This window comes from Gigantopelta aegis, chromosome 4 (assembly GCF_016097555.1).
Source record: "Gigantopelta aegis isolate Gae_Host chromosome 4, Gae_host_genome, whole genome shotgun sequence".
NCBI classification, from domain to species: domain Eukaryota; kingdom Metazoa; phylum Mollusca; class Gastropoda; order Neomphalida; family Peltospiridae; genus Gigantopelta; species Gigantopelta aegis.
The window spans coordinates 20,964,442-21,036,530 of record NC_054702.1 but is presented as its reverse complement, the minus strand read 5'-3'; the positions used below and the strand labels follow the sequence as shown (position 1 = coordinate 21,036,530).

At 36.1% G+C, this 72,089-nt stretch overlaps 2 protein-coding genes across 4 annotated transcripts in view; one reads left to right on the top strand and one right to left on the bottom strand.

Annotated features, from left to right (window-relative positions):
- Positions 1–673, top strand: part of LOC121369671 (isoaspartyl peptidase/L-asparaginase-like) — an 8,103-nt gene extending 7,430 nt beyond the window's left edge. For all 3 annotated transcript variants that reach the window (XM_041494720.1, XM_041494722.1, XM_041494719.1), the window contains exon 7: positions 434–673. In XM_041494720.1, the coding sequence (XP_041350654.1) occupies positions 434–645 (212 nt within the window). In that variant the 3' untranslated portion in view covers positions 646–673. The remainder of the gene's footprint in view (positions 1–433) is intronic.
- An 18,241-nt stretch (positions 674–18,914) lies between these two features.
- LOC121369670 (calcium-independent protein kinase C-like) lies at positions 18,915–70,599 on the bottom strand. Its single transcript, XM_041494718.1, has 16 exons — positions 70,100–70,599; positions 69,697–69,760; positions 48,568–48,627; positions 40,733–40,898; positions 39,832–39,863; positions 38,540–38,622; positions 36,696–36,825; positions 34,566–34,705; positions 29,480–29,552; positions 28,591–28,778; positions 27,782–27,955; positions 26,259–26,413; positions 25,761–25,899; positions 25,337–25,525; positions 24,467–24,616; positions 18,915–23,017 (listed from the first exon to the last, which is right to left on the bottom strand). The coding sequence occupies exons 1-16, from the start codon at positions 70,436–70,438 to the stop codon at positions 22,844–22,846; spliced, it is 2,256 nt and encodes a 751-aa protein (XP_041350652.1). The 5' UTR covers positions 70,439–70,599; the 3' UTR covers positions 18,915–22,843.
- Positions 70,600–72,089: the final 1,490 nt, after the last annotated feature.

The window sequence follows — 72,089 nt, the reverse complement described above, 5'->3', positions numbered from 1 at the left end:
TAGAGCACATTTATTTATTAATCAGCTATTGGATGTCAAACATTTGGTAATTTTTACATATAGTTTTAGAGAGGAAACCCTGTACATTTTTCCATTAGTAGTGAGGGATCTTTTATATGCATCATCCCACAGACAGGATATCACATACCACTGCTTTTGATGTACCAGTTGTGGTGCACTGTCTGGAGCAAGAAGTAGTCCAATGGGTCCTCCAATGGGGATAGATCCTAGACTGACCATGCATCAGGCGAGTGCTTTACCACTAGGAGTAATATCACTCCTCTTTCCTTTAATAGTCGCAGATTAAACTACATGTACCTATAAACTGAGATATGGTCCATTAAACAAGCATTCATGCTGAGAAATAGCCCAATGGGCCCACCGATGGGAATCGGTAAACGAGAATAAATTTGCTTTGTTTTTCATCATCCAGGCTTATCACCACAAGAAGCATCCGAGTCTGCTCTGAGGTCCATGGCCGAGAGAGTGTCAGGATCTGGGGGAGTCATTACCATCAGTAACCACGGCAACGTAGGCAAGCACTTCACGACAGAGAGAATGGCATGGGCGTGGTTGAAAGAAGGGCAGATGCATTACGGACTGAATCCCGGAGAAGACTTTGTTACTCAGTACAGTGTACAATAACAGTAAAATAAACAAAGTATCATGGACAGGGTGTTGACATTTGTGATGTTTGCTTGATACTGATGCTACTTTTAAAGGTCAACTATTGTACTAGTCAACATTGTTAAAAACACCACAAAATACTTTGTCACATAATAATTTGGATCCCCTGGGGTGGAGCCCCTAAAATCTAGTGTGTAATGGATTAATATAATGTTTATTTGTTTTAAGTACGGGAAATGTAATGTCTTCAATGGATGCGGGATGTAGTCCAATGGTAAATCATTCACTTGATGCGTGGTCGGTTTGGGATCGATCCCCATCGGCGGACCCATTGGGCTATTTGTCGTTCACCACGACTGGTATATCAAGGGCTGTGGTATGTGCTATCCTGTCAGTGGGATGGTGCATATAAAAGACCCCTTGCTATTAATGGAAAAATGTAGCAGGTTTCCTCTAATGACTACATATCAGAATTACCAAATGTTTGACATCCAATAGCTGATAATTAGTCAATGTGCTCCCATGGTGTCGTTAACAAAACAAACTAAACTTTCAATGGCTTCAGGATTATTTTCTGAGTATCGGTGCTTGTATGATATTTCTTATCAATACTAACAATCCTGGCATTTGATATTTAGAGCAGGGTGGGACGTAACCTAGTAGTACTCGCTTGATGCTCAGTCACTCTAGGATCGATCCTTGGCAGTGGGCCCATTGGACTATTTCTCATTCCAGCAAGTGCATCATGACTGGTTTATACTGGTGATATGTGCTAACCTATGTGGGATGGTGCATATAATCAAAAGATCCCTTGCTGCTAATGGAAAATTGTATTGGGTTTCCACTCTTAAAACTATATGTCACAATTATCAAAGAGTAGCCAATGTGCTTTAGTGGTGTCATAACTCAAAACAAACTCTTTATCTTTGATATGTAGGGCTGATAATTATATATTATAAAATGTGAGTTTTACATTTCTTGCCACTTGGGGCGGGACGTAGCCCAGTGGTAAAGCATTCGCTTGATACACGTGTCGGTCTGGGATCGAGCCCATTGGGCTATTTCTCGCTCCAGCCTGTGCACCATGACTGGTATATCAAAGGCCATTGTATGTGCTATCTTGTCTGTGGGATGGTGCATATAAAAGATCCCTAGCTGCTAATTGGAAAGACTAGCCCATGAAGTGGCGACAGCGGGTTTCCTCTCTATATCTGTGTGGTCCTTAACCATATGTCCGACACCATATAACTGTAAATAAAATGTGTTGAGTGCGTCGCTAAATAAAGCATTCCTTCCTTTTGCTGCCACTTGGACTTCAGTCTGAATTACATATACATGTATTAACACCCTAGTATTGTGCCTTGGTATTATGCAACTAGACTGGTTTTCTGCTTATGCTCAACTCATCTTGTCTAGTCACTGACAGTCAAATTTTTAGTATCTGTAGAATCACTGGAATTCAGTCTATAATTAAAAGTTTTATTCAATCCTTGAGAAGATGTGCAATGTGATGCATTCTTGAATATTAGTAATATATAAACTAAGACGTTTCTCATCATAATCAGCCTTTATGACTTGTGTAATCTCTGCCTAGCATTAGATGTGTGGTAAGCCAGCATATATTTAGTATTGTTTTACAGAGTTTTTATGTTAACCCGAGACTATATATTTATTATTGTATTGAAGCTGTAGTCACAAATATATTTTTTAAATTATATAAGCATTTAGAAAATATCTACATTGTTTTTATATATCTGTTGGTCATGTGGTGGCTAATCTACATCATATAAAAATGTATTATTCTCCATTTTAAAACAAGATAATGGGTTTCTGTTCTGCTGTTTTGGTGTGGTGGGACATAACCCAGTGGTAAAGTGCACGCCTGATGCACAGATGGTCTAGGATTGATCCCTGTTGGTGGGCCCATAAGGCTATTTTTCATTCCAGCCAGTGCCTCACAATTGGTGTACAAAGGCTATGGTAACTAACCTATCTGGGATGGTGCATATATAATCGTAAAGAGTAGCCCATGGCGTGGCGACAGGGTATTTCTTTTCTCATTATCTGTGTGGTCCTTAACCTTACATCCGACGCCATATAACCGTAATTAAAATGTGTTGAGCATGTTGTAAAATAAAACATTCCTTTGCGCTGTTTTGTCATAGAAGGTATTGCAAACAAGCGACAGATTTGTATGTTGTATAATGATAACCACTGATAACGATAACACATGAGTTTAAACTGTAGGCATGTTTGTATTTTGCATTAGTAAATGATACCATAATAAGGTATGACACGATTTTGTCTGTTATAACAGGAATTATTTTTAATAGGTATGAGTGAATAATGGAGTGCAAGGTTGTAAAAAAATCTCTTTTAAAAGGAATAAATGAAACTGGTGACAGACTCAACTGGTTGTTGTTTGTAAGCTTCAGATCCAGATTGAATAATTTTTATATATCCTAAAATATTTTGAAATCAGGAGTACAGGTGTGGGATGCAGCTTGGTGGCAGCATGCTTGCCCGAGGTGCACAGAGGTGTAGGGTCAGTTTACTTCAGTGGTGGGGTGGGGTGGGGGGTCCATTATAAACTGACGGGGGTGGGATGTAGTTTGGTGGCAGCATGCCTGCCTGAGGTGTAGGGTCGGTTTACTTCAGTGGTGGGGTGGGGATGGGGGGGTGTCCATTCTAAACTGACGGGGGTGGGATGTAGTTTGGTGGCAGCATGCCTGCCAGAGGTGTAGGGTCGGTTTACTTCAGTGGTGGGGTGGGGATGGGGGGTGTCCATTCTAAACTGATGGGGGTGGGATGTAGTTTGGTGGCAGCATGTCTTGTCTGAGGTGTAGGGTCGGTTTACTTCAGTGGGGGTGGGGGGGTCCATTCTAAACTGATGGGGGTGGGATGTAGCTTGGTGGCAGCATGTCTTGTCTGAGGTGTAGGGTCGGTTTACTTCAGTGGTGGGGTGGGGATGGGGGGGTGTCCATTCTAAACTGACGGGGGTGGGATGTAGTTTGGTGGCAGCATGTCTTGTCTGAGGTGTAGGGTCGGTTTACTTCAGTGGGGGTGGGGGGGTCCATTCTAAACTGATGGGGGTGGGATGTAGCTTGGTGGCAGCATGTCTTGTCTGAGGTGTAGGGTCGGTTTACTTCAGTGGTGGGGTGGGGATGGGGGGTGTCCATTCTAAACTGATGGGGGTGGGATGTAGTTTGGTGGCAGCATGTCTTGTCTGAGGTGTAGGGTCGGTTTACTTCAGTGGGGGTGGGGGGGTCCATTCTAAACTGACGGGGGTGGGATGTAGTTTGGTGGCAGCATGTCTTGTCTGAGGTGTAGGGTCGGTTTACTTCAGTGGGGGTGGGGGGGTCCATTCTAAACTGACGGGGGTGGGATGTAGTTTGGTGGCAGCATGTCTTGTCTGAGGTGTAGGGTCGGTTTACTTCAGTGGGGGTGGGGGGGTCCATTCTAAACTGACGGGGGTGGGATGTAGTTTGGTGGCAGCATGTCTTGTCTGAGGTGTAGGGTCGGTTTACTTCAGTGGGGGTGGGGGGGTCCATTCTAAACTGACGGGGGTGGGATGTAGCTTGGTGGCAGCATGTCTTGTCTGAGGTGTAGGGTCGGTTTACTTCAGTGGTGGGGTGGGGATGGGGGGGTGTCCATTCTAAACTGACGGGGGTGGGATGTAGTTTGGTGGCAGCATGCCTGCCTGAGGTGTAGGGTCGGTTTACTTCAGTGGTGGGGTGGGGATGGGGGGGTGTCCATTCTAAACTGACGGGGGTGGGATGTAGTTTGGTGGCAGCATGTCTTGTCTGAGGTGTAGGGTCGGTTTACTTCAGTGGTGGGGTGGGGATGGGGGGGTGTCCATTCTAAACTGACGGGGGTGGGATGTAGTTTGGTGGCAGCATGCCTGCCTGAGGTGTAGGGTCGGTTTACTTCAGTGGGGGTGGGGATGGGGGGGTGTCCATTCTAAACTGACGGGGGTGGGATGTAGTTTGGTGGCAGCATGCCTGCCTGAGGTGTAGGGTCGGTTTACTTCAGTGGTGGGGTGGGGATGGGGGGGGTGTCCATTCTAAACTGATGGGGGTGGGATGTAGTTTGGTGGCAGCATGCCTGCCTGAAGTGCACAGAGGTGTAGGGTCGGTCTACTTCAGTGGTGGGGTGGGGGGGTCCATTCTAAACTGACGGGGGTGGGATGTAGCTTGGTGGCAGCATGCCTGCCTGAGGTGCACAGAGGTGTAGGGTCGGTCTACTTCAGTGGGGGGTGGGGGTGGGTAGGTCCATTCTAAACTGATGTAGAACTGATATAATAAATGGAATAATTATATGCGAGCTAAAATTCGGTTTCCTCCATGACTATATGTCAGAATGATCAAATGCTTGAAATCCTATAGCCAGGGCCGGATTTAGACCTTGTGGGGCCCGGCGCACTTCAGGTTCGGGAGCCCCTCAACATAGAAATAAAATTATATGACAAATAAAAAAAATGAACTAATTTCATAATTACAGTCAAACCTGTCCTAGCGCCCACCTGTATTCAGTGGTCACCTGCCTTAAGCGGCCACGTTTCCCCCTCCCCAAATGATTTATAACGTAAATGCACCTGTAATAAGCGGTCACCTGTCTAACGTGGACAGCGGCCACCCAAATCGCTAAAATACCTGCATTAAGCGGCCAGAGTAAATCTTTACTATTATATAAAAGTGATATTTAACAACGGTGGCGTCGTGGTTAGGCCATCGGTCTACAGGCTGGTAGGTACTGGGTTCGGATCCCAGTCGAGGCATGGGATTTTTAATCCAGATACCAACTCCAAACCCTGAGTGAGTGCTCCGCAAGGCTCAATGGGTAGGTGTAAACCACTTGCACCGATCAGTGATCCATAACTGGTTCAACAAAGGCCATGAATTGTGCTATCCTGCCTGTGGGAAGCACAAATAAAAGATCCCTTGATGCTAATCGGAAAGAGTAGCCCATGTAGTGGCGTCAGCGGGTTTCCTCTCAAAATCTGTGTGGTCCTTAACCATATGTCTGACGCCATATAACCGTAAATAAAATGTGTTGAGTGGGTCGTTAAATAAAATATTTCTTTCTCTGATATTTAACAACAGTGATAAGGTGCAACAAATAACTGATCTTCACACCTTCAGGAATACTAGTACCCATTCAATCCCGACATCTCTACTGTGTATCAATTAAGAAAGTATGACTATGGAAAGCATTTAATTGCCTCTGGGCAGGCTATGCTAGACATTTATAGATTCACTTACTATGACAATACACCCGAGGAGCAATGGTTCAAAGGATCAATTCTTTTTCAGGACAAATACATTTTAACCAGAACCGTACAACTGGGCCCCGTTCCACAAAGCGATCTTAGCCCTAAGATCACCTTAAGTGCATAGCTACCTTATGCACTAAGGTGATCTTAGTGCCAAGATCGCTTCATGGAACAGGGCCCTGATCTATTGTAGGCTATGGCCTGCATTTGTTTTCTTGCCTGTGAAAAGTAACCAAATCTAAGAATGGGTTGGGGCAGCTTGATACAGTGACCTAGAATTGCAGGCAAGATGCCTCCAGCATGGGATCATAAAGGGCATGTCTTGGATGTTACTTTGGGGACTTGGCTCCTATAGCTACAGTTGCGGGACGTAGCCCAGTGGTAAAGCTTTCGCTTGATTTTTGGTCAGTCTAGGATCGATCCCTGTCGGTGGACCTATTTCTTGTTCCATGCTCCACAACTGGTGTAACAAAGGCCGTAGTATGTACTATCCTGTCTGTGGGATGGTGCATATAAAAAGATCCTTTGCTGCTAATCAAAAAAAGAGTAGCCCATGAAGTGGCGACGGTGGGTTTCCTCTCAATATCTGTGTGGTCCCATATGTCCAGCACCATATAACCATAAATAAAATGTGTTGAGTGCGTCATTAAATAAAACATTTCCTTCTTCCTATTGTTACATGTACACCACTGATTCTTTCATCACCTTTCTACATCAATTCATCTCATCGCATGTTTGTCGATGGTTCTACATCTGTTCATCTCATGGCATGTTTGTCGATGGTTCTACATCTATTCATCTCATGGCATGTTTGTCGATGGTTCTACATCTATTCATCTCATGGCATGTTTGTCGATGGTTCTACATCAATTCATCTCATGGCATGTTTGTCGATGGTTCTACATCTATTTTACAGGCCCTCTGGATTTCATGAATTTCCAGTAACATGTTAACAGAATCACAGCACCAAAAATCTGTACCCCATCATCATGTAGCAATCCATATTTCTGAGAAATTGTTTACAGTGATCACAGGTCGTGGAACCAAATAAATGATTTTCATAAAATTTGCTGCATCTTCATAATAAGCCAATTTGGGTTTTAAAACGATAACACCAAAAACTCCTGGCTCGGCACTGAATTAACACCTTTTTGCTGTCCTTGACAATGTTTAAAACATATTCCAAAGAACACCTGAATGTTAAACACAATTCTAGAATTATTCCTTTCTTTCTTAACATAAAATAAATTATTTCCTGTTGATGGTCATGTTTTCCTTTTTATAAAGGTTTAATAAGATGCACAAAGGAAAAATAAATATTTTTCTTTTTTTTTCTTTTTATGATGATAATTATATTTCTTTGTTAAAGTTTTTCTTAGATCACTTGGCACACTTGTCTGCTTTTGTAATGATTTTAATCCTGTGAAATCAAAAAGGAAATGGATTTTCCCTTTTCCTTTAAACATGGCGATATGGACTGTGCTCTTGCCTTTATATCACCCAAATTGCCCCCAAAAGGAACAAAGAAACAATGCAAAATACCAAATATATTTCAAAGCATTTTTTATTTCATTAACTAGCCTGTAACACATGGTTCTACACTGTTTCTATTTTAGTTCAAGAGTTGATGACACACATTTCTTGTTGCTATGACAACAAACAACATGAAACACTTTTTTAGCATGATTAAAACGTGGTAATTTTAAAGAGGTGATTGTTAATAACTATTTGATGAAACAGTCTTATAAAGACAAAACTGTGAGGATTAAAAAAAACAAAAAAACACAGTTATATTTGCATCTGCAATGAACCTGCATGTTAATGTTAACTAATGCAAAAGTAAAAAAAAAAAAAAGAAAAGACTGAAGAAAATGGATATATATCACATATACATGTATAATAAGTGTAATATATCCATTGTCTACTAACAGTGACAAATTTTATCACGATCCCGCTGTTTTATATATATCACATATATGCACAATAATTAGGCCAGGTCTGATAAAATACTGTCACAAATACATATCACTTTGTGTGAGACAGTGTACTATGTAACCAATTATCCATATCATGCCTTTTTGAGGGCACGTCATGGAAATAAAACATGAGCTTAATAATACAAGTTTATATATATATATTTTATTTTATCTCAGTATTAACATTATGCCTTTTTTTTTTCAATATGCTTTCAGCTGAAGTTTCTCATACTTGTATTTTAAGCAAGCCTACATAATCTTATTTTGGGCCCGTGCTTATAAAAATTTTAAGAGTCCAGACTCAATCTCTAATGACATCACACACATACAATTTGTATGCCATTGTCATGACATTAGTGTTTTAGACTCTAATAGGAGTCTCGAGTCTAGACTCTAAAAGTTTTATAAGCACCAGCCCTGGTTTTCCAGTCTTATTTGAGGCTGTTCAAAATTATGCAATGCAATGTTTAATCATGGTTTGTTTATCTTTTCTTTTTTTTCTTCTTTTTTTAATACCCTTTATACTCAGTAATGCATAATGCTGGATACTAATATGCCACCTAAAAGGCCTGTAGGAACAGGGGGCTGGGGAGAACAGCCTGATCTCCCCAACACCCTTGAGAACAAAAATATATTTTTGTTATTGTCCTACTCTATATAACTGAAGATAAAACTCTGGCTTCCCCCAAACTAGACTATCCCCCACCCCCAGCCCATTTTCAGTAAAGAAAAAAAATAATAATAAAAGCTAATTGGCAGTTCCATAAAAAACATTTTAATGAATAATGGATCAAGTTGGAGAATGCACTTGAAAGTGAATTCATGAAAAATTATTTACTCACTCTTACTGGGTTTGTGAATTATCTTTCACGAATCAACACTTTCTCAAACATTCTCCACTCATTATATATAGTTGTTTAGGGACACTGGGAAGGAATTAATAGATACCTTGTGTACATTCAGCCCTTGGTATTACTTTAAAATATGTGCACATTTTAAGTCCATTCTTTATTTGCCTCTTTCTAAAACAAATGCAATATGTTTCATAAATGTTTTATACGGAGGGTTAAAATTCTGCATCATACCAATCACTTTACTTTCAAACTGAAAATGACTTCTTTTATTTAATTAATATTTAACACTGGAAATAACATGTTGTGTTTTGTCTTATTTATGTGGGAGTGGGATTTTTTTCTTTATTGTATTTACTGGAAGTAACTTTTTAATTCAATATAATCTGCAGTAATATTTTTAACACTGCAAAAAAAAACATATACCCAGTATGTGTACATGTGAATGCAAATGAATGTGTTCACCGCTTAGTGTAGTGACTGATGTTCCTTATTTATGTCATATGTTTTGTTAACTAGCAGTAGCATTTATAGTTTCTGAGAAACAGGCCGATTAGCTTAGCTTTTAAAACTTAACACACTTAAAACAAAATGTCAATACTGTATGATTGCTCTCTAAAGTTATGATTTCTCTCTAAAAAATTATGACTGTTCTCTAAAAAGTAAACGCAGACATTTTACCATCTGTTACACTAATTGCAGGCAAAGCAAAACTGCTGTATAGCCAGTAATTAAAGAGACGATCCTGCATTTGCTGCCACTGTAAAACTTTTAATGTATCCAACTAAAAATCCACATTAAATCCAGTAAAATCTTGTTGGGTTGAACTCGGAAGGATCGAATACACTACAACGCTTGAACCAAAAACGAAGTCCCGAGTTACACTTACATGATCTTGACCAAATGGTTAGGTCGAACATTTTCTCGGGCACAGACGGGCTTCGAGCCAAAGAGATTCAACTGTATATTAATTTCCTTGGTTACAATATCAGTGTCTGTATCTTCAAGGTGTCTCTCTTTGTCCTGTGTTTATAACTGCTTAAACTACATTTTACATCCTAATGTATATATTTTTTTATACTTACAAAATTACTAGGAGGTAAAATCCAGTTTGGGCTACTACAAAGAGTAGGACAACCAGAGACACACCGGATATAAAGACACTGGTATTCAAAAACAAGAGAATGTAATTAATGTGTAATATTAAGCTGTATCCGAACCGGACACGAGCAATTAGTTTAAAAATCATTGATTTCAATTGTCGTATCCTAACCAGATGAGAGCAATTATTTTAGAAATCATCGATTTCAATCGCTGTATCCTATTTACATTAAACAGATGTTAAACATGAATAAAGGCTTGGGCCTATCTCATCACCATACATTTGGGCCTCAATTGTGAATTTTCTCAGTCAAAAAATACCTTGAGGGTGAAGTACTTTCAAGAAGCTGTGTCTTAAAAAGCATGCGTGTTAATTGAAACTAAAGAAAAACATAGAGTAAGTCAATGCATATTTAAAAACTGATATTACAAACTGAAGACACACGCCTAATATAAATGTAGATGAATATATATATCATTAAAAAAATATCAATAAATAACAAAATAAATACATTAGAAATTAAATGACCATGACAAATCAGTGGTTTAAGCACATAATTTGTGTTCAGGGGTTTTAATGTGACATTGGGTACGTATATGTATGTACTGAATATGAATGCAATCTAAAATGGGTAGTTAAAAGCAATCCAGGGGCATTTATTGAACAGAACCGTCATTCTGCATTCATTACATCTGTTTTACCGAGTAGTATATGTGCGTCAGATGGCGTTATGCAGTGGATGAGGTCAGATTAAAGTTTTAAAAACAAATTTGCCTAGGATACGGATTCAAAATGTATGTCCTAGTCATATGGCACCAGGGTGATACGTAAAAATCCATTCTTATTCATGTAGGAGGATATAGGAGTGGAACTGCTTCAGCCAGAGGTTGGAGGTTCAATCTACACTGGCGTACGAAGCAGGGGGTTAAAGGGGGCATGTGCCCACTACTTTGTAGCAGCAGTGATGGTTTTTAGATCTTTATACATGTGTGTTTGTGTGCCCCACGACACCCTACATTTTGGCACCTTCCTACGTCTGTGATCTATTAGACAAATAATTTCCACCATTCATATCGGCGTACCATGATTTGTATATTGAATGTTCAGGAAAAGTGTATAAAGAATACCTCCTACTGGGGTGGGGAGGGAGAGTAGAGATTCTATTTATTACCTGTGACAAAAATGTACATACTGTCCTGACAGTTTGTGCTATATCTATGTGCTTCAGAGCAAGATCCACATCAGTGACTGTTATTGATTCACACACATATCAAGGTATATAGCCAACATCACGGACTGTTAATGTATTTTCTTCTGTCCTAAATTGCCAAAGGCATCATTAGTGACTGTTATTGATTCACACGCATACCAAGGTATATAGCCAACATCACTGACTGTTACTGTATTCTTTCTGTCCTAAATTGCCAAAGGCATCATCAGTGACTGTTATTGATTCACACATATACCAAGGTATATGGCCAACATCACTGACTGTTACTGTATTCTTTTCTGTCCTAAATCACCAAAGGCATCATCAGTGACTGTTATTGATTCACACACATACCAAGGTATATAGCCAACATCATTGACTGTTACTGTATTCTTTTCTGTCCTAAACTGCAACAGCATTGGCATCACCAGTTTCACACACATATACCAAGGTATGTCATAGTTATCGCTCTATCCCACATACACCAGGACATGGCCAACACCAGTGACTGGTACAGACTCTCGGAGTATGGCCAAATACATGTTCCACTATAACCTTCCGTTCCTTTCATTGAGGCACCCTACTCTAAATCAATGCACAACTTTATGCTTACATGTGATTATTGTAAACCAGAGCAAGCTCTGCATAGTCAGTATTGCATTGAAGACAGCTCAAATGTGCTGGGACTGCATCTAAATTCAATAATTTACTCATAACTCAGTGGTATTAACTCACAACAATGTAGCTGCAAATCCTACCTAAAAAGATAAAGGGGGATAATTATGTACTGCCTCAAAAGAACAACCAACCTTAATAACGACACCACAAGCAGAAGCTTATATTGAATAGGAAAGGCTATGAGATAACTGTTTTTTCTTTCACATTATGAGAGGATTTGGACTTTGAACTATGTTATTATTAACGTGTCCCTATACCACAGAGGTTTCAGGCATGTCTGTCTCAGATTCGATTTCTGACATAGCCAGTGACCTGACCTGGGACAGATTATGAGAGGGAATTTTAAATTGGACAACTTGTGTCCAATCAAAACTAATGTAACAATGATATTCTCTAGTGCACCTATCATAACCATGAAATGAAATTAATATAAATGTTTATGTTCATCGGACTCACGAAATACCCTTTTTTTTATATATGAAATCATGCTTATATCAACTATGGGACTGTGGCTATAACTACATGTACGATGAAGTAAAAGAGAAAATGAAAAATGATTTAAAGAGTGTCACCGTAAATATTAACATAAATGTTAAAAGATAATTCATTTTAATGCCTCCTCACAAAATCTGATTAATAAAAGACTGGAATACACATATCTGAAATACAATCTTATTTCTGATAACGAAAGCAATGTGGCAATGCAGTAGAAAGTAACCACAAGACAAAACAGTTTAACATTATTTTTGGACAACTCTACATTTAAAAAAACAACCTAAAATTACTTGGTGACAAAACCTGTTTACTGTTTGTCAGCATTAAGCTTGCACTTTAACATTGTCTACATTTTTTAAAACCTATATTTATAATCTTTTTTTTTGTCAAACCACTAAATAAATAATAAAACCAATTTTTCATTGCAAGCTTAGCTCAGTTAGTTGACAGATTTATTATTTTTATTACAACTAGTTCAGTGTAAGTTTTTATTTTGCTTGGTACGGTGTTGCACATGACTTTATCCACCAAGTATAATGTATGTTTTTACATACTTTACGACTTTAAAAAACCCTGAACAGAATGACTGGATGCTTTCCAATAAAGCTATCGCAATATTCCTATCTTGTTATCATCCTTAGGTTTCAATTCAGTGATTTTTAGAAGACCCATAATGTATAACCTGTTTAATTATACTGATGAAACAAAGGAAGGGAACACAAAGTATTAACAGCATATTGTACCATGCTTAGGAGCAATATATCTGTGTAACTGCACATTTTTTAATCCCAACCCTCACTGAGCCAAACTTCTTTATCCAAAAACAAAATGTTTGTTTTGCTTAACGACACCACTATTATTAATCATCAGCTATTGGATGTCAAACATTTGGTAATTCTGACATATAGTCTTAGAGAACTTCTTCACCACGTCATGCAATATATGTCACTTCGGGGTACAATACAAGTCAGTTACTGCATAACCTACTCGTGGTATACATGGTTATTGCACACTTTTGATGTTTTGATCAACACTAGACAGACCCTCATGCTATCACACGTGGGGCAATCAGATGTCATCACAAGTGTCCAATAAACAAATTTACCACTTGTAAGTTTATGCAGTATTTAACTATTGACACTCACCAGAATGGTAATTTATTCCATTAGGATGTTAACAATCCCACGTTACTGACATTTATTTCCATATTATATCCCTGTTTTTATACAGACATTTATTTGGTTATGAATTAAAGTCTGTGTACAATGTCATGTGTTCCCTTTCTTTTTTCCATCCATAAATATATGTCTGTGGGGGTTTTTGTGTCTTTTTTATTTGTCAGATGCAGTTATTGCAAAATGTGAACACATTGTTTAAAAATGAAAATTTACAGAATACATTTATGTTTTTATCTTTATGGGATTTAATTTTTTTACATAATATAGGAACACATCTGAGATATAATTTTGAAGGTCATCATATAACAAAACCAGTCTCTCTTAAAATGGCACTAAAAACAAATTAAATTATTTATACAACCCTACAAGATATAGCAGGCCTGTACATCATTAAATATTAACATGGGTTTTTTTATTTGATAATTCTAGTGCAAAATACACATCTGAGTATTAGCGTTCACTTTAATTCTGATAAAACACATATTACTTAGCACGAAAGAGCCTATTTGGTGCATTCACAGGCTGTAGCAACCAAACAAGGCGTCTAATGGAGTCAAGACCCATATGCACTGGACAACAACAAACAAACAGATTTTAATTTAATAAATTTCTAATGTACAATAAAAAATATGCATACTTATTGAAAAGTTGTAACAACCAAATACCAGGTAATGTATTTTTTTTTACAATATACAAGATCAAATTAAGGTAATAATTTACATATTTGTTATCATCAAGCAAACAGCATTTTATTTATTTTGTTTGCATCAACCTGATTTATACATATTTGTTTAAAATCTATTTACATCATTGCAAACACTTGAGTCAACAGTGACAGTATTTCATATACATATTCAATGCAACACAATGTACACACTTGCACGCTTCTTTGGCAGTCAGAAAATAAATGAACAGATATAAAAACATACACATACTTTCATGCAGTCATAGGTTCAAATATGCAAATCATATTTTCACATCATTGTACCGAGACATACCTTCGTAACAAGGAAATCAAGAACAGCTAGTAGAAACAGCCAATATTAAATATTGAACATTCTCACATGCATGACTATTGCACTAGAACAACCTTCACGATAGTCTAATTCATAAGTAAACTGAAATATTAAATACTGACCATTCTCACATGCATGACTATTGCAATAGAACAACCTTAACGATAGTCTAATTCATAAGTAAACTGAAATATTACACGGCTTCTAGAATTTTTACAAAATCCACTAGCCATGGGATCTGTAATTTTAAAAATTTACTAGCCATAATTACAAATTTACTAGCCATACTTTACTTAATACAATTTTACTATAGTAATAATCAGATATGTTACCTAAAGAGGAAGATAGTGATTAAAAACACTAAGATTGGAGGGGTTGTGGGCAGGATATTCATATTTACAAAATAGACTTAAATGCAGCATTTGACAACTTTTTTCTCACTAGCCGTCGGGCATGACAATAATAGTAATTTATTAGCCCATTGAATATCACTAGCCATGGGAGTGGGCTACCAAAATCTAGAAGCCCTGTCTGGCATGGCAATAATAGTTATTTATTAGCCCAACATTGAATATTAGTAGCCATGGGAGTGGGGCTACCAAAATCTAGAAGCCCTGTCTGGCATGGCAATAATAGTTATTTATTAGCCCAACATTGAATATCAGTAGCCATGGGAGTGGGGCTACCAAAATCTAGAAGCCCTGCATATTATCTATTTTTAGAAGCCCTGAATATTATCTATTTTTATACTGACTCTTCATTTCTTACCAGCTGTCTCTAATATTGAAAAAAGTGGGTTAGATGGGGGGGGCTGGGGGGGGGGGAGGTGCACCGCCACCCAAGGGATGCTATTCACCTATTAAAAGCCCAGCACACAGCAAATGTATTATCAATTTACTAATAAAAAAAACAGCTGTCCTTTTTTTTAATCTCTGGATTGGCCAAAGACTTTACTGGGGAGCAAAATGTATTATGTGTATGTGTTTATTATCAATAAAAAACAAAATACTGATCACAATTAAAGATAAAACAAGACAGTGCACTGTGGCCAAACTTATGCGGAGCTGTTTAGACTTACAGGAGTTACACAAAGTTATTATGCCTATTTCTATTATTTATTTTCCACAGTATATATCATTATTAGACTATTGACATTTTGTGATTGCGTCTTTTGTGACTGTGTCAATTGTAATGCATAAAAATATTAATATTATGAGACACCAGATAGGTACGCGTAGTTTACAGCAAGGACAGATTTAGGTGAGGGCTAATCTGGAACTGCAACCTCAAGGTGTCTAAATGCACACTACCAACAGGGACTAACATTAATTTACAGTGTCATATTAGGCTATTCATATAGGTATCCAGGGAAAAAAGCAGATTCACATTTGACCCCTACCCACCTACCCTTTCCTGAATTAAAATTAAGCTACACCCATGACCAACACTGCACTTTTCTTATTTCATAGCAACATTCCATTCCTCATGTTCAAACCACCTACCCCTTTTTATGTCTAACCTACATCTGTATCTGCCCCTGTAATGTTCATTTTGAGATATTTAGATCACTATCCCAGTTGCATGTACAAAATTGTAACAAATGATGCAGGTACTGGTACCAGAGATTTATCAAGGCATTTTCCTAATCCAATCAGACATGGGAACCTGGTAAAGAATCCAGGATAAATCCCTTGGTGCATGTACATGTTGTAATAATTGATGTATAATAATGCCAAAATCAAATGCTCCACATTATCATCAGTTAACAATTGTATCTGCACAGAATGTTAATAAACTTTAAAAAAAAACAAAAAAAACATATACACTTAAGACCTTGTAAAACATATCTTGTTGACTCTACCTTGTGCAATTGGCAATGTGGTGGAGTTTTTAATTTTCCACGGCACATTTTCATTTGGACTATATTTAGGTGGGTTTTTTCAATGGCATTATTGTTTTGCCGTGGACATTTTCTTAATTGCACGGGTTGTGCAGACATGATTTTGAATAGGTTAATGGTTTTATCATTCAGATTATATACATATAGCAACAAAATTTCTCAATATTTGTTATTATGCAAAACAAATGAAGTAAGATATAAATAAAATGGATTGTGTATATTAAGAATTGCAATGCTAATATTTGTTAGAAAATTAAGCTTTCACATTCAGATGAAAACTTTGGATTAAAGTCTTCTTTACATATTTATTTCGATGGACTTAGAAATTAATTATTTTTAAAGCTTCAGTTATAATCCTGTCCTTACTGTAATTTCATATTCGGTACTACAGTGTAACCTCTCAAAACCGGGCCTTCTGTAAACCGGAATTCCCTCAAAACTGGACATTTTCCACGGTCCTTTTTTAAAAATCAGTAAAAAACATAACCTCTCTAAACTGGATACCTCTCAAAACTGAACATTTTACATGGTCCCAAGGGTGTCCGATTTAGAGGGGTTTCTCTGTATATGATCAGAACCGGATTGGGGTCGGAGATTTGAACATTACAAAAACCAATAGACTGTACAAAATCATTCCAAACTGAGCCTTCAATAACAAACACCATTACAGACTGAGCCTTCAAGAGCAAAGTTATGTGGGTTTTGACGTTTTTCTTCTTTGTGGATAGGGGTTTGTATAGTCCTGAATGTGTAGCAGGAATAGCTATCGGTGATCAGAAAATTTCACCAAATCATCTATTTAAACTTTAAAAATTGCAAAAACACAGGTATTTTCTCATAAAATAACAATTACTACAAGAAATGTATTCGCCAAATCAAAATAAATTTCACCAATTGTTTTTAAAATTCTCAATTGGCGAACTTGGCAAGTGCCAGAGCTAGCCCTGTAGGTGAGTGTGTGTGCATGCAGGGAAGTGATTTTGCAAGGTTTTTTCCATCAATGGCGTTGTCCGATGAAATTCAGTCATGGACATTTGTCATCAGTTTAAAAAATGTTTTATATACAAATGTATTATGCTGTTGTGGTCAGTCAAGAGAAAAGCACGACTTACATACAAGATGCACTTGGTTTTGGTTTTATAGATCAATACAATTCAGTGTAACATGCATTTATTGTCTAGTGACTACTGTGATACTGGAAAGAAAAGGAATGTATGTTTGACAACTCTCCAGCACATTGTTTAAACCAACTCTTGATTTACAGAATGAGAGAAAAACCTAGGCTACTCAAGATTACCAGTTACCAGCAAGGTGTATTACACATCATCAACTTTTTAGCACAATTGTTTTAACTCATTTTCAAGAGCCTTTGAGAAAAATGGAAAAAAACCTTATTATTATACTAACAGAAATGAATTCATTCAAGATTATTTAAGAACAAAAACAAATTAAACAATTTTGTTATAATAATCTTAAAAGCATTTCCTTTAGTATAAAATCTTCTTTTCATTTCTTTTAAAAGCTCTAAAAAGTATTTTTAAAAGCAATTTTGTTAAGAGACTGACTACATATGTATATGCGCTTCTTAGACAAGACAGTACATACCATGGTATTTAATATAAGGGACCTAGCCCAGAGGATCCAATGACAGAGACTATCTCCTACATTGTATTACTAATTACGCCTTATAATCACTGATATAAATTCTGCTTCATGATAACACCGGATGCAGAAATGCTACAAATTTAAAGTTTAAAATTTGTTATAAAAGTTATATTGCACAGTCGTCTCTACAGCCTTTTTTTGATAATAAAATTCATGCATAATTCAAGTTCAACATGAGGAACAGGAAATAAAATACCCTGGGTTTAAAAAGCAAATGTTTTATAAAATACTGGTAACAACAATTTGAATTTTTGTACGATTTGTCAATTTTAATTTAACAATTACACATAACAGTTATAAATACATGTATACTGATCTCCACTGAAAACACGCCACCCAAATTTCAGTTGTTATTACATGTGTGAGGTTGCTGTAAAACACACAGTACAGGGCACAATATTTCACGGGAACCGTTGTTTTGTTCGCGTGTTGGTTACACAACTTTAAAATCATGACAACCGCCAATCAGTTATGTCATGAACAATTACATTCTAAAATTAAAAGTACCATATATCAGTAATGATAGTGAAAATCAGTTTGTTTTTAAATACATTAGAATCATCAATGTACCACAGAACCTTAATTCAAGTGCTTTAGGATTAGGTAGACCTAAATTATCAGTTACGAGAACTAACAATCAGTTACGAGAACTAACAATCGGTTACGTAAGTAAGACTCATGTGCACTGATTTCCAGTTATCTAAGATTTTGAAATATTGAAGGAAGGAAGAAGGAAATGTTTTATTTAATGACACACTCAACACATTTTATTTACGGTTATGTGATGTCGCACATATGGTTAAGGACCACACAGATATTGAGAGAGGAAACGCACTGTCGCCACTTCATGGGCTACTCTTTTCAATTAGCAGCAAGAGATCTTTTATATGCACCATCCCAGAGACAGGACAGCACATACCACGGCCTTTGATGTACCAGTCATGCACAGCCAGTGAGAAATAGCCCAATGGGCTCACTGACGGGGATCAATCCCAAACCGGCTGTGCATCAAGCAAACGCCTTACCACTGGGCTACATCTCGCCCCCTTGAAATATTGTCCCCTGCAGTAACTCTAAAACTTGTATACAATGTTTAGCTTATTTGTGGTCTACCAAAATTAATCTAGTTACGCATACAATGTAATCAATTAAATGTTCTTTTCTCATATTCTTTTAACAACTACAAATCTGACTGATGTGTTTGCAATGGAGTTTGGTATATATAAATGATTATGCCTGTAAATTTTTTTATTCTTGCTGAGAAAGCAACATACATATAAATGTATATGGCACTGATGAGTCAATGAAACTTGCCCTAATTTGCGTAACATTAATTAAAGAGACTATCTTGAGTTTGTAGCCATAAAAATGGACAGAGGACTAACCAATACCAACATGTATATGTAACATACCTTGGTAATAAAAGCTATTAAAAATGTTCAAATATAAAGCATTATATTGATAAATATACATGTATGTAACATCTGGGCCCGTGATTATAAAACTCTCTAATGATGTCACACACATACAATTTGTATGGCGTTGTCATGACATTAGTCTCTCAGACTCAAGACTCTAATGAGTCTAGACTCTAAAAGTTTTATAAGCACCATGGCCCCGTTCCACGAAGCGATCTTAGCACCAAGATCAACTTAGTGCATAAGGTAGCTATGCACTTAAGGTGATCTTAGGGCTAACATCGCTTTGTGGAATGGGGCCCAGGCCAGAAGACTCCTTTTAACCCAATTACTTCAAATTTTGTCAGGTATGTAGCACAGAACCATAGTTTTAGGATTAGGTAGGCCTAACTCATCGGTTACGAGAACTATCTTCACGTAACTGAACAATCGGTTATCTAAGTAAAACTCACATGAACTGACTTCCGGTTACCTAAGATTTTGAAATACTGTCCCCTGGTTATACATTCTAAGTAAAAATAACAGGCATATTGTTTGATGTACAAATGTAGGCATTCGCACACAATTAATTTCAAGAGGGCGAAACATTGCCCACCTCATTATGGTACATACTGATATTGTAAGTTATTTGACTCAAAATTACTATGAATTTAACACAGAGAGCTCTGCTACATAATTTTAAGAGAGCAGTGTTTCACTCACCATCAGTTTTCAAACCATAAGCAATGTGGTAGGTACATGTATATTGTAATTTTAATAATTAAAAAGGCTGTATTAATTTTAGTCCAACACATTACAATGGCTACATCATCAAGACAGTCCCTTTATTTAACTCTGTGTATAATGCTAAAATAATAATATCAAGACTGGTAAATAAGTTTTTCTTTTTTGTTGTGAAAACCCCCCAGCATGGAATGAATATGTTGACCTGTGACTTAAAAATCAGGTTACATGTGAACTGGTTTGACAAATAATCTCAATTGTTCAAACAGTTATATGTAACTCATGCAACCATTGAAAACACATTTTGAAAACTCTGAAATTACAAATTGTATTGATATATGTACAATTAATTTATACGGTAGTTCACTCTTTTTCTTTTTTTTAAATTCAGGAGCTTGAAAAATCACACTCATCAAAATGTCACAGTGTAAATTGTATTTCTCAAAATAATCAGTTAAGGCGACACCACAAGACATGAGTGCTTCATAGGAGAATAGCCAATTGTGACAATATTATGACAAACATTACAATTTCATCACTTGATATGCAGTCAGCTATTCTAGTATATGGCAATCATATAGCATGGCATCACTTTTCGAGAGTAAGTTCAGTTTGCTGTATAATAGTTTAAACAACTCTTGTTGAATTTAGGGTCTCGATTGCAGCTCTTAAACCTTACAAATAAAGCTTGTAGTTCACTCAATAATTAATAACAGTGAACAGGAAAAGAAACAGGCTGAGGGAACTTAATACCTATTAATTTGTCAAAATACAAATGACAAGAAACTAGATGACAAGAGATGAAGTGTCTTGGTTACCTTGTTTTAACAGTAAAAATAAAATATCATGAAGCATTAATCTACCTAATAGCACTTTTCGTTTTTACTAAAACCAAATTAACATATATAATATACACGTATAGTAACATAACTTTAAGACAAATATTCTACTACCAATTTGTCAACTCATTCAATATTGCCTTTTTTGACCGTACAATATTTAAACAGATCATCAATGCACAAATGCATTAAAATGATAAAATGAATTCTTATAGTAACACAACTGGAATAGACCTTTCCATAACTAAAATCATAAAGGGAAAGTATATATTAAATTTATTACACTCTGAAGTACCCGAATCAGATGGACTTTTGCGTTTATCAGCTGGCATGTATGTTGTGGTATATATATATATATATATATATATACTAGTAAATACTAGTAAGTAAACAATTTAAAATGTTAGTCACTCTGTGTATTTCTTCTTTTTTTACATTATATTGATCAACAGCATACACATTTACTGTAAATAAGTCATTTGTATTGTAGCTCTCAAAATTTGCGAGAGTAATCAACAAATGCCACTGCAAAAAGCTGTTGCAAAATTTTTATTGGATACTGGATATTTACTTTGTTATTATCTGCATTAAATTGCTGTTACAAGATATGAATTTCAAGGTCTGGTATAATGTAAATTCCTGTAATTGATCTGTTTACAATTACAAAACCTATTAACTACATATTATACTTATACACAGCAACAAGCAGTGTCAAACCCACAGCTTTTACACCCCCATCTTTCACACCCACAATTTAAAAAAACAAACTAAATTATGCAGAGTTAGCTCCCTTTTGTGCCAGCCCATAAGTAGATATAATTTTAGCACTTTTAGAGGGTTTAACCCCTTTGTTATCATCAATAATACACTAACAATATGTTATGAGATAAGACATATATATATATATATATTACCTGACTGAATAATGGCATGTAGATCATTATTTCTATCGTTCTTACCACAATAAATAATATATTAATGAGATACAGACATTCAAGCCAAAATACCAGTAGACATTGCTGAACTGCATAACAATGAGCGTTACGATTGGAGATCATCTCTCTGTCAGCAACACTAGATGGGACTGTTTCCATGGAGACACAACTGTTGAAGATGAGAAACCTGACTGTCGAACATAATGGCTATCACAAACTCGAATCATGTCATTAGGTAGTATAACATAATTATATATGCACGAGCTATCACAATATAACTGGCACAACCAACCACACAATATCGGTCTCTTTACTTCCTCCATAGAACCAGGGAGCATCGCGCTTCCTCTTCTCGATATTGGTTGTCAACCATTTCCTCCAGAGAACCAAGGCAGCATTGCACTACGTCTCAGTATCAGCTGTTTGATTTCCTCCACAAAACCAAGGAGCATCACTGTACCTCTTCTATGCTCAGGTCTTCTTTCTTGGCCTCTTGCAATTTGTTTTTCTTTCCTTGGTTTTAACATTCTTCATTTGAAACAGAGAATTCTCAACCATACTTTTTCACATATACGCACACACACAATGCAAAGCTCTGTGAACAAACAAAAAAATAAAAGATGCCAAAAAGGATCGAAATTTCCCCTCCCAGAACTTTGCCACCACATTTCAAATTAGAGGAGAGACCAACAGCAAAGAGGGCAGACATGTTTCAGTCGACAGCTGTAGAAGCCTAGAGTATTCCATTCTGCTTTTGAGCACCCATCAATTCCTGTTGACATGGTAACCCATATCAACATCTGGTGGTTTTGCTGATATTTAATTTTTCACATTTTTTTTATTTTTATTTTATTTTTTTTACATGTGGTTGCCGGCCTATGGCCTCCTGGACGAGGATGCCGATAGCAGTGAAAGAGTTAACATGGAATATACACTGAGGTTGCCTAGTGTGCCAAGGTCAGTGTAAGACGACAGACTCAAAGTCAAGTTTGCCATAGTCTGGGTTCATGAACGAGAATCCGCGAAACTCTTCTTGGTTTATTGATTTAAGTATCGAAGGATCCATGGGGGTCAGTACGGGCTCTTCTGACGTGAAGTCTTTGTCAAAGTTGTTGGCATCAGTCTTTGATTTCTAGAAGAAAAGAAAAAAGAAGGCAAAGAAAGTTGGGATTATGATCATCAACTAGTAAAGGAAAACACCCTCAAGGCTAAATGTTTAATAGTAAATCATCGGCCACTGGATATCATACATTTTTATAATTCTAATACAATGTCTTCAGAGGAACCTTGCTACATTTCTCTATTATCAGAAAAGGATTTTTATTTTTATATGCACTTTCCCATAGACTGAACAGCACATACAATGGTCAATGGTATAGTGATTAAGCCACTGGTGTGTGTGGGATCTATAGTTCATCCCATCCTCCTACAAAAATGATTTTTTTGGTAAATAATTTCAGTTTGGTTTGATGTAAAAAGAAAAGTAAAAGTCTTTTGAAAATAACAAATAAAACACTATTTTGGTGGGCAATTTAGAAAACAATTGGCTCTGAAATAACTAACTTGCAGTGAATTCCATAGTATGAAAAAAAGGTGTTCCCTGTGGGAAGGTCTATAGCACAGAAACCCACCCTCAAGGCTATATCATGTGTTTGATAAAGACACCACTACAGCACTGATTAATCAATCATTGGCTAATGCATATCAAACATTTGTATAATTCTGACACAGTCTTCAGAGAAAGCTTGCAACATTTCTTCATGATCAGCAAGGGACTTTCTTCTATGCACATAAGAGAAAAGCAAGGACCTAGCTTGGGATTTTCAGGTGGTATGTAGACTTTTTCGGCAATGGAATAAAACGCATACACATACACGCATTTACATCATATATTTTAATTACAAAAATATATTTGGAATCTCAGGTGGTACGCAGCTGCGTACCTGCGTATATGGAAGCTAGGCCCCTGAACAGCACATACCATGGTCAATTGTACAGTGGTTAAGCCATTGGCATGCACGGGATCTAGCTTAGTTCAAAATGAATAATTTAAAACTAGATTAATATCAAACATTTACTTTTCTTTTGTTGTTCAGTATAAATATAAAATGCATTAAAATGGTAAATGTTCTTTATTACCCGTATGGTTAAAAATATCTTGCTATATATCAAAGTGACACATCCTACCAGAATGCCAAGTCGGACATAACACTTTAACATCACACGATGACATCATTGATTAGTGCACTAAAACGTTACAGGAACATCAACTAAACAAGTTGAGTTATTTAAATTAAGATCGATTATGGGTAGTAAATAGGACATTAAACTCTCTACCATTTCGTATCATGTTTATGCCCCTCATGAAATAATTTTCACTGTCACTCACTAAAGCTTGCGATAATTGAAAATGATTTCACTCGGGACATAAACATGATACAAAACAAAAGCTTGTTTAATATCCTATACATTCTAAATGGCTAAATAATGTTTATAAATATACTCAAAATCAAAGCTTTAGTGTTAACTTTCATTATCACAGGAATACTGGTTCTCAGTTAATAACAACTACAAGACTCACAATTTTTGGTTTAAATGGTGGTTTGACTTTTTTCTGTTCTAGGGCTTCCCAGTCGATCTTCTCGTGAAAAAACGGGTGCACAAGAATTGCCTTCTCACCACCGTGGGATTTAACACAGCCAAGTCGCTTTGCCGGGTTCTTTGTCATGAACTGTAAAACCAGAAATAAGTAGGGATTATTATTTCAGAATATGCATAATGTTGACTTTAAAGGGCAGTAAATTAGGCAACTGCCAGTGGTTCAACACATCTAAGGAAGGGGTATCTGATGTAAATAAAATGTGTTGAGTGCATCGTTAAATAAAACATTCCCTAAGGCAGGGGTCGAAATTGGCCTGAAAGGCAAGCTACAAAATCTTGTAGATCAAATTAAAAGCTGCTGGAGCAAACATGATAATGAAGTATAAAGTTTATGAAAAAAATGACTTCACTACAAATATACTGCAAAAAAATATTGATTGCCTATCTAAACATTGGTGGAACATATACAGATAGAAATTACCCTCCTCAATAAACTCCTAATTCACATACCAAATGCCAATATATTAACTGCAATTTAACAGAATCAAAACTATTGGGAAAAAAATGCACCAACATAAAGAAGAAGGTGAAGGCTGACTACTTGTAGGTCAACCGGTGTTAACAAAATTTCACCTCTGTTATTAATAAATTTACATTTGAAACTTTAGAGTAGTTTGTTAAAAGACTTTAAATTATCATTCTCTTTAATCTTATTTTGAAATTATGTGATTTTTTACTAATTTACTCTATTCATAATCTGGGCAAAGTAATAAGACATTAACAGTACCCCAAATTCAACTATGACAAAAGGTGGATTCGCCTTGATTTGCTGGAAGAGAAATGATCTTACCCCTTTTAATATTGCTACAGCCTCTTTGCTAAGCCAAACCGGATAGAGAACATCATCATGCAGTATTGATTCGAAAAGGTCGTCTTCATTGTCGGCCTCAAACGGCGGCTGCCCGGCCATCATCTCGTACATGAGCACTCCCAGCGCCCACCAGTCCACCGACGCATCATACTCCAGTTCTTGTAGGATCTGACAAACAACATTTATGTTAGTAAAACAAGCATTTTAATGGCCACAAATGGTCAACTACAAATGAGCTTTAATATTATCAATGAATTTTTTTTTAACTTAAGTTGTGGGAACATTAATTTTTCAGAAACCATGCAGTATTAACATATCACAATCGCGCATCAAGAGAGCACTTTACCACAGGGCTACGTCCCACCATCAAGTTGAAATGAGAACCACTGTCCAGTGTGATTACCTCTGGAGCAATGTAGTCGGGCGTTCCGCAGAACGTCTGGGTCGTCTTTCCATCAACCATGCCCTCCTTACACATACCGAAGTCAGCAATCTTACAGTGGCCTTCTGCGTCCAGCAAAATATTGTCTAGCTTCAAATCCCTGCAAACAAAATAGAGACAAGGATGAAAGATGAAAGTTTGTTGTTATAATGTTGTTATAAGTGTCAGTGGTGTATCTAATAGGGGACAAGGGTGTCCAATTATCCATCAATGTGACAGATCCATTTTTGACCATAAAACATTTTGAAATTACATGGATAGCTAATACTATTTCTGACTTAATGTTTAAACACAGTTGTCCATCTCAAGTGAACACCATGATTTTAAAGATTATCAGCATGAAATCGCCTTCCACTGACACAATTTTAAAGGTTCAAGAAGACTTCCAGTTAACTAAGATTTTGAAATAATGTCCCCTGCTATGGTGAGCTATTGTTACATCCACAAGTAAAGACATACCTATAGATTATGCCATGTCGATGGAGGAACATGAGGGCTAGTGTCACCTCAGCAGCATAAAATCGTGCCCTCGGTTCGTCAAACTTGCGAGCTCTTTGGATTTGGAACATCAAATCTCCTCCATTCACGTACTCCATCACAAAGAAAAGTCTCTCCTAAAAGACAATTATAGATACATACAGAAACAGAACTCAATATTTCTCTTAATTGCACTGTATGTATATTATAATGAGGTAAAGACCTGTATGAAAACAGAAATTTAACATTTAAAATTTTTAAATCTATCTTCTAGAGTTTTGATTGGATAGTTCTGAAACTCAGTATAATAATTTTCAGGCTCTGTCTTCACAAACTATTAGTTACTTTGGAAATTTAGAATTTCAGAAATTTTATTAAATTTAAAAAATTTAGATACTTTTTTTTTTTTTTTTTTTGGCATCGGACATTTGACATGGTTAAGGAGCACACAGATAATGATAGAGAAAACCTTCTGCCACCACATAATTGGCTACTCTTTCTGATTAGCAGCAAAGGATCAAGATAGTACATACCACAGCCCTTATTACACCAGTTGTTGAGCACTGGTTTGAACAAGAAATAGCCAAATGGGGCCCGCCAACAAGGATCAATCCTAGACCAACCATGCATCAGGTGAACACTTAAACATTGGGCCACGTCCTTCCCCACTTTGGATAGGAAGGAAGGAAATAGTTTATTTAATGACGCACTCAACACATTATAATGATGGTTATATGGCGTCGGACATATGGTTAAGGACCACACAGATATTGAGGGAGGAAACCCGCTGTCATGGGCTACTCTTTTCGATTAGCAGCAAGGGATCTTTTATATGCACCATCCCTAAGACAGGACAGCCTTTGTGTACCAATCGTGGTGCACTGGCTGAAACGAGAAATAGCCCAATGGGCTTACTGACAGGTATCGATCCCAAACCGTCCACACATCAAGCGAGTGCTTTACCACTGGCTGGAACGAGAAATAGCCCAATGGGCTTACTGGCAGATATCGATCCCAAACTGACCATGCATCAAGCGAGTGCTTTACCACTGGCTGGAACGAGAAATAGCCCAATGGGCTTACTGGCAGGTATCGATCCCAAACCGACCGTGCATCAAGCGAGTGCTTTACCACTGGCTGGAACGAGAAATAGCCCAATGGGCTTACTGACAGGTATCGATCCCAAACCGTCCGCGCATCAAGCGAGTGCTTTACCACTGGCTGGAGCAAGAAACAGCCCAATGGGCTTACTGACAGGTATCGATACCAAACTGACCGTGCATCAAGCGAGTGCTTTACCACTGGCTGGAACGAGAAATAGCCCAATGGGCTTACTGACAGGTATCGATCCCAAACTGATTGTGCATCAAGCGAGTGCTTTACCACGGGGCTATGTCTCACCCCTACTTTGGATGAGATATCAAAAAAAGGTAAAGGGGGATTTATGTGATTGTACCCGCAGACAAGCACTTTTCCACTGCTAAACAATGGACTGTCTAAATTACCTTTGTCTGGAAACTGGAGTGAAGTGCTGTCAGGAAAGGATGCTTGGCCGACAGCGCCAGAATCCGTTTCTCGGTCATGGTGCATTCGACATCGTCATCTTGCAATATAACATCCTTCTTTAAAACCTTCACCGCATACACCTCATCGTGACCTTTACACTCAGCTAGCATCACCTGGAAGTGGAGAACAAATCAACTACAGTTACCACAATTCACCTTTATTATTAAAGGTACTTCAAAAAGGTTTTATGCATTATCTACTCATCGGCAATACACCAAAACAATATTTAAAAAAAAAAAAATTGTGTAAAAGAAACTATAACATACATAACAATTACTAATCTGCCATTAGCATATTTAGTACTATATCTCTTATAATTCATAACCCCAAACCAGCTATTAAATAATATTGTGATGGGAAGGGAAATGTTTGAAGATATATGGTAAATCATAAACCCCGAGCTTCTAAATAATATATTGATGGAAAACAATTAACTTAAAGGTAGAAATATATATTAAAAAAATCATAAAACATGTTATTACCCATATCAAAGTGTTATGTCCCACCAGAACATAAAGTGGGACCCAACACCTCGACATCATAAGACATTGTCATACAATTGACACACTTTGACCTTTTCGGAACATTAATCAAATGATTTCAGTGATATAAAATGACATCGAATATGGGCAATAAATACAATATTAAACTCGCTACCATTTCATATCATGTTGATAACAAATAGAAGCTCATTTAATATCCTATAAATCTGTGTATTGATCTTGTACAACAGAAATGAAGATTTTACCTTTCCAAAACTTCCTTTCCCTAATACTTTGATGAAGGTGAAGTCGGTTAGATGATAGCGATCTTTTGAGCGGCCGCGGTCCTGCGACGGGCTGCGCGTGCGGGAACCTGAGTGGTCGTTAGTTGATGGCATCAACGTGTCTCCCATGAACATGTTACTTGCATCTAGACCACCCTCATTGTTTTCATCTGAAAATGGGAAAATAACCAATATAAACATCATGTAGGCCTGTGTCAGTTTCTTGTATTTGCATACACCAGATTTTTTGGTGACAAAAACAAAACATTCTAAACTGTTTCCACAATTTAAAAAAACATTTTTTATAGAACAGCAAGAAATAGCATGCAATCTGATGAATGCAATTTTAAATGCACACCAGTGTTTCTGCCAGAAAGAAATGTTTGGGTATGGCGCTATGAAATTGAATGCAACCACAGTCAACAGGGGGCCTCCTCCAAAACGAAAATGGGTTAAGTTTAAGGTTAGAGTTAAAAAAATCACACAGTAATGATAAAAGTAATTAATTTTGTCAAAAGGTTAACTAAAATAAATCTGCCAAAAAAATGGGTATGGTGTCATACCCTCTGGCAGAAACCTGTGCACGTGCACATGCACACACACACACGATTCTGTAGGAATAAAATGCATGAAAGCCTCCAAAGTGCCGATACCTGTACAAATATTTCACAGGACATCAAGACACAAGTCTATAAGATGGACTGTCAGGGGGGGGGGGGGGGGGGGGGGGGGCAGTGACAACTCCTCATTTCCATTGATTTGAGCATTTTTCAAAGCAAAGTGACATATTTTAAAATGTCATGGCAAATTCCTTGCAATACCCCCTACATCCCCATCACCCAGTAATTATACTGATAAACATTTAGCTTACCTGGTATCACAGGTATAGGAGATGAATATGATCTTCCGGTGGCACTCCTGTTGGGAGATTCACTGATTGCAGGCTGGAATAAAGAATACAATGCATTATAAAGGAGCTGTCATTATAAACAGTTTGAATGCATCAAGAAATAATGCTGTTGGGAGATTCACTGATTGCAGGCTGAAATAAAGAATACAATGCATTATAAAGGAGCTGTCATTATAAACAGGTTCAGTGCATCAAGAAATAATGCTGTTGGGAAATTCACTGATTGCAGGCTGAAATAAAGAATACAATGCATTATAAAGGAGCTGTCATTATAAACAGGTTCAGTGCATCAAGAAATAATGCTGTTGGGAGATTCACTGATTGCAGGCTGGAATAAAGAATGCAATGCATTATAAAGGAGCTGTCATTATAAACAGTTTCAATGCATCAAGAAATAATGCTGTTGGGAGATTCACTGATTGCAGGCTGGAATAAAGAATGCAATGCATTATAAAGGAGCTGTCATTATAAACAGTTTCAGTGCATCAAGAAATAATGCTGTTGGGAGATTCACTGATTGCAGGCTGAAATAAAGAATGCAATGCATTATAAAGGAGCTGTCATTATAAACAGTTTCAATGCATCAAGAAATAATGCTGTTGGGAGATTCACTGATTGCAGGCTGGAATAAAGAATACAATGCATTATAAAGGAGCTGTCATTATAAAGTTTCAATGCATCAAGAAATAATGCTGTTGGGAGATTCACTGATTGCAGGCTGAAATAAAGAATGCAATGCATTATAAAGGAGCTGTCATTATAAACAGTTTCAATGCATCAAGAAATAATGCTGTTGGGAGATTCACTGATTGCAGGCTGAAATAAAGAATACAATGCATTATAAAGGAGCTGTCATTATAAACAGTTTCAATGCATCAAGAAATAATGCTGTTGGGAGATTCACTGATTGCAGGCTGGAATAAAGAATACAATGCATTATAAAGGAGCTGTCATTATAAAGTTTCAATGCATCAAGAAATAATGCTGTTGGGAGATTCACTGATTGCAGGCTGAAATAAAGAATGCAATGCATTATAAAGGAGCTGTCATTATAAACAGTTTCAATGCATCAAGAAATAATGCTGTTGGGAGATTCACTGATTGCAGGCTGGAATAAAGAATACAATGCATTATAAAGGAGCTGTCATTATAAAGTTTCAATGCATCAAGAAATAATGCTGTTGGGAGATTCACTGATTGCAGGCTGAAATAAAGAATGCAATGCATTATAAAGGAGCTGTCATTATAAACAGTTTCAATGCATCAAGAAATAATGCTGTTGGGAGATTCACTGATTGCAGGCTGAAATAAGAATACAATGCATTATAAAGGAGCTGTCATTATAAACAGTTTCAATGCATCAAGAAATAATGCTGTTGGGAGATTCACTGATTGCAGGCTGAAATAAAGAATACAATGCATTATAAAGGAGCTGTCATTATAAACAGGTTCAATGCATCAAGAAATAATGCTGTTGGGAGATTCACTGATTGCAGGCTGAAATAAAGAATGCAATGCATTATAAAGGAGCTGTCATTATAAACAGGTTCAATGCATCAAGAAATAATGCTGTTGGGAGATTCACTGATTGCAGGCTGAAATAAAGAATGCAATGCATTATAAAGGAGCTGTCATTATAAACAGTTTCAATGCATCAAGAAATAATGCTGTTGGGAGATTCACTGATTGCAGGCTGAAATAAAGAATACAATGCATTATAAAGGAGCTGTCATTATAAACAGTTTCAATGCATCAAGAAATAATGCTGTTGGGAGATTCACTGATTGCAGGCTGGAATAAAGAATACAATGCATTATAAAGGAGCTGTCATTATAAACAGTTTCAATGCATCAAGAAATAATGCTGTTGGGAGATTCACTGATTGCAGGCTGAAATAAAGAATACAATGCATTATAAAGGAGCTGTCATTATAAACAGTTTCAATGCATCAAGAAATAATGCTGTTGGGAGATTCACTGATTGCAGGCTGAAATAAAGAATACAATGCATTATAAAGGAGCTGTCATTATAAACAGGTTCAATGCATCAAGAAATAATGCTGTTGGGAGATTCACTGATTGCAGGCTGAAATAAAGAATGCAATGCATTATAAAGGAGCTGTCATTATAAACAGGTTCAATGCATCAAGAAATAATGCTGTTGGGAGATTCACTGATTGCAGGCTGAAATAAAGAATGCAATGCATTATAAAGGAGCTGTCATTATAAACAGTTTCAATGCATCAAGAAATAATGCTGTTGGGAGATTCACTGATTGCAGGCTGAAATAAAGAATACAATGCATTATAAAGGAGCTGTCATTATAAACAGGTTCAATGCATCAAGAAATAATGCTGTTGGGAGATTCACTGATTGCAGGCTGAAATAAAGAATACAATGCATTATAAAGGAGCTGTCATTATAAACAGGTTCAATGCATCAAGAAATAATGCTGTTGGGAGATTCACTGATTGCAGGCTGAAATAAAGAATACAATGCATTATAAAGGAGCTGTCATTATAAAGTTTCAATGCATCAAGAAATAATGCTGTTGGGAGATTCACTGATTGCAGGCTGAAATAAAGAATACAATGCATTATAAAGGAGCTGTCATTATAAACAGTTTCAATGCATCAAGAAATAATGCTGTTGGGAGATTCACTGATTGCAGGCTGAAATAAAGAATGCAATGCATTATAAAGGAGCTGTCATTATAAACAGTTTCAATGCATCAAGAAATAATGCTGTTGGGAGATTCACTGATTGCAGGCTGGAATAAAGAATACAATGCATTATAAAGGAGCTGTCATTATAAACAGTTTCAATGCATCAAGAAATAATGCTGTTGGGAGATTCACTGATTGCAGGCTGGAATAAAGAATACAATGCATTATAAAGGAGCTGTCATTATAAAGTTTCAATGCATCAAGAAATAATGCTGTTGGGAGATTCACTGATTGCAGGCTGAAATAAAGAATACAATGCATTATAAAGGAGCTGTCATTATAAACAGGTTCAGTGCATCAAGAAATAATGCTGTTGGGAGATTCACTGATTGCAGGCTGAAATAAAGAATGCAATGCATTATAAAGGAGCTGTCATTATAAACAGTTTCAATGCATCAAGAAATAATGCTGTTGGGAGATTCACTGATTGCAGGCTGGAATAAAGAATACAATGCATTATAAAGGAGCTGTCATTATAAAGTTTCAATGCATCAAGAAATAATGCTGTTGGGAGATTCACTGATTGCAGGCTGAAATAAAGAATGCAATGCATTATAAAGGAGCTGTCATTATAAACAGTTTCAATGCATCAAGAAATAATGCTGTTGGGAGATTCACTGATTGCAGGCTGAAATAAAGAATGCAATGCATTATAAAGGAGCTGTCATTATAAACAGTTTCAATGCATCAAGAAATAATGCTGTTGGGAGATTCACTGATTGCAGGCTGAAATAAAGAATACAATGCATTATAAAGGAGCTGTCATTATAAACAGTTTGAATGCATCAAGAAATAATGCTGTTGGGAGATTCACTGATTGCAGGCTGGAATAAAGAATACAATGCATTATAAAGGAGCTGTCATTATAAAGTTTCAATGCATCAAGAAATAATGCTGTTGGGAGATTCACTGATTGCAGGCTGGAATAAAGAATACAATGCATTATAAAGGAGCTGTCATTATAAACAGGTTCAATGCATCAAGAAATAATGCTGTTGGGAGATTCACTGATTGCAGGCTGGAATAAAGAATACAATGCATTATAAAGGAGCTGTCATTATAAACAGTTTCAATGCATCAAGAAATAATGCTTGGAAAATATTTATATACATGAAACACATTATTATTAAAATTTGTGCCCAGTTTCACATGGTTATCCATTGCTTGTAGGCATAGTACATGAATGCAATTTTACACTAAGTATTATGTGGTGCAGCTAAAAGCTGAAGAAAACGGAGTTGTGTGGCATGGAGAGCCACAAGAGACAATTTTGCACCTGTCGCAGGTTGGCGAGACAAGGATTGGGATATGGAGGTGGACAGTGAAACAAGTTGAAAGATAGGAGCTGCCAGATTGGGAAGAAATGAGATGGAAGTCAAAGGCGAGAAAGTAAAGGGGGCAGTGGGATAAACATGTTTTAATAATAAATAGATTAATTAATTAAAAATTCGGTTTATGAACATTATTATAAAGAAATTATAGCAGTTCTGTATTTCACACATACATATAAATGTAGTCAAATAAATTTCTATAATCACGACCATCACCAGTGGGATCAGTTTGAAAATTGATTAGCAGCTACTATTTAATATTTTAGAATTTTGTAATGGGACTCTGAAACACGAATGAATAAAATGTTCTCTGTAAATCTAGAACTAAAAAATGTCAAAGATCTAAAAAAATAAAAAAATCTTGTGACATGACTGCATAACTGAAATGTATTTAGTAAATAGTATAAAACAAATAATAAAAGCAGGGGTCGAAAATGGCTAAAATTCCTGCTGTCATTCAGTTCTGTAAGCTACAAATTCTGCCAGATTGAATCAAAACCCGTCGGTCCAAACATGATCATAAAGTATAAACACAAAATAATTCACGGTACAGCAGGGAAGAAGGAAGGAAATGTTTTATTTAACGACACACTCAACACATTTTATTTATGGTTATATGGTGTCAGACATATGGTTACGGACCACACAGATATTGAGAGAAGAAAGCTGCTGTCGCCACTTCATGGGCTACTCCTTTCGATTAGCAGCAAGGGATCTTTTATATGCACCATCCCACAGGCAGGATAGTACATACCACGGCCTTTGTTACACCAGTTGTGGAGCACTGGCTGGACGAGAAATAGCCAATGGGTCCACCGACGGGGATCGATCCCAAACCGACCGCGCATCAAGTGAATGCTTTACCAACTGGGCTCCGTCCCACCCAAGCAGGGAAGAAGATCTCATGACCCACAGTAATGTTAAGACCAGGACAAACCGGTCGGGTCGGCAGTATCTCAACCATTGAGAATAAAACCTTGGAAGCACCCACCTGTCGCGGCCGTCCTCTTAGCTTGTCACCAGAAATGCCGATGTCGGCCAAGATCTGAGCCATGTCCCTCATGCGGTCGCTGATGCCGCAGTTGTTGGCAACGTTCGTCTGACATCTCTTGTGGATGTTCATCTTGCAAACTGAAAGATAAAGAAAGGAATATTTGTTTAATAACTCAAGTTTCTAAACATCCCAGCAGCCAATCAAATGGATATAAGGTGTATATACCACCAAATCAAATTCAACAGATGACAACAGTACATAATTATGTAGCTAAAGCTACTAAATGGAAAAAACGTAATAAACGCCATATTAAAAACCATTGTGTGAACACCACTCAGACACTGTTCACACACAGACAAACACAAGTTCAAATTCAGTTTTCAGCAAAACGTGATATGATTATCTGAGGATATATTGCAGATTGCAGAGAAACTGGCGTAGTGTTTATGGTGGTTTGGAATAAAACATTTTTAGGATTGGGTATGTATAGTGGTGTTTGTCACGTTTTGCAATGAAATTCTTCATATACACCATAAATATAAATACTACATATAGTCTTAGAGAGAAAACCTGCTACAGTTTTCAATTATTAGCAAGGTGTCTTTTATATGCACCATTCCACAGACAGAATAGCATATACCACGGCCTTCAATATATCAGTCATGGTGCATTGGCTAGAACAAGAAATAGTCCAATGGGCCCACCAACGAGGACTGATCCTAGACCGACCACACAAAAGGCTTTACCATGGAGTTACGACCCACCCCTCAAAATCCACTTATTTTCTAACAAAAATATCAAATTAGAATAAAATTGGGTGGAACGTAGCCCAGTGGGAAAACGCTTGCTTGATTCACGGACAGTCTAGAATCAATCTTCAGTGGGCCTATTCGGCTATTTCTCACTCGAGCAAGTGCACGGCGACTGGTATATCAAAGGACATGGTATGTGCTATCCTGTTTGTGGGATGGTGCATATAAAAGATCCCTTGCTACTAATGGAAAAATGTAGCGGGTTTCATCTCTATGACTGTGACAAAATGACCATATGTTTGACATCCAATAGTCGCTGATTAATAAATCAATGTGCTCTAGTGGTGTCGTTAAACAAAAACAAACTTCTTTAGAATAAAATTTGACAATTATTTTTAAAACTGGCAACTGGGTAATTGGGTAATTTGGCAAATGCCAGAGCTACTCCTGTAGAATCTCACCTCTAATGTAGATCAGAAAGAAAAAATAGGGCTTAAAGATCCTACTTTCAGATGAACCATCAATTGGTTATGTGGTGAACTAGTTGGAATTTTTTAATTCAAAGTTGAAAAATTAAGTATCATCAGACCTTTTTTCACATATTCCACAAATCTGTGTATTCCAAACATGTTCTAAAGTAGTTTTTAGACACCAGGTCCCCGTCCCACAAAGCAATCTTGGCACTAAGCAATGGCGTTGCGTGGGCGGGGGCCACCGGGGAGGTTGCCCTGGGCTCAAAATTCTGGACTGGTGGAAGGGACTTGGGAGTGCTCACGGTCCATTGGTTAGGGGGAGCAATACTTGCCTTGCCCCGGGCGCTGGCAACCCACGCTACGCCACAAGCACTAAGATCACCGTAAGTGCATAAATTATTTTTGCACTTAAGGTCATAATCAGTTACCTATAAGAGGTAAAAATCATAATTTATATCTCAATGAGTGAAATTTGCAATCATATCTCACAAGTCGTGCTTGCGCAATGAGTATAATATGATTGCAAAAATCACTCAATGAGATATAAATCATATTTGACAAAAAAACATGGCATTTTCTATTCATTTATATAACTTTTGGCAATTTACTTTTATTTTTAAAATGCTAGCAGCAAAATAGTTCCGGCTTTCTTACAGTGAAGATAACACTTTCTACAGTGATGATAACACATTTTACAGTGAAATAGTGAAATTCTCACTCTAAAATGTGTTATCGTCACTGAGTAATAACACTTTTATTTCACTGATATTTTAAGATATTTCACTAATGTTATATAACAATAGAATGTATCTATGTATCTAAGTTTTTGAAATATTGTCCCTGTACTTGGTTTACTAGTGAAGTGCTACTTTCTATACTGCTACCTATTATTAGGTACTCACCATCACACTGCAGACCTTGTCGGATAAGACCATAAAGCAAAGATCCACAATGGTCACAAAACGTTGGTCGCTTGTAGTTATGGACATTAAACCGGTGCGGAACATTAATATTAAATCTCGTTCCGCTAACCTGAAACAAGAAAAAGAGATACAGAAATATATATTCAGTGTCAACCTTAATGCAATACTAAACTGCAATACATGTACACTGAGAGGAAAAAGATTTTAAAATGAAAATCAGAATCAGTTCACTAGTACTTATATATTGTTGGGGCTTTCAATCTCACTAATTTGGGCACAATGAGGACTTTTGTCTTTTCTGAGTGCAGGAAGGTCATTTTAGTTCAGTGCTGTCATTAACAGCTGCTGTAGAGTTGTTAATATGCAGAAGTGCATTTCAAGTTATTTTAATATAATTAAAACTTAACATTTCTGTGGTTTTGAGGTGAAATATTTTGAGGTCAGCACGTTTGTACTTAATTTGGGCATGATTATTTCGAGCATATGTATTTTAGGCACAATGTTTATCGCCTCGACTTTCAGGCAATCTAAAGCCCAGACTGTGATAAATGTTTTGGATTTTGTTTGTTTTTTCCCCAAAATTATTTTTATATGTATCAAATATCACGATCAGCAATTATTTCCATAATCATACTCTCAAACCATCTGTCGGAAATGAAGATTTTGATAGCATCTGTTTCGTTACATCCCTTACCTAATTTGTTCCTTAATGAACCATCTACCGTATTTTTCCTATTTGTAGCACCCGGGCGTGATGCAAAACACAAAGGGGGCGCGCTAGAACACGTTTCGTAATACATGTGAAAAATCCTCGTATCAAACTGTCAATTCATCTGGCTCGCTGAGACATCAAAAGCTTTGCCGCCGAGTCACTCCACCAGTGACATTTTCTTGTTGAAAGTTAAATTGTTGACATTTGACTCCAGTTTGCAGTTTAGTTAAAGTTATCATTTACCCATTTTTTAAACGGTGTTACGGTGTCGGTGTAAATACCTACCGGTATGTTTGTACTTCCGGTTTTGAACAGCGTTAACGGAGTGTCGTGCGTTCATTCTGCGTGGAGATAACAGCGACATACATTTGATAAACGACATGTGTGACATACTGTTCGCCCATACTAGTGTCGTAGTGCTTCACCTGCTTGGATTGTATTTGTTTACTGATTATAATCATTGCAAGTCGGCAGTCAGGTAAGCCAGTTTTACTATTTTACGGGTACCGTTTCATGATACATTTCTCGTGATCATAGGGGGCGCTTATATTAGAGGGTAGCTACAAATAGGAACAATACGGTATTTTCAATTGTGGCAAACAATGACTTCAAATAGTATATCAAAACAATCTCAAGAGAACAAATGAAGTGAATCAGGTGAGATGGACATAATTTTATACACTGACCAGTTACTGTGAAATCACTTTTATTTGTGGTGATTCAAATTTCGTGTAATACATGGACTACACTAGCATAGGAAATGGAGCATGTGCCCCACACTTTTTAGCACCAGAGATAGTTTTTATATATTACCTACCCACACTTTTTGGCACATTCCTACGCCCGTGGCTTAATGCAGCCAACTTATTTAATAACACAATACAAATATTATACATGCATACATGTAATACAAAGTTATGATACTACATGTGTCTTTTTAATCCACGAATTAAAAGACGCTACAAAATTTGTATCTGAGCAAAACCACGAAAATTTAAGCCCAAGAAAATAAATGCATGTACGATATCTGAAATATGTATGGTACAGGGTTGTGTCACCAATTAAAAAACAAACTGACATGTCTTGCTGTACTATATATGCCAAAACATACCTCGTCTGCTGGTGTTTCCTTCGATCCTGGACATTTCGTGACAACATGCTCATGGCATCGCTTGTGAACGACACACGTACACACTGAAATTAAACCATTCATTGTATTAACAAACATGCTGAGAGTACTGCTACTGTCATCCACTGGGACCCAACAGATTTTCTTATCGCCTGAGTTCAAGGGTCATAACTCTGAGAAACACTGATAAATTTCATTTTTGACAGTTATCTTCCTTGAACCAATTCCCTACGAAAGTCTCATTTGATTTCGAACTGTACAAGATAAAGCTATATATAAACTTTCAGCTACATATCTTGAAGCATTACAAAAAACAAACATCCAGTAAACTATATGTTGGGACAGACGGACAAAAAAGGATCTTTGTTTCTATCCTTGCACACTTGGCTCTCTGGAAAAGAAACATTTAATGACACCTGTTTTAATTATGGCTCTTAGGTGTCTAACATACTCGCCAAACATGGTCTAGAAAGTAACATTAATAAGATTAAAAAACCATTGCTGTCACACAGATTACTCATAACAGTTAGCAAATAAAGCTATGGTCACACCAGCCTTAAGACGTCGTACGACCACCTGCAATGGGTGAATTTCGGGTGATCACGGACCATCAGTGGGTGAATCGTGCATAATTGTGCAACGTTGCAGCTATCGGGGGTCCTCACACAACATGTTGGCAGTTTTTGGTCATGTTAAAAAAAACCTGGCTTTGATTCCCAGGATTGTAGGATATCATACAACGTTGTGCGACGTCACAGCTAATCGTACAACATTTTCACGTTCTCACCTGGAAATATTAATTAAAGACATCGCACGACCTCCCCACGATGTTGTGCGACATCACATGGGATCGTAAGACATCATACGGCTGTCGTACGACTTTAATTGTGTTCCTATGATGATGTCAGCTTCTCAGCAGACAATTGTAGTGAAGTCGTATGACCTCATAAGACGGTCGTACGATGTACGATTTCCCTACGATTTTCTCAGATGTGTCGCACACTCATCATTTCCAGTGTGACCACACAACTAAGATTGTAATATCATAGCCAAGTTGGGGACAATCATAGACATCTAGAATCTCACCCCATCACACGACGTCGTAGCTCTGTCTGACCAAGGCTTAAGATATACCATTCAAGACCAATCTGATCAATGTTTTTATTGTAAAATGTGGTTTTGCGTATGTCAACTTGTGAAATTAGTGGCATACTAGCAACACTGTTAATAAAAACCTACTTTATAAATAATTAAAAAAGCTTGTAAATTATTACCTTGGCATTGATATCCCTGCTTCCAAAGACCCCTGAAAAGAATAGAAAAACATTAATTTTGTACATGTTAAAAACACATCTACATGTAAATACAACAAAACCGTAATTTTGTAAGCACAGGATTTGAAAATGACAACTTGGGACAGTTATAGGCTGGCTTTCCATATGTATCTCATCCGTCATCCTTCATTTGTCCATCCAACATGCAACATTTGTCACATGTGAAAATACTTTCCATGCATACAATTTCATGGACAGATGAGTTATTTCAATGCATGAATTTAAGCACTTTACTGTAAAAATTGGGAAAAGCTTAAGGAGTATGATGTGATCGCAGGAAATTCCAGGTTCGTCACGTCATGTCTTATCATATAAAATCCCTACAGAGTGAATACAATGTTGGTTGTGTTAACAAATAATAACCCCATGAAATAACTTATGCATGCCACGTCGGAAGTTTTACCGTATAAAATCCCTACATAATAAAGAAAATGTGGGTTTTCTTAACAATAACCCGTAAAAGTAACTGATGTATGCCAAATAGGCAGTCTTACCATACAAAATCCTTACACAGTGAGCAAACTATGGATCGTCTGAACAATAACCTTGTTATGTAACTAATATATGACATATAAAATTCCTACATAATAAACAAAATATGGCTTGTATGAACAATAACCCTGTTATGTAAACGATGGATACTATGTAGGTATTCTTACCATATAAAATCCCTACACAGTAAGCAAAATGTGGGTTGTCTGAACAATAACCCTGTTATGTAACCAATGGATACTATGTGGGTACTCTTACCATATAAAATCCCTACACAGTAAGCAAAATGTGGGTTGTCTGAACAATAACCCTGTTATGTAACCAATGGATACTATGTGGGTACTCTTACCATATAAAATCCCTACACAGTGAGCAAAATGTGGGTTGTCTGAACAAGGTGGCCATGAACTTGTGTCCATTCACTTGGTGCACGCGTCTTCGCATAGCACCACGGCGCCGATTCAACAGTCCTTCCTTCTCCTTGAATACTCGTTCTTTCTCCTTTTTCGGTGGTCCTGAAAAATATCAACACAGATCATTTTAGCTTTGTTGATCTCTGTATAAACAAATTCAACATTAATTTGCAAGGAATAGTAATTGGTAGCCAATACAATGTTTATATTCAATCTTTAAATAGTCATTCCTTTTACTGTTTTTTGACAGTCCTGAAAAAAGTTAAAGTTAAAGTTAGTTTTGTTTAACAACACCACTAGAACATATTGATAGACATTGACATATAATCTAAGAGAAAATAAAACTACATTTTTCCATTAGTAGCAAAGGGATCTTTTATATACACCATTCCACAGATGGGATAGCACATACCATGGTTTTTGATATACAAGTCAGGGTGCACTGGCTGGAATGAGAAATAGCCCAGTTGGCCCATCGATGGGTTAATGATCCTGAAAGATTAAATTTTACCCAGCCTCACAAAATCCCCATATAATTAAACCTGTTCGTATTGTATACATTTTAAACATAACAGGGGTTGTTCACAGAACTTTATTAATATTTTCACAAGTGCATGAAGAGTACTCTTAATTGCTATCTGATCCCCTATTAAGTATACACCGAAAATAATGGGGTTTTTATTTTATTTGTTTTTGCAATTTAGAACTACATGTATATACTAGTAGTAACCACATTCACAAACACATACATTCACGAAACACACACACACACACACACACACACACACACACACACACACTAACAAACACACACAAACACCTGTAACTAATTTCTTTAAAAAAATACATATATAATTATATTTTCATTGATCTGTTCAATCAAACTTTTTATAAACCAAACATTTTTGAAAAAGGTTTGTCTCATTCAAAAAAAATTATGTTTCATATTTGATTCAATACTAGTATTACAAAAAAATTATTAATCTGGACACTTCTAGAATAATTCATACCATCTGTATTAACGAGGTTCCACTGCATTTGCCTAATCTTCTAATTTAAGAGAACATACATGGGCCACATTGTCTTATCCTCTAATTTAAGAGATCATACATGGGCAAAATTGTCTTAACCTCTAATTTAAGAGATCATACATGGGCAAAATTGTCTTTACCTCTAATTTAAGAGATCATACATGGGCAAAATTGTCTTAACCTCTAATTTAAGAGATCATACATGGGCAAAATTGTCTTAACCTCTAATTTAAGAGAACATACATGGGCAAAATTGTCTTAACCTCTAATTTAAGAGATCATACATGGGCAAAATTGTCTTAACCTCTAATTTAAGAGATCATACATGGGCAAAATTGTCTTAACCTCTAATTTAAGAGAACATACATGGGCCATATTATCTTAACCTCTAATTTAAGAGATCATACATGGGCAAAATTGTCTTAACCTCTAATTTAAGAGAACATACATGGGCCATATTATCTTAACCTCTAATTTAAGAGATCATACACGGGCCAAATTGTCATGTTTGTTTTGTTATATGCCCAGAACTGATATTAAAATTTCTTGGGGAAATGAAACAAATTTCTTTAATGACACCTCAGCACATTTTAAACAATGACTATTAATTTGGCATATGTAGTGTGGTATCACTGATAAAAAGGCCTAGCTTGACAATGCACAATTTTATTGAAAAGCTAGTGACCATATGTCCTTGACTTATATAAGGGTATATAGCTTTTCCTCATTTTTGAAGTACTTAAACACAATATTTTAAATCCAGACCTTTTTTTTAATTCAGAAATCAAAAACACTTGTCCAAATGTTGAGGAAAAAATCACACAAAATAATCCATTATCTGATGATTTAATTATGCTATGTACTCTAGTGGTGTCATTAAAGAAAACATTTATCCTCCAAATTATGTGGGAGAATCCCACTTGTGAACATGATTTGGCATCTAAGTGATATACTGATTTATAACCTACATATATGTAGGGAAGTTGTTTATCAGTGCAAACGGAAAAACGGAAACGGAAAACTTAAAAAATAATCTCTGCACCAAAAGTTTGTTTTGTTTAACACCACCACTAGATTGAAAATTAAATATGATACGTCACAAGCTGTTTGGACTGGGGTGAAAGCAAACAGTAATACATGTATTCAATATGATACGTCACAAGCTGTTTGGACTGGGGTGAAAGCAAACAGTAATACATGTATTCAATACGATACGTCACAAGCTGTTTGGACTGGGGTGAAAGCAAACAGTGATACATGTATTCAATACGATACGTCACAAGCTGTTTGGACTGGGGTGAAAGCAAACAGTAATACATGTATTCAATACGATACGTCACAAGCTGTTTGGACTGGAGTGAAAGCAAACAGTAATACATGTATTCAATACGATACGTCACAAGCTGTTTGGACTGGAGTGAAAGCAAACAGTAATACATGTATTCAAATATGATACGTTTCACAAGCTGTATTCAATATGATACGTCACAAGCTGTTTGGACTGGAGTGAAAGCAAACAGTAATACATGTATTCAATATGATACGTCACAAGCTGTTTGGACTGGAGTGAAAGCAAACAGTAATACATGTATTCCTATACCACTAGATATATCTATTTATTAATCATTAAATTATTAATGTAAAATATTTGGTAATTCTGATATAGTCTTGAAAAGAAAACTGGCAACATTCTTGCATCCGTTGCAAGGGATATACCATCTCGGAGACAGGAAAACACATACCACGGCCTTTGATATACCAGTCAAGGTACACTGGCTGGAACGAGAAATAGCTCAGTGGGCCCACGACCACACATCAGACAAGCACTTTATCACTGCCGTCCAATAACCAATGATTCTGGGATGAAAATTAACATGAAAACCATGATCATCAGCAGGGCCAGTTGAAGAAAACTCTTACTGGCCCTTCTTAAATTTAACTAGCCCTCCAATTTAACAGGACAGTGAAAATCAAAACTAAAATTTTCTTTGTTGAATAACAACCATGTATTATAATAACCATGTATATAGTCTGTTTGCATCAAAAGGAAAACGATGAATTGGCATAGAACTTCATAATGAATAAAATTCATATTAGAAAAAATATTATTAAGTTTTAAACCCATACCAACACAAATAACATTTTTGAAAAAAAGAAATCCATTATAAATTAAAATGTTTCTGTATAATTACCATTAAGTGATACAAGATTAAATGTAACTTTTTAATACAGGTGTAAAGAAAAATGCTAGAACAGCCAATTTATGCAGCTTCACTTGCATTGCCTCTGAAGTAATCGATAATGCAGTATAAAGAGACTAAAGCCTTAAAAGGTTGAATTGCATGTGTTTTAGTAATTAGTCTGGAAGTGGCAGTCCTCTGTGGCAATGCAAGAAGGATGAACTCTCCAGTAAAGGAGTTTTTTGGGGAGTGGCTGTCCTCCTATAAACAAGGCACTAGATAAAGATTGATGGAATCATCCACTATTTTGCCAAATACCCATTCAACTCTACATTGTGCAAAGATACAACCTTGGATGTTCCATCAATTGCCTTAAACCCTGTATCAGAAAAGATTTACCCTATGCAGTTTTATAAATATTTTTTATTATTATTTACATTAAAAGAAGTTATTTCAGATGGTATGGGTTTACAATTTAATAAATTAATATGTTTTTATATTAATTTTATATTTACATGCCAATTAATTGACTTTTGGAATAATCCCTTCAGTAATGGAAAATTTCATAGTTAGTGTGAGTTAAAACTACACGATACATTTTGATTTTGTCCCTGAATAAAATACTAGTAAGCTAATTAAATAGGATTAATCTGTACCATAACATTTATTAATGTCACAACAATTAGTCAAATAATGTAGTAAAAGTCTTAGTAAACGTTTTGAGGAAAATATTCAAAAGTGTTGTTCAGATGGATTATACCAATACGTTTGTCGTCTTTGTACAACTCATCTGTTTCTGATGCAGTGATGACCTTATCTACATGTACCTGCCATGTGTGACTATAAGATGTGTTATGATATGATAAGAAAGGGCTCTAGTCATGCTGAACCAAGTCTTTATGAAGTGTAAAAGCACTTTACAATTTCAATATTAAAGAATAGCTCCTTTAATAAACATACATGTACTTCATAAGGTGACTTTCAGATCTTGCAACGGTTCACCACGTAAGATCTTTTTGGCTGTTCATGTAAGCGTAAAGATGCCTAACCGACTGACGTGAACCGTACAACCGTTTACATGAAATATTCTGATCAGACTCGAAAGTAGGAAGTAAAATATGACCTGCTATTAATTTTTTAAGTAGCAGGCCAAAAGAAATGGCCTGCTAAGAAAAGATATAGCCTTCCATAAATAAGGAAATGTTTTGTTTTATTTAACGATGCACTCAACACATTTTATTTACAGTTATACGACATCAGACATATGGTTAAGACCCACAGATATTGAAAGAGGAAACCAGCTGTCGACACTTCATGGGCTACTCTTTTTGATTAGCAGCAGGGATCTTTTTATCAGGATAGCACATACCACAGCCTTTGATATACCAGTCATGGTGCCAGAAATAAGTGATGAGTGGAGATTTGGGAACAGTGTATGGAAAATTAGCACCTTTGAGATGCATTTTAGAGCATTGTACAATTAAAATATAACAGAATCATGAGCTGAGACTTGGCTAAATAGATGATGAGATGATCATACAAACATCTCTCTTGAAAAATGACCTGTAATGTTTTAGTAATTTTAGTGGGTGAATTTTTATTTCACCTGCTAGGTCTAAAAAATTGAAGATTTAATGCTTTTCGCAGGCCGCTATTTTGAGCCTCGTGTCCTGAAGCCAGATTGGGAGAGGAACATTATCTATATGCTGAAAGTTAAAAGTTAAACTTTTTTTGTTTGTTCTATGACACCACTAGAGCACATTGGCTATTGTATGTCAAACATTTGGAAAATTTTCCAACATACTCTCTATAGTCTTAGAGAAAACCTGCTACATTTTTTCTTAAGCAGCCAGGGATCGTTTATATACACTTCCCCACAGACAGGACAGCACATACCACAGTCTTTGATGTAAGTCAGTGTGCACTGGCTGGAACAAGAAATTGTCCAATGGTTCTACTGACAGGAATCGATCCTAGACTGACCATGTATCAGACAAGCACTTTAGCACTGGGGGGCGGGATGTAGCCCAGTGGTAAAGGTCGGTCAGGGTTCAATCTACGTCGGTGGGCGTATTGGGCTATTTCTCGCTCCAGCCAGTGCACCACGACTGGTACATAAAAGACCGTGGTATGTGCTATCCTGTCTATGAGATGATGCATGCAAAAGATCTCTTGCTGCTAATCGAAAAAGAGTAGTCCATGAAGTGGCAACAGCAGGTTTCCTCTCTCAATATCTGTGTGGTCCATAACCATATGTCTGACGCCATATAACTGCAAAAAAATGTGTCGAGTGCGTCGTTAAATAAAACATTTCCTTCCTTTAGCACTGGGCTATGTCCCACACTATAAAAACATTATTACATTATGTTGGGTTATTACTAAGACAGGTTGCTCGTTAACAGAGGTGGGTGGTTAAACTGGTTTCACTGTAGGTCGACACTAAAGCCCAGCTGTCATACTCAGCAATCAACATCCTAGTAACATGATAACATTTTCAATACTAGTCATAATATTTTAGTGTTTCATATCGTTTCATCTCACTGTCAAATATAAACTGAAATTTTGCAAATAAAATTTCCTCATCAATTCACATAAAAACTGTCTCAATTTTTTCTGGAATAGGAAAATAAAATCCACTCCATTTTTCCTTTTCTTTTTCTCAAAATTAAAATTAATATTTATAGATGGTTTTTATTGAGGTTTATGAATTATTATTCATGTGTTTTGTTATTCAGGTAAATGTACTTATACATTTATTTGATATTTAAATGATAAACAATTCATAGGGGTCGAACTAAATCTGTGTATTTGAAACTCTGTTCTGGTGCAGGGAACTTGTTCCTAAATGTTTTAACGAGATGAGAACATGTATGCATGATAAGATTGTACTCCAACTATCAAATCTCAATGGACTGGCAAAACTTCTGGATAACTATAAATTTTTTCCCTATTATTCCCTACTGGTCCTGTGGGCTAGTGATATATTTGGCAGTTCTACACCACTGGAAATGCCATACTTGGTATACAATATTTTAAGTGAACCTTTATTCATTCAAGTGCATGTATATATTACGCTAAATAGCTGTTAATATGTCATACTAAACCAGGAAGACTTCCCTAATACAGGAGGCGAGAAGTAGCCTAGTCTTACAGCACTCGCTTGATGAGCAGTCGGTATGGGATCGATTCCTGTCAGTGGGTCCATTGGGCTATTTCTCATTCCAGCCAGTGCACCACGACTAGTATATCAAAGGTTGTGGTATGTACTATCCTGTCTGTGGGGTGGTGCATATAAAAGATCCCTTGGTACTAATGGAAAAATGTAGCAGGTTTCCTCTCCAAGACTATATGTAAAAATTACCAAATGTTTGACATCCAATAACCGATGATCAACAACTCAATGTGCTCTAATGGTATGGTTAAACAAAACAAACTTTCACTTTCCCTAATACAGTGGTCTACATTCATTTTCGTACATTTAGTCTTTAGCTGGTACGGGTGGGCTTTACATGTAGCTTGGTCAGTAGGGCACTGGCATGCAGTACAAATGTATTTGGGTTAACAGGATAAAATCCCAATGGAAGACCCCATTTCTGATTGGTGTTTTTTTTCATCACAATGTGTACCCCATGAAAAAACTTATTTTATTAATTATTGGTTATTGGAGGGCATGTAGCCGAGTGGTAGAGTGTAGTCAGTTTGGGATCGATCCCCATCAGAGAGCCTATTGGGCTATTTCTCATTCAAAGAAATGCACCTCAACTGGTATATCAAAGGCTGTGGTATAAAATTAAAAAGTTTGTTTTGTTTAATGACACCATTGGAACATATTGATTAATTAATCATTGGATGTCAAACATTTGGTAAATCATTTTTCCTAATGCAGCAAGGGATCTTTTGTCTGTGGGATGGTGTATATAAAAGCAGACAGATACAAAAACATTTGCAGGGTGGTGGGGGGGATCATATCCAACTAACTAAATAAAAAATATTTATGAGTGCCTATTCATTCATTAAAATAAGTTAAAAAAATTGTCCTGAGCAAGGAGCGTCCGAACCTGCTTGACACCCCTTCCCCTGGATCCGCAACTGAATTTTAAATCTGCAACTCTAGCCTGGTTTTAAAATGAATGGTTACTCACCACCCACATAAAATAAATACAACGTAGGTATGTAAAATATTCACAAGATGGCTCAGGGTGACAAAAGGAATACATGCCTGTACTTCAAGTCACATAACTTGACCCTAGGTGGCTGCGTAATGTTTGTTTCATTGTACTTGCAAATAGATCAAATTCTATAACATTTAAGGCTTTAAAAAAAATGTGTGTTTCAGCTTTCATCTTTGAAAAAAATAGGGTAGTTAGAAACCTTTTCCCTTTTATTTTCAAAATCGAATCAAACCGAAAAACCAAAATTGACCACGGTGTTCCAAATCTAGTCTGCTGATAGCAAAAAATCAGGGATCATGATTTTGTTTGGGGTTTTGCTACATAAAATTAGGGTAGGTCCAGAAACACACATATTTTTTGTTTGGCCTAATGAATATAAGATACTTACTGGCACGCCCAATGGCCCCTCGTGAGTTAGGCTGGGTAGCATCATTATCCAAATGTGGATCTAAAAAAATAGATGATACACAAAATTACTGACAAAAGCACAAAAAACTATGTATGTACATGTATGTATGCAAAACAATCATAACCAAAAAAACCCAAACAAAAAACCATTTGTTTCTTTAAACAGACACCACCATTTTGTTATATATGTGTAAGACTTAAAATCTAGTCCATCTCTATGTTGTCCATGCCATCCTCCTAAAGAATAGCACTAATAAATGTGCTTTCCCCCAGCCAATCTTCTCCCATAAACATTTCTAACACTTTGCAGCCAATGCCTCTTTAGGACAGATTTTTAAAAAATGGTCAACAACAAGAATTCCTCTATGACTGTAGGTTACAAATTATTTTATAAGAATTGCTTGTCATTTTTATGAAATTATTTATGTATAACAGTCACAAATTTTCTAAAAGTTTTTTTAACTGTTATATATTGACAAAACGGCAAACAATTGTAATAATTACAAACAACACAACTTATTTAGTTGAAAATATACATAAATAAGCTTTGAACATCCTTTCAATGACCTGTTTTACGTAATGACATTGCCTTTGCATTTGCATAATGACCACAAGCCTAGCTTGGGATTTTCAGGTGGTACGCAGACTTATTTGGCGATGGAATAAAACACTATTGGCATAGAGCATACACGCATTTGCATCAATTGTTTTAATAAAAAATATATATTTGTAATCTCAGGTGCGTATACAGAAGCTAGGCCCCTGATGACATAATTTTCTGAGGTTTATCAAAGGATAACATCCAATTTTTTGATGACGTCATTCAATCAGAATAGAGTAACTGGTATAATGGTGGACAGTTTATAATTATAACTGGATAATGGTGTTATTATAATGGATGAATGTACAGCAACATAAACATGAAAATCCCAGTCAAGTAAAATTTAAAACTTTGTAAATTTTCAGCTACCCTGTATGTTCGTAAAGAATTACAAAAACATACTGGTTTCTGAAAATGTATATCATGCAGATTTTACATTCTGTCTTCTTCACTGGATTTTCAGTCCAATAAATCATGTCTCTGATAACTGAAATTTTGCATAACCTATAAAACACATTTAAATAAATTCAGGTAACTCATGGCCTTTTTACATAACCCATTATGTCCATGTGAATTAATCAATGATGTCTTAAATCTAGCAATGCGTGAAATGAAAATAGGTTACATATTTATAATTAGATCTGCATGAGCAACGCGTGAACAAAACAATTATTTAAGCAATTTTTAGAGACCAGGGCCCATGTGTATAAAACTGTTAAAGAGTCCAGACTCAATCTCTAGTGACGTCACATGCATACAATTTGTATGGCGTTGTCATGACATTACTGTCTCAGACTCTATTAAGAGTCTGGAGTCTAGACTCTAAAAGTTTTAAAAGCACTAGGCCTGGCCCCGTTCCATGAAAGAACCATAGCTAAGGTTAATTGTAGTGGCTTAACGTGAGTTTTACAACTGGCATCGTAAACTTTACAGCTGTTTCACACAGCAACTTTACGGTAGTCGTAAGTGTCCCTTTAATGATTAAAATCTTTGCAAAGAAGTATGAATTACTTAAATAATAAATTAGTTACCAACTTTTCGGAACATCTTGAATGTATTCATTGGTATAGGACATCCACGAAGTAGCTTTTTCAGTTTATGTGCTAAGTGATAATTGCTCAATGAATAAAACATGAGAGTTAACTCCCGTATTTTCATGTGAAGGTCGTATGGCCTAGAATGTTTTTCATTGAACGCGGAGTTTCATAAAAGGTATTTGGTATATGTTAGATCCATTTTTACACAAAATGATCAAATCATCATCTTACTCCCATTTGACAGCTAAGTTAGTGGCTTACAACTGTCTTGTACCAATTGTAAATTTTCACCGTAATTTGCGACAATAGTAAGCTATGCAGTACATGTTGTGGAACGGGCTGGTGATCATATAAACAAAATTAGGGTCGCGAAGATAGGTATTTACAGCGATAGTAGTGCTAAGATCACTTCTGGAATGGGGGTCTGTACATGTGCAGGTCCTAATCTAGCCAGTGACAAGGAGGGGGTTTTCAATGCACATCTGCTCAAGTCGCTGAAAGATTAGCAGTAGTGAAACATCGAAGTCACTGTAATATTTTGAACATAATCCAATTTCAAAAACAAAATCACACAACAGATATCAAGGCATGGACTTGTTAATTAAGTGTCATAGCTTATTTGCTATTTTCTCTGTTCTCATTTAAACCTTGGATCATAAAAATATATAGTTATATTATAGATCACTGTCCATGTTTAACTGTATGCATGTGTTGAACTTTAGTCTGAATCAGTATCTGTTAGTTTTGTTATTTTAAAAATATTTATTTGTTGTTTAGAACATCATATGTATGTAAAGCAGCGATTCGGGGCTCGCAACCCCGACACTGCTATATGATCTAGGACAGTAAATATTTATTTAAAAAAAAAAAAAAGTGTTATAGCTCACATAACACGTTCAGTCTGTTGTATTGACACCAGACTAAACAACAAAGCATGTCCGGAGCGTCCACACGTTAGGATAAGCATATGCACATTGGATCTGGATAGTGAAGGGAAGCGGTTGGAATTTCATCACTTACATGTATACCGTATTTCCTATTTCCTCTAATATGTGGCGGGCCTAAAAAAAATGCCAGGTAAGAAGGATTTGCATTACAAGGACTCCATGTTATATGTATGTACATATTGTTAATAACCTTTAATAACTACATGTATCCAATATATTTTTCCATTAAAGGAGGGAACAATTAAGGCATTTGGCCTGGTATGTATATTCAATGATATATAATGCACATTATTGCTTAATATGAACAAGTATAATTGTATAGTTAATTAATAAAAACGGTTAAATGTGATGGCTATTATATATAACGGGCGAAGCCATTTTGTACCATCCCAGTGAATACGCCCTCTGGCGAGCTGGTGGTTACGTAATACCTAACGTGTCACGTCAGGAATTAAGTCTTCGAACTGAAGAAACAAAACAAACCTGATTTTTGCGGATGCATTGCAATGTTCTGTAATAATAGCCATCCCAGTAAGCCAGCAACAATTATATATTATTTTTCAATACAAAATAAACCTCCATTGTCAAAGTGTTGAAATGACTGTATTATGTTTTGTACGTAAATTAACCCATGTACTGAAATAATAATCAGAGTGTTTTCTTGGTTAATTGGTTTTTTCTTTCTGTGGCCTGTACCTGTGGTTCCTGATTGGCAGGTGTATATTTAGACAGTCCCCAGACACTGTGTCTAGACACACTAAAAAGATGTGCCTCTTTTATTAAGATCACAGGGTATTGTGTGATAACCGCACGGATACCCCTTAAATCGTAATGGACATTAACAGCCGTCCTGGTTTATTACTGTAAGTAATTCTGTAAAATCCTTGATTAAGTAGACTTTCCCATCTAAAATCACAAAACTGACCAATTACGTCGTCCCAAAGAAAAGAAAAGTATCACTTGGGTATCGTGATTGGTTGTTTTTCCTCGAACGTACCCTACCAATAGGTCTAATAATATGCATTTTTTCTTTGGATTTTTAAAAAAAGAAATACATGTATACTATAACTCCATTTCGTTCTATTGGTGAAAACTGAAATATATTTAGTTAAATAGTTTATTATACTATCAAGTCATTTATGTTGTTTTACAAGTCAGGTTGATGAAAGCGAAGCGCCTTGTCGTAAATTAGAGCGTTTGTTTACACTTTGCATAGAGAAGATGGACGGAGCTGACGTCACTTCGTTCCAAGCTATACCATCGGACGTCACAAAAACGAAACAAAATGGCTGCCCCAAGGTAGTAGGAATAATCATGGTTTTTTATTAACTCTAAAATTACACCTTTTTCATTTGTTAAAGTGTCAGTATGTGTTGGTGGTCCGGATATGCATCTTTCCAACACATAAGGCTCTTGTTTGAGTTGACCCTACCTTCAAGTAGCAATGGATCCTTTATATGCATCATTCCACAGACAGGATTACTCATACCACGGCCTTTGATACACCAGTCATGGTGCAGTGGGCCCACCGACAGGAACTGATCCGAGACCAACCGTGCACCAGGCGATTGCTTTACCACACTGGTCTACATCTCATCCCTAACAATGCTAAACTGCAAACAGGACTTCAGTTGATCAACATAAAGCTATACGGCCAAAATGGATGTGTGATCAAGCAAGTTGTTACATTTGAAAAGGCATCACCTGTTGTCATATGTGTATTGTATATGTACATCTAATTATCAGATTCCACTTCCGTATTCATATGTCATATATAATCTAATCCGTATCCAGGAAAAGTAATTTGTAAACGCAAGTTTGGTTATACAAATATTTGTACACAGACTGGAATATTTTGTAGGCAAATTTGGAATTTTTAATATGAATATATGAAGTGTTTAATATGAAAATTGGGAATTTGCAGATCCACTTGGCTTTTGTGAAGGTATCATAGGATTTCATGTTGCATTAAAATTCCAAATTCTTTTAAATTTTAATCATGCATTGACTATTAAAAATTATAAATCTGATTTGTTCAAATGAGGAATTTGGCACCTCATAAAATTAAGATCTGATGCGAGTTAATTAAAGAAATAATCTTTAATATCAGTCTTTATTACAAGCTGACCAGTGTCCATTATAGAATACATACATTAGTGACCATACATACATATATGTATATCAGGTGGTCAAAATAAAACTGGTAACCTTACTGTATATAGAATTGTATTGAAAAATTTATGGGAACTGTAATTTTGATATTTCACACCCATGATTACTCTATGGCTATATGCCACCTTCAGTGATAATTTTAGGCTCATAGGTAAAACATTGTTAAAATAGTAGCAGATTCAAAATTTTAAGTACAACAAATGTGACTCTCAGTGTATTTAATATCTCATATCTAGTGTCACACTTTTTTCTTTCAATTTTGTTGTTATTTTAATAAATTTTGAAAAATATCCATATAGGAATTGGTGTGAAATATCAAAGTTAAGTGTTTCCATAATTTTTAAATAATTCCATATTCTGTAGGGTTACTGTTTGTTTTGGCCACCTGATATATACGTTATAATGTAGTAGTCAAAAAGTGTTATTTTACTATGTATTTATTCTGTAGGGTTACTGTTTGTTTTGGCCACCTGATATACACGTTATAATGTAGTAGTCAAAAAGTGTTATTTTACTATGTATTTATTCTGTAGGGTTACTGTTTGTTTTGGCCACCTGATATACACGTTATAATGTAGTAGTCAAAAAGTGTTATTTTACTATGTATTTATTCTGTAGGGTTACTGTTTGTTTTGGCCACCTGATATACATGTTATAATGTAGTAGTCAAAAAGTGTTATTTTACTAAGCATTTATTACCATTTAAGCTTTAATCAACAGGGACCATTTTGTTTTCAAAATTTTGATTAGCAACTAGTATTTAATATTTGAATTGTACGGAGGTCCTATTTACCAAGCTCAACCGAAGGCTGCAAAGAGCTACCAAGAACTACCGAGTGCAAGTGTAGAAATACTGAGAACTACCAAACACAAGTACAGAAATACTTAGTGCAAGTATAGAACTTCAGAATAAATATATTTCTTACTAATTAGCCATTTTATTTTGTGTATTAATTTATATACTTATCACTGTATGCTTTGTTAAATAAATGAAATAAAGTTTTTGATTGTAACTTTTGTGTTTATTTGTTTTATTGATTAGCTTGGTAGTTCCATTCTTGTGATCGGTAAATCTTCACTTGCGCTCAGTAGTTCTCGGTTGAGCTTGGTAAATACAGACCTGTCAACCCTCCCGGATTCCGCGGGAGTCTCCCGGTATCTGATCAAATCTCCTTTTCCCTGTGCGGGAGACGGTTTCTCCTGTTAAATGACATTTTTGTAAGCATAAAAAAAAATCGATCCTCTTTTGTCAAAATAACAGAAGGGAAGTAACTCTGCCTTTTTTTCTCATTCGGAAAATGTCAACTACTTTCGGCTTCTGAGAATGTAACAGGCCGAATTGTCCCGACTGTTTAACCTTTGCCGAAGTGAGAATTGTGGGATAGCCTATTTATATTGTTAAAAAAGCACATGGAGTTTATAAAATGACGTGTTATTATAATGTTTGTTGTCATCGTAATGGCTACGAAGCGTGTTGCCGCTAATTCAACAGGCTGTGTATTGACATTCAGTGTTGCCATATATAAAAAAAAAACTATCCAATTTAGTTCTAATAACACCTCTGAATTGTAATATGTCTTCCCACTGGATTACATAATGTAACTATGACGAATCTGAACTGCCAGACTCCGAGTTGATAGCGATACACACGATGCATGTTAAAATCACATGTCACAGCTAGACAACGAAAAGACCAATTAGCTGTATAAACATACTTGTGTCAGTTAATTTTGTAAGTTTGTGCAGTAAAATGTTGGTTATAAGGGTACACTTCAAGAAATTATTTTTGTACAATTAAAAAATGTTGTGTTTGACATTGACATAAAGTTACTCACGGAAATGGGTATAATTCCGGTATATTTCACACGATGTCCGTAAAGAGGTTTTACTTATGATTAATGAACATACAATGCTTATTGCATCATTATAATGATTTTAAATAAGTACCACGCCACCGTTCCTCATTATAGTAAAAACTGAATATTAATTTATAAGATTTATATAAATTTGTCTTTGGTACTTAGGTACACTAACCACAAATGATAATGTAACATAACGAAACCTGTAAGGCTGTAAATGTAATACCGTAAATGTACTAATTAAACTTTTTATTTCTTGTTCATGTTCTTAACATTTTTGGATAAAAAAAAAATATTTTTAAATATGTATTAAATCATAATAATATTTAAACTTAAAAAAAACAAAAAAAAACAAAACATTTAATAAACAAAACAAAAAAAATTTAATGCCGAGATCTAAGGTGAAGAAGTATATATGACATTATAAAGTATTCATATAACTTATTGTAATAATGTTTTTTTTAAATCTTGCGATTTTGGGTTAAATTGTGTGAATTTAAAAAATCTGCTTTTTGACAAAATCTCCTGCTTTTTCAACACACACCTCCTGCTTTCTCTTGACTAAAGGTTGACAGGTCTGTAAATAGCACAACCCAAATTGTGTAGTGATCTGTGAAGCTTGCATATGTTTAATATGAAAATTGGGAATTTTGGGAAGGTACCATAGAATTTTATGTTGCATTCATATACCAAATGTGATAATGAACAACATTTTCCATGCATAATGTACATGTATGTATGTTGTTGGGTTGTTTTGGGGATTTTGGGGTTGAAACAATTTCCTCTTAAATATAAAAACATACATTAATAGTGTTCTGCTATATAATGAAAATGAGGTGCATCACATATTTTCAATCCCTGAACATGTATTAGCCTATCTACCTGTACTTGAGGATCCATGTATCATGCAAATTTTCTAAGCACTTAGATACCAAGTACCTTGTTAATGATGATGACCACCAAACTAAAGAGAGGCTTAACTACATGTATATGCATGTCTATGCATAACATTAGATCTAGGTGTTCACAGATGACATTCTCAAACACATTCAAAGGACAGTATTTCAGGTACGGCGGAAGCAAGCAGACAGGCAGACTGAGATCGAGGGCACAAAGTAAAGTTTCTGTGGGATTCCGGCGTATGCTCCCCTGTAAAATGTTCAAAACTAGATGTCCTGAAATGCAAGTTCATGCATTCTACAAATAAAAATTAATCTCTGCCATAAGATCTACTACAAATAATATATTTTATTCAAAATTATTGGGGGATAAAGTGCCCCAGCCCCCACCCCTGATCTGCCATGCCTGTATTTAGTGGAGGTTAAGCAATGATATTTTGCTCATCTCTACATTCATTCCGGTAAATGTTCTCGGTCAACAACTGCAAACAATTTGTTTCGTTTTTACCAGTAATCTACATTAAATTTTACATTCATTAATTAAAATTGTTTTAGTCAGGGGTAGCTCCACTCCCATGGCTAATGATATTCAATGTTGGGCTAGTAAATTACTACTATTGCCATGCCCGATGGCTAGTGAAAAAAAATAAAATTGTCAAATGTTGCAGTTAACCTTTTGACTACTGCAGGCAAGTTATCTTGCCTGATGTCACGTCAGTCGACACACTGTATACTGTATATAGTGCATTCCTCAATTAATACTTCCCACCGTTTTGCACACGGTACTCACCGGAAATGGAAATATAATAAAAGAAAAAATATTTCTTTTCAAAATGGTGGCTTTTATTGTGATTTTTTCAATTGAAAATACCTTGAAATTTTGAGTTCAAAAAGTGGTTTTCGGCAAGTATTTTCACTTAACAATGGCGGCACGACGCGGTAATTTTCAGGGATCAATAGCCGATTGTGAGCTAATTTGATAATAAATTTGATCGTTTTACCCACAACGAAAATCACCAAATATTGCAAGATGAATCGTAGTTCGGGTTTTAAAAAAAATTCTGGTCAGAAAACCAGTTATCGGGAATAATGGATATAAGTACTGGACAGCTGGTCACAACTGCCCAGATGTAAACGCAACTTTTTCGATTTTTTGCTTAATTTTAATCCCCATTAACTGATCTAAAAATCCTAAAAATTACAAAAACCCACGAAATTAAAGACTACTGGATTAATGTTTAACAAAACTCACGTTGAGTGGGTACAAGTTTGTAATTTTTATTGACATATATTCACTTAAATGTTTGATAAATACATGAAATAAAGTTCATATATGAATCTTTAAGTATTATGAAAGGTTAATTATTAAATTTCACAGAATATTTTGTTATACAAATGTCACATCCTATTCATGCCGACAAATGACATATTGGTAACAACTGTAACTAAAAGAGGATATTGTTCAAATTGCACACAAAAATGGAATAAAATATGTTTGAAGTAAAAAAAAACATGTGGTGTTTTTTGCAAGAACACAGAATTGCATTCACAAATCATTTTACAAATGCAATGTCTGCACTCATAGATAAGAGCAGCCAGTATTTTTTCTTTCTTTCTTTTTTCAATATTCCAAGAAAAGAAATGCTGCAAAAAGCACCAAATTGTTTGGGTTTTTTAAACGCATAAATGCATTCCTGTTTTTCAATTATTTGAACAATATCCTCTTTGATTTGTTACCAAAAGTCATTTGTCCATACATTTAAAATCTATTTAACATTTCTACAAGAAAATATTTAGAGAATACCCCTTGTGTTATTCATGCTTCTCAGTACATGTATATACCGGCCTCGGTGGCGTCGTGGTTAGGCCATCGGTCTACAGGCTGGTAGGTACTGGGTTCAGATCCCAGTCGAGGCATGGGATTTTTAATCTAGATACCGACTCCAAACTCTGAGTGAGTGCTCCGCAAGGCTCAATGGGTAGGTGTAAACCACTTGCACGGACCAGTGATCCATAACTGGTTTAACAAAGGCCATGGTTTGTGCTATCCTGCCTGTGGGAAGCGCAAATAAAAGATCCCTTGCTGCCTGTCATAAAAGAGTAGCCTTTCTTTCTTTCTTTTTCAGTATATAGTTTTTATGTCATAATTTTATAACAGGAAACTGAATAGCTTTTACAGGGCTTTTAGGATTCTTTAAAAATCCAATAGCCCATCATGTACTGGTACATAATAATGCATTTTACAGTTTTATTAATAATTGTTAAAACTACTCACTTTGATATATATATACCAGTTGTGGTGCACTGGCTGGAATGAGAAAAATAGCCCAATGGGCCCACCGACGGGGAATTGATCCCAGACCGACAGAGCAAATTTTGAAATCAATTGGCAAATTTTATTTTAGTTTCGCAAAATAATTTCATGTAATAATTGACATTTTTTAGAAAATAACTGACAATTTCTGCAATTTAAAGTTGAAGTTTAATAGACAATTTGGCAAATTCTTTTGCTCACCCAGAGCTAGCCCTGGCTAATAAACAAACTATTTAAATCTCTTAAATGAGAAACAACATTCTATTTATTGCAGCTCAATGATCCGTTTTGTTAGAAAATTTTAACAATATTGGCAAGGGGAACAGATTTGGGGTAATGGAACCAGACTGGCAACTGCAATATGCATACAAATGTATAACTGTAATATGTATCTGAGTATCGAGTGTCAACAAAATCAGGGCTCGAAACGGCCTGTGGCCAGGTCGCCAAATTCGACCAATGTCCCGTCAGGGCGACTTAATTATTAAAAAGTAATGGCGGTAGTCACCCAAATAATATCTTCTTTAGAACTACAACATATGAGCCACTATTAATATTTATATTCCACATTAAAATCTTGCTCATGGTCCGCTTACCATAATTTGCCAACATGCATTATTATTTTTTGGGCCACCATATTTTTTGGCGAGTTTCGAACCCTGCAAAATGGCCGGATTTGTTCGAAATCCCAAGTCATTCTTGTTAAAACTTAAGATTTGAATAAAATTTTAGAGTTTGTATATAAATTTACATGTATGGCAATTAGAATTTGCATATGAATTTGGTAAACAAAACCGGTCAAATTTCAGACCTCTGAGAAATGAAAATTTGCACAATCTATTTATGGGTTACGCAAAAAAAAGTAACCCATTTCATTTTTATGTACACCGTCATGACCAAACTACAGTGAAATTACACAAACTACAGTGAAATTATGCAAACTACAGTGAAATTACGCAAACTACAGTGAAATTCCTTTAAACCGGACACTTTCAGGATGAAGTAAAAAGTCTGGTTTTAAGAAGTTTCCAGTTTAGAGAGGTCCTCTCTTTTGTACAGATATTTAAAAAGGGACCACGAAAAACGTCCGGGTTTTGAGGGAATTCTGGTTTACAGAGGGTCCATTTTGAGAGGTTTCACTGTATATACTTACCCATGTGACACGCGAATGACACTATCGCTATCACAATTTTCAGAAGCCTGTATTTAAGATGAGGTTTTGGAGATTTTTTTTTGTGTCACTAGCCATGGTAAAAAAACAGCAATGTATGGTGCGAGCAAGTTCTATTTACTACCCTAAAGGTATAAAACACTAGCCATGGTAAAAAAAAAAGCAATGTATGGTGCGAGCAAGTTCTATTTACTACCCTTATGGTATAAAACACTAGCCATGGTAAAAAACCAGCAATGTATGGTGCGAGCAAGTTCTATTTACTACCATTATGGTATAAAACACTAGCCATGGATGTTAGGCTAAGTACTGCAGGGGCGTAGCGTGATCTGGACCTGGCGGGAGTCACATATGAACCAAGCGGACCCTTTTCTATTTTGTTTTTGCACCACCAGAAACTCCATATGTATAAACCTGTATGTTTTAGTTCTGAAAGCGGACCATTTGCTTCAGCGGATGGGGTTCGTCCGATGAATGCCCCCCCCCCCCCCCCCCCAGCCTACACCAGAGTACTGTACATATATTCCAAAAGCTGTTTAAGGCATGCTAATATTGCCATCACATTGGCTATTAGGAAGGAAGGAAGGAAATGTTTTATTTAACGACACACTCAACACATTGGGTATTATTCCCCATCACTCCCCTGAGACTAGTTTAAGCAGAGTAATTGTATCTCCCCATTGCATGTGAATTTAACTCTGCCCTTCCCATTCTTTACTTTAGTCAAGATATGCAAAACTAATTTAAAAACTCATTCTCAACTGTAGTCGAGATGCAACATTCATATGAGTTAACTACAAATATCTTAATTCTGTGAATGTTAGAACATTGAAGAATAACAATCAAACATGTTCAGAGGGGTTTTTTTTATAGGTGTTCGCATGTACGTTAAGGGGGCAATATTTCAAAATCTTAGGTAACCAATTGTTCGGTTACGTAAATAAAGTTCTCTTAACAGATGAGTTAGGCCTACCTAATCCTAAAACCAAACAGAACAATGGTTCTCATGAAATATTGTGCCATGTAAGTTGTTATTGCAATATCGAAAAGAAAATGTTAAAAACGGTATAAATGTTTTGTAAACATTATCGATAACGTACATCCAGGGTTCTATTTTTCTATATTTCTTTTAAAACATGTTGAACAGTATTATTATTTAATGAAAGGTAAGGTGTTTTGAAGAATATATTTGCCGATAATAGCTAATGATACAGACTTTAAAGGCCATGATGTTTGTGATTACTTGTCATCCAGTAAAAGTGGAAATAAACTTGATGAAAGTGTCATAAACATTGACATCAACGATCAGGTCGCCGAGTTTTAAATATCAATCAATTTCTTATACATGTATATTTTGGGGGCAGGACGTAGCTCAGTGGTACAATGCCCGTCGGTGAGTCCATTGGGTAATTTTTCGTTCCAGCCAGTGCTCCACAACTGGTGTAACAAAGGCTGTGGTATGTACTATCATGTCTGTGGAATGGTGCATATAAAAGATCCTTTGCTGCTAATCGAAAAGAGTAGACCATGAAGTTGCGACAGCGGGTTTCCGCTCTCAATATCTGTGTGGTCCTTAACCATATGTCCGACGCCATATAACCGTATATAAAATGGTTGAGTGAGTTGTTAAATAAAATAAATGTCCCTTTAAAATATTACACACCACAAAATGTTACGCTGGTTCTTTTCTTACAAGTTAAGTTGACAAAAAGGTTCAGAATGACAAATTTTGTTTTGGAAACTTGATTGACAGTGATGACATTTTCCAACTGAAAAGCTGGATGCTTAATGCCAAATAAAAAAATATGTGGGATTGCAAAGACCAATTTTACAGATTTTATGATTTAAAAATATATATGTATTGGTTAAAGTTTAGACAGGGCTTCTAGATTCTGGTAGCACCACTCCCATGACTAGTGATATTCAATGTTGGGCTAGTAAATAACTACTATTGCCATGCCCGACGGTCAGTGAAAAACAATTTATGCAATGTTGCAGTTAAGTCTATTTTGTAAATATGAATATTCTGACCCCACCCCAACACCCCAATGTTAGTGTTTTTAAGCTCTATCTCCCTCCTGATGACATATCTGATTATTACTATTATTTAGTAAAATTGTATTAACTTAAAGTAGGGCTAGTTAATTTTTAATCATGGCTAGTAAATTTTAAAAATCACTGATCCCATGGCTAGTGGATTTAAAAAAATTTCTAGAAGCCCTGGTTTAGAGCTGGGTGGTATACCGTATATACCGTTCAGTATCAGTATTATGTCAATACCTATTCAGTGTTTCTGCCAGAAAGACATTTTTGGGTATGGCACTATGGAATTGAATGCAACCACAGTCAACAGAGGTATGGGGGACCTCCCTTAGAAAGAAAATGGGTTAATGGTTAGGGTTAAGAAAAGCATACAGTAATGATAACAGTAATTAAATTTGTCAAAAAGTTAACTTAAAAAAAAATTCTGCAAAAATATTTGGGTATGGCACCTTACCCATTTTACCCTCTGGCAGAAACCTTGCAAATTAAGGGTAATGAGCAAATTTTAAAATACCGAAATTTCGGTATTGAAAAATATTTCCAAGCATTTAGTAAAGCACTAACAATATATCTGACAAACGCACAATAGGTTGTGTATAAATCAGACGAGTCTTGTGTATGGAATTTAATTCTATTCAGATGAAATTAGTGGGTGAGCCTCAACTCAGCCATGCATTTAAAGCCAAGTTTACCAAAAATACCGCTCAATATCAGTATTGTGTCAATACCGAATACTGTACCGATACTGACGTAAATCACCTCAAAAATACTGATACCGATACTGAACCTCAAATTTCAATACTGCCCAGCTCTATTAAAGTTATAGCCAACATATCTACCCTAATTTGTCTTCACATATAACCACAACAACAATTTTATTTTTTTTGTAGCCGGTGAGTTTCTTTTTTTTTTTTTCAAATTAAAATTTAGTTTTATGAAATGATTATATTTCAATGCTCAATATGGCTGAGTCCCATAATCTAAGTTAGGGAAGCAATTAATCACTATCCTCGATTTTATTTTAGTGTGGACTATCATAGAAATTTAATTACCAACACTTGTTCTTCTCTAAAAATAAAGTTAAACTTAAAGGTTGTTTTAAATGATTAACACCATTAGATCACCTTGATTTATTAATAATCAGGGCATAAAATTTGGCATGCACGATCTTGTCGTTCCTTCTGTCAGTTATGCAAAACCAGTATCAACATAAACGGCGGATCGTTCATGCAAAAGCTGTAATCGTTCATCAGAAATTTGTTTTTAAAAAGTATCACTCTTTTTGGAAGACAACAAGTCTACACTGCCTATGTGAGAAAGATACAATGTATCCATTTGAAATCAGCATCACAGTCAATACAAAGTCTGCTAAAAAGTTTAGTAACATAGTTGCTTGTTCCCTTTGATCATTTCGCTATGTGCACAAAATCATATGTTGTTCAGAAATTAAAGGAACTATCCAGAGTTCCAGCTATAGTTCTGTTCCTCCCCCTCCCCATCCCCCAACAAAATAGAACATATATCCTACTTTTTAAAACAATTTTATAACAATATCTTAGCTTAGGTTATGCAAAACCAATATTAACATAAACAACTGATCATTGGTGCAAAACCAATATTAACATAAACAACTGATCATTGGTGCAAAACCAATATTAACATAAACAACTGATAATTGGTGCAAACGCTGTAATCACTCGTCGGAAAATCCAAACAAACATGTGACGTGTGTTGGATAATACCATCAATGTTTTGGAAAACTGCATACAGTGTGACATCCCTGACCAAGATGTACGTCATATGTACTTGATGGTAATGTTCTAACCAGCTTTGTCTCCATCATACAACATGTCCAGCTATTTCCCTCACAACCATTGTCTACTTTCGTTATAAAATGCTACCTGCGTTAGTATGCAACCAAAATATTTACAATTTACGGACGTTTGCTGAAATTCTCAGTCCTGACGTCACGATATTCAGTGTTTGAAACATGTCACAGAACCTTTATGGGTAGTTCCTTAGAATTATATATGAGCTGTCACACGTGAAAACCTACACCTTAGCATGACATCAGAAACCGAGTAAACATGGCTCAAAGTTTGACGTCACATGTAAACACGGAAGTAAAAGTTGAAATGCTGTTTGCGTTGTTTGTTTTTGAAGAATTTAAAAGATGACATCTTCTTTACATGAAGATCAGTTTGAAGTAAACATATATCTGTATGTACAATAGTGTTTGGTTACTATTTTGTATTTTGTACCTGAGAACATCGGTCAAGATCATTAACGATACCATCGGTACTTTGATACACATTTACAAACATAGGGAGAAGTCCTATATATCGATATATCACACATTTTTATAACATATTTCATTATACATAACATAAAGTTCAACAACTTTTCCAGAAGTTAAATACAATATTCATAACTTAGACCAACATCAAATTAGGATCGTATCAGGTTGCATGGGTCTACCACTCGGTTAGGCCTACCTGTTCTTTGGACTACAATCAACACCACTATTTCTACTTTTATTTCTATTTATAATCTAAATACTGAAAACTAAATAACTTTCTACAAAAAAAAAAATTATATATATATACCTGTAACAATACTACATTTTTAGTTATTTATTTTACCACTGTTTGCAAACAAATTTTTACTGTCGTCTGCACACACATTGCGGTACAGTAACAGAAACGTTTCATTTATATACCTTTCTTATACGTCATGATGTCATTGCATAAGCTGACCTAGAGATTAACATGCGGAGGTATAGTAGATCAATTCTCAAAAGGTTGTTTCTCCTTCAAACAATTTTATTATTATTATTATTATTATTATTATTGCTGTGTGTATGTGTATGCGTGCATGTGTGTGATAATTATTAAATTATTATAATATCTGTTCACTTTACTCACTTCACATCATTTGTATAGAAGGAGTTGGTTTTCTTTCCTTACAGATGTATATTTTAATTTTACAAGAGCCTGAAATAGGCCTACTGTTTGAGGCACATTTTGGAATTCAAAATAGAAGACCAATACTAAGAACAGTGGAAACAGTATCTGTATTAGATGACGAGCGGGACGTAGTCCAGTGGTAAAGCGCCTGTCTGATGCGCGGTAGGTCTGGGATCGATCCCCGTTGGTGGAGCCATTGGACTATTTCTCGTCCCATCCAGTGCACGGCGACTGGCATATCAAAGGCCATGGTTTGCTACTAATAGAAAATGTAGCGGGTTTCCTCTGTAAGACTATAGGTCAATACTGCCAAATGTTTGACATCTAATAGCAGATGATTAATAAATCAATGTTCTCCAACTTTAACTTTAACTGTATTGGATGAATATGATAAATACAGTCCAGTATATGTTGACAATAATACTGAACATAGAATGACACTGAACCTGATCCAATTAGCACAAGTTACAGAAAGGATGCAGTGGATTGTCTTTTCGAAAATAATCTGAAAATCAAATTTATGACCGTATTTTGAAGTTGAGGGAAATGGAAAAAGAGCAGAAGGAAATATAGGCCTACATAATATTCTCGCTGGGTAAAAATTACAGGAGGGTGGAAGTCCCCCCACCCTCTTAAAAACGAAACCAGAAGAGAAAAGGAAAAAAAAAGGTGGGAAACATGGTTACCGTATAGGCTAGCCCGAGTACACGGGCTACGTGTAGGTCTATCGTTGGGTATTGGTCGACTGCGAAAAGACATACCCCTTGTTTTAATATTATTTTAATAAAGATTTCAAGATATCTAAAAAAATAAAGGTCATGCCCTAAATTGGGATATCATGTCTTGTGTTCTTTTTATTTCTTCATCAATTGAATTGATCGCACTGATATCGCCAGGTGATATAAAGTAGTTTTGTTTTGGTAAAGGCGGTGTATATATAATTTGGCATCCAAGAAAAATAGTTTTAATGATGAACACTACCACTTCTGTTGATACCCCCAAAATTAAATGTTTCTAATATTTTATAAAGAATTGCTAAATAAACAAATGACTAATTAAAAATCATAAGTTACGACTAACTACATCTGCAATTAAGAACAAAATATCAGACGAAAGTTAGTGAACACAACTAATTTAAAATAGTGTTAAATTACATTACAGTAACTACTGTAAGCTACTGAAGTTTTTCCACACTGCGGCTTGGGTTTGTTTATGTCGAATATGCCGAATGATCGATTTTTTTTTTTCAGTGTAAAAAAAAACTGTCCAATATGAAATTTCGTATCTCTCACTAATTAGTATTAGCCTACATTCATGTATGGGATCTGTAGATTAATTTTTTTAATTAAATCGGAATATATCGCTTTAATTTTTTTTTTAAATAATTGAAATATATAACTTAAAATACTGGGTAAAAATAAAATGAACAAAGTACCGATTCCAAATCAATTGATTTCATTGAAATTGGGCAGGAAGTAACCTAGAATAAGGTAATAATGTTGAAATTTCATTTTGGCACCATCTACTTTGATTTTGAAAATGTGACGTCATTAATGCTGTATTTTTACAAGATATAATTAAAGGGACACACCCTAGTTACGGCTAGTTGTTAACCATTACGGCGTTGTTTTTCGCTATTAAACCCATTTTTTCACAAATAAAATTGCACTTTACTTACCGTTTATTATTTAGAATATACATTTCCATTCACCTGAAGTGTTTTTTGGTAATCCTGGTGTTTGTAATACCACAAAATGCATTTTTCGTATTTCTGAAAAACGGACGCACGTTTGAGAAAAAAACTTTGAGCAGACAAAGTCTAATCTATTTTTAGACGGGAAATTTCCATTTCAATGTCACAGACATTGGTATACCACGTGACCGTTATCATTTTGGTTCGGTTTGTTTTCTCGTGCACGGTTCGCGCAATCAACATCCGATTTGTTGTTGTTCATTTGTGAGATTATTCTTCACAGTTCGTGAACATTTTCAGTAACAATGAAGTTCAGACAAGTAAGTGTCTCAATACAAAACGTTACAAACCCTTAAAACCAATAATTTTGCGAAGTCTTACAGTGTCTTACAACCAGGACAGAACAGTTGGAACATGTCCAGGAGAGGTGAAAGAAACACACCCCAAGTCTGTAAAATTTGTCGTGATGTAGGCATTGTTGTGCTTCGAGCGATATCTACCAGTGACATCAGAATATTACCTTTCAAAATTTCAAGCAATTGGGACATGGGGATTCCCATGGTATTTATCCATATAAAACCTGCTTTTTCACTCCATTTGATAAAAACGTGATCTAAGTGTGTTACAGGTTTGTAGATTAACCAAATTAGAATTTATTTTCGCTGGATGGAACTAGGGTGTGCGGCTTTAACCTTTTCATTTGTATCTGAACTACTGTAGAAAATTGTTTTCATAAACACTAAAACCACACGAATGACATATTCATTGTCTGAAAAATTCAAATTTTATGCCATGATAATCAGCTATTGGATGTCAAAGTGAAACATTTGGTAATTTTGACAGTCTTGGAGAAAACCCACTATATTTTTTTTTTTCATTATTAGTATTTTGTTTTGTTTTTGTTTTTTGTTGGTTATTTGGGGGTTTTGGTTTGTTTTTTGGATTTGTTTGGGGTTTTCTTTTCTTTTAAGTGCACAAAATATGTACAATGTATTATTAATAACATACATGGTAAAAACTTTTCACAATGTATTTTTTAAAACATTTTAATAATACATGTATAACATCATAAGAAAACAGTGTATTAAAAGTAATAGAACATTGTAATAAAGTAACACCAATTAAATACATTGTTTTGACCACTACCACTTGCATCTTCATAAATCAAGGCTAATATTCGTTCCTCGTATTCAGCCTTGATACATGTCATCAAGATTACTGATATCCACTACTAGCCAGGCGCAGATCCAGGATTTTTAAATAGGGGGGGCCCCGAGGGCATGCTCCCCCGCGAAATTTTGAAATTTAAGTGGCCTGAAACGCGATTTCCTCGCATCTGAGTAAAAATAATAATAACTTGACCCCAAAAATAGGGGGGGCCCGGGCCCCTTGGGCCCCCCACTAAATCCGCGCCTGCTAGCGCCCTCTATTGGAAGAAAATTTGTAACACCAATTATGTCCCTTACACGTTGACATCGCTGACCAATCACAGCATCGGTAACATGTGACAATCTTGAAAGCAATATCAAAAATTAACCGCCGAAACCTTTTTTTTCACATACTGTGACAAACACGACACGTTTCCAGGGACGCTGACGCTGCCATCTTTGTTTACAATAACAAGGGAATCTATAAGGAACGTTGCGATTCGTTGCAATCAGATCTCATCGCATCCAATGAAATTTAAGCATTTTGTGGCACGATTTCTTGACGACATGTATCAAGGCTGAATAAGAGGAACGAATATTAGCCTTGATTTATGAAGATGTACCACTTGTTGCAAAAAGGAGACAGATAAATGGTCCACTGATGGGGGTTGATCTATAAACCTATCACCCATAACCAGAAGCAAGCCAGTATTGTTTGCAGGTGGTGGTGGTGGTGTGTGTGTGTGTGTGGGAGGGGGGGAGACTAAAATCATTTATACATGAGAAGTATACCTTTAAAATAAGCAAAAAAAATAATTTTAAATTGTAGTGGAGGGTTGAGATCCCCCACCCCCCCACCACCTGGATCCTTCCCCGAGAAGTTTCAGTACTGAGCTACTTTTTGCTGTTTAAAGTACATTTATTCACTATCAAAAGTGACTCTACATAAATCATAACAGTTGATTTGATGTAAATTTTATCATTATATAATATTTAAGTAAACTTTTCTTTAAAAGTTGGATTGTTTGTGGTCTCCCCCACTCCCAATTTAAATACAATAACATGATAAATAAACAAACAAGATGGACAGATACATCACAGATGGTTGAATCAATATATAAAAAAAAAAAAAAAAAAAAAAAAAAAAATGAAAATTAAATAAAATAAACAAAAATAAAATTAAATAAAATGAGAATGCTCCTTTAACAAGAAGTAGGGTGGAGTAAATGTTTCTTCTAGCTTTTTTTCTTTTTTACAGGTGTGAATAATTTTCTATTTATAAATACTTAAAATAGACCTGAATAACACAAGACATGATGCGGAGATGATCACGCCACATCTATGGGTTCTGCACCACTACACCCCACCATGTACTATAACCGGTACTGTTCACTGTATGCCTAATGGGCAGGTGATACCCACACCTCCCTGTGAACTCTTAAAGTCAATTTGATTAACTGGGCCAATATCCAATTAACACGGGTAACACACAGGTGTGAAATATATCACACAGTCAATCTTATTTAGATGTGTCCTAGCTTAAGACTTAATTGATGTTCACATTCCTGAGATGTATTTATAAATACATGTTTCCAAATGGGGCCTATGTAACAAAGCTAGTCATGCTTATCACACTTGGGAGGGGTGGAAGAAAGTAAGCCATGTTTGTTTATATAATAAGAGAAATATTTGATACACCCAGTGGTGGAACTTAACAGCAGACAACCTGCCCACCTATAGTAGCCTATAGCATCAATCATACCGAAAACACCCAGCCCAAGGTTGTGAAATCAACATGATGAGAATTGACCCAGAAATATATAGGTTACAAAATTACCCATACATGAATTATAGTAAGTCTCCTTTTATTAAAGACTGGGGGGGGGGGGGGGGGGGGAATTGTCTTGTCATGTGCATGACAGCAAAACACCACACCTGCCCACCCCGACTGTCACGTTTCCCAGAGAGGTTTCTGCTGTAATCTTGCAATTAACGCCGACTCCGGTCATGTTGGTTTAGGAAAAAAAGCTCATTAACATAAACATAGAATGGCGACAGTTCTAGAAGACGTCACCGCATCCGAAATTAACCCAACATGTTACGTTTTGGCTGCAACGCTCGCCTATCGCCTCAGCCGCGATCGACACAAAACACACGCCAACCGTCCTCATAATTCAACACACAATCGATAGGAAGCATAAAATAAGCGCTCAGTGTGGTATTTCTTCAAGTAGATGCTAATCATATCGTAATATTTACCTTCAGAAATCGAACCGTTCAGTTCAACAATGACATGGATTTTCCCAGTTGGTTCCAAGTCGATCTAGAAAAAAAGAGACAACAAAACGGGCAACATTACATAATAAAAACGATCATACAACGAATACCAAGACAACCGATTGTTGTTAGAACATATATTTATCGTTGCGGGAATATTAATATTCATGATAACATTTTCTGGGAAATAAAAATGATAATACTCTATAGGAAAGACCCGAGTCACGCTGCGCAACTCTCACATCGGAACAAAACCATTTTCACGTTTGGGGTGTGCGCGCTCTGGAATATCTCCACTCTCAAGAAATCATTCCTAGAAAATAAAATCACAGCTTTTCGTTTTCTCTTTTTTATATATATATTTTTCTCTCATTTTTTTACTTACCCATATATCTGTCTTTTTGTCCGTCACATGCTCGAACGGTATCGTACAATTTGCAACAAATATATCGGGCGGAATGGCGGCATCATGGAACACGGTTAAACCAACGATTTGCCCATTGTGTACTTCTGATACGATATCTTCGTTCCAAATAGGCATACACGTTTTTGTCTTAGACGTCGTCCGAGCTATGAAACACTCGTCTATATCCACCGATATGTACGGATCTATGGTGGCCAACGTCTTGTTCTGTCCCATCTGATGACGGGTTGCAAATTTCGTGGGCTTCAGCTGCGCTGCTTCGCATACTTTTAACTTGAGAGAGCCATTAAAATACACCATTTTCACCCCAATCCGCCCATAAAATATAGGCTAGTGAATGTTAGGAATCCTCCTACGTGAATAATAATCCTTCTACAGACATCGAACAGGGAGGAAACGCACAGATATTCCCAGGATTTCTCGTAAATGGTATCCAAATTATTACGGAAGTTGTAATGAAAAATCTGCTGCAAAACAGACTCCCTGTTCAGTGCACATAAAAATCAATGTGCGCATGCGCGATAATTAGTCGACGGCCTTTCACCCTGCTATGTGAAAACATGTATACAATATCAATACTGTCATAGATGTCCACTAATCGCCGATGGTGTTGTGCGGTAAATACTCAGTTACTAGTTTCGAAATGCCGCCTGTTATACAACCGGTAACAAAAGGTGCGATATCCAGCGCGGACTTCATTATGATATGTTATTACCTGGCTGGTTGCATAATGTAAAACGCGCGCACTGTTCTATTGCTAGTCATATATATATATATTATGACTCCCCAACAATTGCGTATACATAGAGATTGCATTGCCAATATATATATATATATATATATATATATATATACACATTACTGTGTTAATAATATTATTACAATATAAAACAACACACGCCTAAAGAAAACTAATACATTAACATAAATTGTTGATGAAAATATAAGGAATAGTTACAATACATATGCGTTTAAACTTTATTGTAAATTAGTTTCAGCCAGTAGATGTATTTTTCTCTTTTTTTGTCTCTCTTCTTCTTCTTTTTTATTTACCTATTTGTTTTTATTATTATTATTATTTTTATTATTTTTTTTATTTTTTTATTTTATTATGGGATAACGGGCACCTGGAAAGACTGGCAAACCCAATGATTTTTTTAAATTATTATTATTTAAGCTAGAAAACCAGAGGCATTTGAATATATTTAGGAGGAAACGGGTCATTTACACCCCCCCCCCAATCCCCCCCCCCCCCCACACACACACCCCACTCTCAAGCGTGCCCTCTCTTGGGTCTGATTCTGCTAGCTATTAACAGGTTTAAGAACATCCCATAAAGTTCACATCGCTAATCATTAACGCCAACTAACCGTTATAATGAACACCTCGTATTACACGTGCATAGATATATTTTACGTTTTAGGCCCGTAGGAACGATAGCTGAAGGGATGGCGGGAGACATCTCTTATAGCAGGTGGGCGGGACGTAGCCCAGTGGTAAAGCCCTCGCTTGATGCGCGGTCGGTTTGGGATCGATCCCCGTCAGTGGGCCCATTAGGCTATTTCTCGCTCCAGCCAGTGCACCACGACTGGTACATCAAAGGCCGTGGTATGTGCTATCCTCTCTATGGGCATGGTGCATATAAAAGATCCCTTGCTGCTAATCGAAAAGAGTAGCCTATGAAGTGGCGACAACACGGGTTTCCTCCCTCAGTATCTGTGTGGTCCTAAAACCATATGTCCGACGCCATGTAACCGTAAATAAAATGTGGTGAGTGCGTCGTTAAATAAACCATTTCTTTCCTCTAACAGTGGGGTACAATATCTAGTGTGGGAAGGCGGAGGGGGCACAAGCAAGATTTTTATCTTTATGTATATCGGACCCCAAAATAAATGTCTAGTCTTCAAGCTGGGGGGGGGGGGGGACAGCCTACCCCCCCCCCCCCCGTTAT

Bases quoted from the DNA above. Each gene is read 5' to 3' on its own strand.
- LOC121369670 (XM_041494718.1), bottom strand. From the start codon at position 70,438: ATGGTGTATTTTAATGGCTCTCTCAAGTTAAAAGTATGCGAAGCAGCG. The intron at 39,864-40,732 runs GTAAGAGTACCC...TATTCTTTTCAG, and splicing joins CTGTGTAGGGATTTTATATG to GGGTCTTTGGAAGCAGGGAT. The intron at 25,526-25,760 runs GTAATCACACTG...GTTGTTTGTCAG, and splicing joins CCGACTACATTGCTCCAGAG to ATCCTACAAGAACTGGAGTA.